Source organism: Aotus nancymaae, unplaced genomic scaffold (genome assembly GCF_030222135.1).
Source record: "Aotus nancymaae isolate 86718 unplaced genomic scaffold, 86718_ANA_hifiasm-v0.15.2.pri h1tg000041l, whole genome shotgun sequence".
Taxonomy (NCBI): Eukaryota; Metazoa; Chordata; class Mammalia; order Primates; family Aotidae; genus Aotus; species Aotus nancymaae.
In genome coordinates, this window is record NW_026988455.1 from 34,709,405 (window position 1) to 34,781,493 (window position 72,089).

At 40.3% G+C, this 72,089-nt stretch overlaps 1 pseudogene; it reads right to left on the reverse strand.

The window, feature by feature from the left end:
- Positions 1 to 17,206: 17,206 nt before the first annotated feature.
- On the reverse strand, positions 17,207 to 49,317 carry LOC105725233 (E3 ISG15--protein ligase HERC5-like; annotated as a pseudogene).
- Positions 49,318 to 72,089: the final 22,772 nt, after the last annotated feature.

The following is a 72,089-nucleotide window of genomic DNA, read 5'->3' on the forward strand; positions in this document are numbered from 1 at the left end:
AAATGGGCAAGAAAGTCATCTTCTGTGAGTCAGAGTGCTTTAGTCCATTTTGTGCTGCTCTAGCAAAAAAGCTGAGACTGGGTAAATTATAAAGAAAAGAAATTTATTTCTCTCAGTTCTGAAGGCTGGAAAGTCCAAGATCAAGACGCTGGCATCTTGTGAGGGCTTTCTCACTGCATCCTCACATAGCAGAAGTTGAAAGGGCAACAGAGAGTGAACCCACTCCTGCAAGCTCTATTTATAGCAGCATGAATCCATTCATGAAAATGAGACCCTTATGACCTAAACACCCCCCAAAAGGCCCCCCATTTCCCAACACTCTTTCTTCGAGGATTAAGTTCCAAGCACATAGAATTTTGGGGGATACATTTAGACCACAGCATTCTGCTCCTGGCCTCATGTCTTTCTCAAGTGTCCTTTCTTCCCAATAGCCCCAAATGTCTTAACTCATTCCTGCATCAAATTTTCCTCCAGTTGTGAGCATGTGAAATCAAAAAGTTATGTGCTGTCAAACTACAACAGTGGGACAAGCACAGCATAGGCATTCTTGTTCCAAAAGAGAGAAATTTTTAAAAAGAGGAAGAAAAAAGAAGTAACTTCCTAAGTAAGCCCAAAACCCAACTGGGCAAGCAACCTTAAATCGTAAGCCTTGAGAATAATGTTCTTCGACTCTGTCTCACCCTCTGGACACACTGGGGCAGAGGTTTGGTCTCCCAGGTCCCAGGAAGCCTAATTTCCATGGCTTTGCTGGGTGCAGACTACATTCCAACACATTGAAATCACATGCCTGTCTCTCTCCCAGGCTGACACTCACTGTATGCCAGTGGCACTACAGTTCTAGAGTAAAAGGAGCAGCCAGCTTTCATGGCTCTACTAGGCATTGTCCTAGTGAAGACTCTCTGCGGCATCTTCACCCATGCCTGGGCCATGAGGCTGTCTGATATAACCTTTGAAAACTAAGTAAAGGAAGCCATGCCTCCACAGCTTTTGAACTCTGTATGCCTACAGAATCAGCACACATGGGTGCCTCCAAGGCTCACTGCTTGTGCCTTTTAGAGTGATAGTCCAAGCCATAGCTGGACCCACTTGAGCCATAGCTGGGGCAGCTGGGGAGCACTATGCTGGAATTTGGGGAGCAGAGACCCAATGCAGGCCTGAGTAGTGAGCCTTAAGTTTCTACAAGCACTCTGAGCCCCTCCCTTTAAATCATCCTGCCCTCAAGTCCCCAGCTCTTTTCAAAATGCCTTTGGGGTCATTATTCCATTGTCTTGAAGAATAGTGCCTGGCTTCCTTCTATCCATACTAATCAGACATAGCACACAGTTTGTTTCTATAACATTACTGATTATCCACATTCAAAGCCTCTGTGAGAATATTATTTTTGACTCCAGTTCTTTTTCTTCTTGTTTCTGTAGTCTGAGCCTTTACCCCATAGCATCCTTTTTGTCTTAGGATCAATCAAGAAGCAACAAGAAATAAAATGGTGCAATATAAGCAATCAAGGGCAGCCCCTCAGTGTCAGCCTTCTTTTGCCTTTGAGCTTCTCTAGCTTCGTCCTGCAGTAATTTAGGAGGAAGATTTTCAGCCGTAAAGGAATGTTACTGAAGATCTGTTTTTCTTCTATTTATTGTTGCCCTAACTAGGCTTCTGATACAAAAGAATCAGGATAATAGTAAGGAATGGCCATTGATTCCATAACAATATAAGCATTAAATAATTCATTCTTTTCTTTTTTTTTTTTTTTTTTGAGACAGAGTCTCACTCTGTCGCCCAGGCTGGAGTGCAGTAGCATGAGCCTGGCTCACTGCAACCTCTGCCTCCTGGGTTCAAACGATTCTCCTGCCTTAGCCTCCCAAGTAGCTGGGATTACAGGCACCCACCACTATGCCCTGCTAATTTTTTTGTATTTTTATAGTAGAGATGGGATTTCTCCATGTTGGCCAGGTTGGTCTCAAACTCCTGATCTCATGATTCGCCCACCTCGGCCTCCCAAAGTGCTGGGATTACAGGCATGAGCCACTGCACCTGGCCTAAATAATTCATTCATTTAAGAAATATTTGCTGTGTGCCTACTAGGTGCCAGGCACTTTTCTAGGCATAAGGACTAATAAATAAGACAAAGTCCTTGCCCTCATGGAGCTTATATGGTCGGCAGCCAAACAATAATCATGTAAATAAATAAAATGGTTTCCAGTAGTGAAAAGAGCCATGAAAAAAATGTCAGCATAAAAAGGAACAAGTGAAGAGGAAAGAGGGATTATTTTGATAGAGTGGTAGGGACAGATTTCTCTGAGAAGGTGATTTTCGAGCTGATACCTGAACTGTAAGAAGAAAGGATCATTCAAAGCTCTAGACCTTAGAGTTTGCAGAGAGATCTTGGCTGACAGCTGGTGCAAAGTCTTCAAGCAAGATGGACTCACCTTGTTTAAGGTAGAGGGACAAAAATGAAGCTGAAAAGGAAAGAAAGGGCAGATCCTGTTAATTCTTGAAAGTCAGGATAAGGAGCGTATATTTCTTGCTTATTAAAATAAGCAGTCAATGGAGGAGTTAAGTAGGGAAGCAATGTAATCTGATTCACTTATCACTACTATATAAAAACTTAGTCTCCATTTTAAAATTTGAACAGATCCTATGTTTCAAAGGGTAAGCCAAAACATATTAAAGAGTCTTAATCAGCCAACCTGCTTCTTGCACTTTATGTGCTAGGAATTTTCATTCTATTTTAGAAAGTGAAAACTAGAAAAATTGCATTCTGTATTTTTCACCATTCCTTCTATCCCAACTATTTAGCATAATTGTCATTAAGTCTCTTGTCAAGTCCTCTCCACCTAAATCATTGGATAAACTCAAGGAATTGTCGGTTTTTTTTAATCATGAGAGCCACCAAGGTTGTTTACAAACTCAGATTTTCACCAAAAAAAAAAGATAAAGAGCCAGGTAAGGATACTGTTAATTTCATTCAATATTCTTCTTTACTTGAAAAATGTGAATTCTAAACAATTATGCTTCTTGAAATCTTTGTTAATTAATATTAGACTTACTCATTTTTATTTAGTTTTTAGAGGTCCAATATTTAAACTATAACACCTAATGAGTAACTAGAATTTTGAGGTATTACATTGAATACTTATTAAGTATCCAAAATACATAAACCACTACAATTATTAACACAATTCCAATATAATCGTAGAAAAATAGAACAAACACCAATGACTGCAAAATCCCTGTGATCATATTGTTAAACTTTAATATAAAATAAATAATCAATGCTGTTACAGCTTTTCAGTTTCAACACTTTGATTAATGACTTTCAGGAAGGCATTAATGTCAGTCTAATCCAATCTGTAAACGAAATGGAACTGAAAAAATAAATAGTAACTTGGAATTTCTCAAAACTGAGCAATAGACATGAGTGATGGACCAAATATTTTCAGACAGAAATTAGTAAGACCATAAAAGGATAGGATGAGGAAGATGCGCCTCAATCAACAGCCACAATACAAAGCTAAATACTATACAAAGCTAAAGCTCAGTTGTAAGCCCAGTGGTTCAATATAATTTTAACAATAAAGTTAGCACAAGTATTTCAGTGTCTCAAATAAGGAAGCAAGTGATCTTCGATAATTCATCAATTCGGTCCCAAGGACTAAAGGGTGATGATCACAAACTGAAATACATGCTGATGAGATCTATAGTTTGGCAAGAAGTCATATGAGGAAATACAAAGACAACTGATGACATTGGGCTGAAAGGAAAAAGAAGTGAGGAGAATTGAATAGTGGCCCTTTCAAATGCTACAGAATTCCCGTGTAGGAGTCAACAAGAAGAGGAATACAATTTCTTTTGATGCAGCCTTGGATGGGAGTCCTATGACCAGTGGGTGGAAGTTATAAAGAGATGGATTATGAGCCAATGTAAGTGAAAACTTTCTAACAGTTAGATATGGTATAAAATAGACTGGCTTCCTCAGTCCCTAGGCAGTTCTCTGCCATATGGATCATTCCACGCATCCAGAGTTGAGGATATTGTTTGGCTTAGGATGGGATCAAATGTTAAGATCCTTTTCCATCTCAAGGTTTTACATATACTATCAGAGCTTAGTTGTTAACCTGATGGCAGTATGTGTTAAGAACAAGATCCTTAAGACATGACAGTATTTGCTGAATATTTACTGCAGAAGGTAGAAATTGAAAGTTAATTCCAGTTATGTTGCAAAAACAATCAGTGAACATAACTCTCCTATTATTTCCCCATGTGTCCTTTGAGAAATTATTAAATGCCTTCACAATGATGAAAGTCACACAGGTGATGTTTCTGGAAACTAAGCAATGAGTGTGAGTATTATTCCTTCATAGAGATGTTTCCATTCCTCATTCCATTCCTAATAGCTCTTGGGAGAAAACTGATTTATACTAGGACGATTCAGGGTCCAAAGCATTGAAACCACTAAACAAGTCAAGTACAGGTGTTATCGGCAGAATTCCCAAAGATGATGTGAGCCATTCCAATGAATATAGTCATTGAATTGATTTATTTGTACCCCATCATTACATATTTGCTTTCAGGTAAGAAAATAACATGTTGCGCACTTAAAAAGATGCCTTTTAACCATGAACTGATTAATCATAAGATCAAGGTGAAGAGTGGACTACATTTGAAGCTATGGACCTTGTCATAAAAGATCTAGCATTCATAAGAGACTGGTTAATCAATCTCTAAAGCAGCATTTTCTAAACTGTGAAATCAGTATTCACAGAGAAAGAAAAAAGATTAATTGGTTAAAAAAAAGTTTTGGAAACACTATCCTAATATGATGTTAAACTGGCTTCCTTACTGGAGGACTTCTCCGAGTTTTTCATGTTTCCTGTGAATTTCCAAGAAGTCTATGCTATGCAGGAAATATATTCTATGTTTACAACAAGGCACTTCAAGGCACAACAGTTATGCTTTTAGGAAACAGTGTCAGAAAGTAGAGAATAGAATGCAGTTCTGATTACGTTGTATAAATAATCAGAAACTATTTATAACAAGTGGTGGGCTGGTAAACTTTTAACAAGCAGTTCTGTGGGTGGATAATACATGCAAATACATACATACATACATAACTTTGTCGTGAATGTTATTCATATAAATGGTATTAGCTCACAATTAACAAATGCTATAAAATATACAATACTGTTATAAATTTCATATGGCCAATGAATTTTCCCAGAATATGTTCTTGCTTTTTGCCTGACTCATAACTGTAGCCAACTGATGCTTGCAAATTAATAAACAGGTGTATCTCTAACATGAACGTTGGTTGATATTTTTGCTTATTTTAATGAGTAAGACATAAAAAAGTGAAACAATAAAGACATATGTCAGAACATTGTTGAGCAATTTCCTTGTTAAATTAGACAGTAGTTTTGAACATTGGAAAACTGTATTTTCTCAATTTTTTTGTGTTTTGTACAATGTAATGGCTACATAAGTAACAAATTATTAAGTTTAATTTGCATTATTAACATTTTCTTCAATACATTCTTCAGTCTGGACAATCAGCAAAATAATAAATCCCATCCCTAATTTACAATGTCTTCTTTTTTTTTGAGACGGAGTTTTGCTCTTGTTACCCAGGCTGGAGTGCAATGGCACGATCTCGGCTCACCGCAACCTCCGCCTCCTGGGTTCAGGCAATTCTCCCGCCTCAGCCTCCTGAGTAGCTGGGATTACAAGCACGTGCCACCATGCCCAGCTAATTTTTGTATTTTTAGTAGAGACGGGGTTTCACCATGTTGACCAAGATGGTCTTGATCTCTTGACCTCATGATCCACCTGCCTCAGCCTCCCAAAGTGCTAGGATTACAGGTGTGAGCCACTGCACCGGGCCACTACAATGTCTTCTAATTTCTATGATGTAAATATTCTCACCATGCTTAGTTTCAGACTATCAACATGACGTCACTGGAAGCAGGACTGAAAGCTTTGCAGCAGCACACGATTATAGAGCATTTCTACCACATAGACATAATATTAATAAATAACCTCAGGGGCATAAATAGTTGCAAGATGTAAGAAGATAACAAGGAAGAAATAAGTTTTGAAAATTTATCACCTTTGTTCTAAATATGATTTAATTATGTTTCTATAATTTATTATTTAACAAAAGCTGTGTAATAGCAACCAGCTCACTGTATTCTTGAACATTTAGCAATCAGCATTTGTTATCTAGTATAAGATGGTTCCAGCACATCACTCATGTGACCAGAAAACTCTTTTGTCTCTAAGGAAGCCTTCATGAGATATGTAGACCAAGGTCCCTAACCCTCTTTAGCTTTTACACTTAGCCTCTCTCTCTTTATCTATCTATCTATTTATACATATATGTGCATATATATATTTACCTCCAAGATAGTTATTTTTTAAAGTAATAATTTCTTTCATATTCCTATTAGAACTCTGTTAAACATAGCTCTTGACAGACAAAAATAGGCTTTATAGTTTAAAATACCTATTGAATTGTTCATTTTATGCTTCAGTTAATGTTTATGTTAAAAGAACCGAATACATTAAAAGAAAAATGTTCATACAATACAGCGTATACAAAAACCAACTCATCAGATTCACATGTAAAGCGTATTTACAAAACATATCTACTTTGAAAATTCTAGGGTTTCTGATTTAGACAAAAGTACGCATCACTTGGGCAACAACAGTTGCTTAAACCAATAATGAAAGGGAGCCATTCAAAATTCCCTTTGAAACAAGGGAAAAAAATATCTTGGGTTTCTTGCCAGGGTTCTGGTGTTCCATAATTGATTCATTTGAAAATTAGATTAATGTTGCTGGTAATTCATTTCCAAATTGAGATTACATTGGTAGAAAGAAATCTAGGCAATGGGGAAGAACATGGAGAAAAAAATTCTTCTGGATGGTCATGTCTCATTACTCTAGCTGGGGAAGGTGCACCACGATACTTGGGGAAAGCAACCTTGACTGTGGGAAAAGCAGGATCCACGTGTATTCTGGGAGGAGGAGATTCCAAACAGTCTCCTCCCCATGAACAGTTTCCTTGGATCCACTGTCCCTACTAGACCTCATGGCAGAGTGGGAGGTAAGTAAACATATCCTGGAAGCAAAGGTGAAAGCCTGAATGGAGGAGAAAGAAGCCTTCCTTTCAGAAAACCAGCTCATTCACTGATGAGGAACCAGAGGTGAACGCTCGCTAGTGAACGTGCTATTTGGAAAAAGCACTCACGGACTTTTATGTCTTCTTCGTGCTTATAATGTCATCCATCAACTCATTTTGTTCTAAGCATTTGCATTTCTCTTTTTTCAGTTATTTTTCAAGGCAAGTTATTTCATACTTAAGGAGAAAGTTGATTGTATCCAGGTTTCCATAATCTTCCTTCAGACTTGGAGCTTTTGATGGCTCTCTCTTGAGGCTGGCATCAGTTAACGATGATTCTGGTCCTTTTCTTTTTTAAATAAGACTAAGCTTGTCAAGAATTTTACATCTTTCTTTGATTTGTTCAGCAAGTTTTATAGGCAAGCTGTTTTCCTCTTCTTAAATAACACCCTATGTTTAAATGATTTTAAAACTTCTGAGCAAGAGAATTATAAAAAGTGCAATGATTGCTGTACCTACCACTACGTCCCAGAGCCCTCTGTCATATCTTTAGGCAACCCTACTGTTTTTGCCCTTTTTGTGCTACTATCACAGAATACCTGAGACTGGGTAATTTATAATGAACAGAAATGTATTGGCTCACAATTCTGGAGGCTGGAAAGTACAACATCTAGGCAGTAGCATTGCTGTGTCATCACATGGCCGAAGGTGAGAAGGCAAGAGAGAACTAGAAAGGGCTGAACTTGCCCTTTTATAATAGTAACAATCCCACCCATGAGGGTGGAGCTCTCATGGCCTAAACACCTCTTAATGACCTCACTTCTTAATATTGTTACAATGGCAGTTAAATTTCAAGAGTTTTAAAAGGAACAAATATTCAAACTGCAGCACCTACCAGAACCCAGTGCAGCTTCTCAAAGATCAGCCCCCAAGTTAGGCTTTGCTCCTTTCTGCAGGCATTCCTGACCCCCAATCTGTCAGCAGAACTCCCACCAGAAATCATGGATCCATCAGGCCCAAAAAGACACCCCCCTCCACCATCACCAATACATAACATTTTCCCAAGAACTCAAATCCACCTCTGACAACTGGAACAAACTGAGCAAGGATTGTTTAGTGAGAAGAACAAGAACAAAAAAGAGTTTGCATGCCCACTTTGTAGCCTAGTGCAGTCTCTCTTTTCTCTCCTTTGATATCAACATTTTCAAGAATAAAATACTCTGAGAAGAATGAACAAAATGAGTGTGTATTTTGATTAATTATCAGAAATTGGACACAGCCATATAGTGATCACCCAGGTCAAGAAGTAGAATACCTGCCCTCCATAAATCCTAGTCTTGTCCCATTGAAACCTCTGTATCTTCTTTTTCCAAGATAACAAATATTCTGATATCTAATACCATAGATTCATTTCAGCTGTTTTGAACAGTACCTATTCTTTAAGTCTAGGTTCTTTTTGCAAAACCTTAAGTTTGTGTGATTACTCCATGTTGCATGTAACAGTATTACATTCATTTTCATTACTGTATGGAATTTCATTAAATGAATATATCACAATAGATTTATCCCACCATTGATGAACATCTGGGTCCTTTCCAGTTTTCACTACCAAAAAAAAGTGTTGCTATGAACATTTATTTTATATATCTTGTTAGGAACATATGAATGCATTTGTGTTGGATATATTCCTAGGAATAAAATTACTAGGTCAGAGGGTAAGCATATATAGTAGATACTGTCAATTTCCAGAGTGGTTGACTAACTTCCACTCTTACCAGCAACTGTAAGAGTTCTAACTGCTCTATCTATGTCCTCACCAACTCTTGTTAATATTAAACTCTACATTTAGCCTTCCTGATGGTTGTGATTTTTAAATATTCATATTTTAAATATTGTGATTTTAAATTGTATTTTCCTAATTACTAATGAGATTCAGCACCTTTCCACATCTTTATCTTTCATTTCATCATCTTTTGTGAAGAGCTACAGTTCTCCCATTTCTTTTTCCAATGGGTTCTCTTTTCCTTATTGACATAGGAATTTATTACACAAGCCCTTTTTCAGTTCTCTATGTTCCAAATATCTCCTCTCAAATTGCAACTTGTGTTTTTGTCTCTAAATAGGGAATTTTTATAAAATGAAATTCTTACTATTGATATAGACAAATTTAACAATCTCTTCCTTTATAGTCAGTGTTTTTCATGCCTTGTTAAAAATCTTTGCCTACTCCCAGGTCATAAAGTTTTTCTCCTAAATTACCTTCTAGGAATTCTATCATTTTACCATGTATGTCTACTATCCATCTGGATTGATTTTTGTATTGGTATGAGGTAGAAGTTAGGCTTCTATTTTTCATATGGACATACAATCAACAAGGCATCATTTATTAAATATAAAACTGTTCTTTCTCCACACACCTAAAGTGTAAATTTTGATTAAGTCTACATTTATTCATGAATCTGATCTTGGACTCTAATCTGTTAGAATATTATATATCTGTATACCAATACCATACTGTTTTGATTACTATAGGTTTATTATAAATCTTTATATAAGGTAAAATCATCCAACTGCACTCAAGATTGTCTTTGTTGTTTTTGGTCCTTTGTATTGCCAAAAGAATTTTAGATTTCTGTTTTTTAATTTATATACAAGCACATATTAAAAAGAAAAAAATGCTGGGTTTTGATAGATGTAGTCTTGAATCTATAAACTCTGAGAAAATGGTGTCTTCATAATAATGAATCTCCCAATTCATGAACACAATATATTCTTCCATTTATCTGGGTCTTCCATAATTTTTCAATGTTTTATAAAGGATTATGCAGAACTTTCTATTTCTTCTAGTGTAAGTTTCGGTAGGTTGTGTTTTTCAACAGATTTGTATATTACATCACAACTTTCGAATATATTGCATTAAGTTGTATGATAATGCACCATTCTTAACTCCTGATATTATCTTGCCTTTTGATGTTTGGAAAACTTCTCAGAACTTATAAGCTTTATCAGTCTCCTGGAAAGAAACTGGCTTTGTGATCTACTCTATTTATTAATTTCCTATTTATTTCTAAATTTGCCTTTATTATGTTCTCCCCTCTATACGTTTTAGTTTAACTTGCTGTTCTTTTGCTGAGATCTTGAGAGAATACTCTTAGATAATTTATATTTAGCCATTTTTTATTCCAATACAGGCATTTAAGACTATACATTTTCTCTACATATGGCTTTACCTGTATTCCACAAGTACTGATATGTCATTTTTATTATCATTCATTTTTAAATATTTTCTAGTTTACACCATTTTTTTTTGGCCCATAATTTAGAAATGTTTAACATATGAATATTTTTCTAGTTATCTTTTTTTTCTTAATTTCTAGTTTAATTCTACCACTGAATTTGAACATTTTAAATCCTTTTACAATTTGTTAAGACTTGATTTATAGCCCTGGAAGTGACCCAAGTGCACATGAATAAAATGTATATTCAGTCATTTATAAGTATAGGATTCCATATGTGAGTACTGCATCATATTAGACATATTGTCTAAATCTTCTATATCCTTATTGATGTTTGCCTTTTTACTTTTTCAGTTACTGAGAGAAGTTTGTTAAAATTTCCTACTATATTTGAGGATTTTTCTTTGGTAGATAGATGATAGGCAGACAGACAGAGAGAGATAAATAGAAGCAGAGACACACCCAGAAATACTGAAAGATGGAAACATAGAGACAATACTTTCCATACAAATGTAATGAATGCCATACAAATTTAGAATTTTTTCATTTTCGTGTCCATTCTTTCTGTATCCTTATATTTTGAGTTTATCTCTTATAAAGTTGCATATTTGTATTTTGCATTTTATCCAGCCACTCAACATGGAAGTATTTCATCTGTATAACTTTAATAAAATTATTGATGTATCTGGGTTTAAATCTACCCATCTTATTATTTTTCTGCCTGTTCCTCTTGCTTTATGATCTTTCTTTCTTCTTGCCTTATTTCCAGTTGACTACATATATTACTCTATATTTTTGCCCTAATTTGCTTGTTAAATATATATTCTTATTCTAATATTTCAGGATTTCCCCTAGAAGTTATTGTATGTATCTTCAATTTCTTGACATCTAATATAAATCAGTTTTAATATTTCATTAATATTTTAATATATTATTTTTGTGATACAAAACTACATTTAATCTCACTAAAATATAACATAAATAATTTTTTAGAGAGAAAGGTGATTAAAATGCTTCATTATCTATGAAAATCCAGATTTAACACTCTGAGATACAATTAGAATACCTGATTTAAACTCAAGCTCATGTCAATATTTAGCTGTCCAACATAAAATACCTACCTAAGAAAGGTATGTAGATCAAAATGGAAAAGCTACCCACACTTGCGAAAATCTGACATATCTTTTAGTCCTCATCCTTCAATTAAGCAAAGTTTGTGTGGATATTTAGCTAGGAAATTTTTGTATTCCCTAAATGCAGGCATTTGTTTCTATAAATTAATTAGCAAGTGTAACATTCTTATTTTTAAAAAATTGTTTTGAGCATGAGTAATATGATTCAAAGAGTCAGAATATTTTTTCAAATGTTGATTATGTTGATAGAATCCCTAGACCATTTTCAGCAACAAAATCACATAACAATTACAACCTTTCCAAATGGCATTTTTCAAAATGCTCTTTTCATAACATGGGTATCTTTTGAAAAACAATTACTTTCTCATTCACAACTAATATATCACCTTTATGTTGAGGGGACTGATTAAAAGTGTATGTTTTTAAAATATTTTCTAAGGAATGTACTAAAGAAAGCCACTTGTTATCATATGAAAGGTCAGCAAATTTGAAGCATTTCTGTGTTTGTAAAAGAATAACGTATAACTTATATTTCAGTTTTACTTCTCATTTAAATAATTTGCCACAGAATCAAGAACAAACTTGCATGTGGTTAAAATTATTTTCATGGTCACTCTTCATCTTGTTACAAATACTGTAAAGATGAAATATTTCAAAGTCTTAAAAAGAAAATAATTAACCACATCAATAAGTCATGTAGCACTTTGGTTATACTTGGCCTCAACTTCTTCCCTGCAATGTTTCTGCTTATGAATGTTGCAAAAAATGAATTGCCCTCGTGATTCTGACTCTGTGATTTTACTCCCGAATTCTTTCTTTTTGAAATTCCAGTCAAAGCAACTATACTCACCCAGCTTTTCCAGGAAATTGTTTTAAAGAAGTCAGTTAATCGGGGCCGGGCGCGGTGGCTCATGCCTGTAATCCCAGCACTTTGGGAGGCCGAGGCGGTTGGGTCACGAGGTCAACAAATCGAGACCATCCTGGTCAACATGGTGAAACCCCATCTCTACTAAAAATACAAAAAATTAGCTGGGCATGGTGGTGCGTGCCTGTAATCCCAGCTACTCAGGAAGCTGGGGCAGGAGAATTGCCTGAACCCAGGAGGTGGAGGTTGCGGTGAGCCGAGATCACACCATTGCACTCCAGCCTGGGTAACAAGAGCGAAACTCCATCTCAAAAAAAAAAGAAGTCAGTTAATCTATAAAAAGCATCTTATTTGATACTTTCTTCTTTTATGGGTCACAGAGTAGTTTTTTTTTAATGTTGATTAATGAAACAAATTCTAATAAATACTATAAACTGAGACATGATAAAGCCAGCTGTACCTTGAAGCAGCTATATAGCAAACGGTCTGTGTTTGCTCTAATGCCTGTTTCTTCAAACGATCAGCTGTGTTTTCTCTGAGCTTTCCAATAGCGTTTGCTGGCAAAAGAATGCATTTTAATTTATTGCCATATTGTTTGCCAAACATGGTGTTAGCCGTTTTTAACATAACTATAATAAGGTATTTTCCAAAGGCATGTAAAATTACTGTTTTTCACTGTTAATTACTATGCATTTATTCATTAAATACATGCATTGATTGTCTACTACACGCCACATATTTTTCTAAGTTCTTAGGGTATTGCATTAAACCAAATTGAAAAATGCTGCCTGCACTCAGAAAGCTATTCTTTAAACCTCAAAAGTTGCTTCTAAACATTTAACATGAAGTTCAGTAAATATTAGTAAAAGATTGAATATCTCATGATTTTAAATATCCTTGAACATGCTACAGGTTTTTCCTTATGTTTTGGTTGCTTTGTTTTTAATTGTCTTAATAATTGCTTAATCTTCCTATTGTCATTAATTCATGTCCAAAGCACAGTATAAACCAGAGGTGAGAGTCATCCTTAACACCAGCGATTTTCCAATCTTCCTTTTTTCAACATCTGACTTGTATGATTAGATCGCTGTGATTTTCATGTAGTCGACACCACCATTTTCTGGTTACCTGATGTTTGAATCATTAACCTGTATTTTATAGTGTCTGTGTAAGGTGGGGCCCATGCATCAAACAAACCACTCTAGTTACTTTGACAGATAATTTAATAAAGGAAATTAGCTCAAGAGGGGACTTAAAAGGGGAAAGGGGACACTGTGGTCCCAGAGTCCACATTAACTTTGGAAGCAGCTTCCACTCCTGGTGCCAGAAATCAAATGGAGGAAGTTGGGTTTACAGACCCCAAAGCCTGGGGGAGGCTGGGTGTCCTGGGGCCCAGATCCCTGAAGACGTGTTAGTGCTGTTTCCTCAGGTGCTCAAAGAAGGAGCACACAGGGTTGGACTCAGACTTTTGAGGAGGAAGCACGGCCTGGCTGGTGCTGCCACACTGGAGTTTCTGAGTGTGGAAAGAAGCTGAGAACTGGAACCAACTGCTTATGGAACCAACTGGGGTGACAACAGCCAAAGCAGCTGTTGTCAAGTAAGAAGGAGCAAATTCTTGCTCTCGCTTCCTACCTTTCGGGTTGATAGATTCTGCACAGGGAACCAAATGACAAAGCAGAACTGTGGTCCGTAGAGACCCAAACCCTGGGTCACAGGGCAGAGTGCAGAGTGAGGCAACAGACAATAGCATAATACGTAGTCATGTCTCTACAGAAAATGTTTTTATCACATGGAGGGTTAGTTTATTCAATAGTAACCTATTATTACAGGTAATTCAATTCATAAAATTACAAAACTAGGCTATGTAGACTATGTTATGCATTAGGAAAAAGGAAAAAAGTGCCTATGACCACCACCGTACACCACCCTGGGTTGCGGAACTCTCAACTAACATATGTCACATGTGACCAGCCAACAAATGGACCAAGACAGAAGGAACCAATGCCACTTGGGATCATGGAGACAAGTAAAGATTATTGGATTATTTTTCTTAATGTAAATATAAACCGAAGTTATGTTTTCCTACCATATTCATTGAATGGTCATGTAAAAATGTCTGCCATCCATTTGGAGACCATTGATCTAGACCAGGGCTTGGGAAACAAATGGCCCGTGGTCCAAATCCCACCTGCCACCTGCATTTGTTTGTTTTTCATGGTTTTTGCATTTAATATCTACATCCTCATCCACATGGAGTTGATTATCACGTATGGCATAAGGATCCACTTTCATTTTTTCCCCAGATAGATATCATTTTTTTCCAGCTCCATTTATTGAGTAGCATTCCTATTCCCCTTGATCAAATATGTCACCTCTAATAAAGTTCCAAATAGGCATGGGTCAATTTCTGAGCTTTCTCTTCTTTTCTTTTGGAAAACCTGCACCAATATCATACTGTCCTAATTAATACAGCTTTCTAATAATTCTTGATAGCTGACAGACCAAGTTCTCCATCCTTATTTGCCTTAAGAATTATTTCTGGCTATTCTTGGCCCTTTGTTCATCCATATAAATTTTAGAACCAGGTTGTCAAGTTTAATAAAAAGCCTCTTGGGATTAAAATTGGAGTTTTACTGAATACAGAGATCAGTGGTTCTCAAAGTGTGAGCCAGACCAGCAATTCTTGGGGATCCTTGGGCCTTTACAGAATTCATGAAGTTGAAACTATTTGCATAACATTATTAAGATGTTATTTGCCTCTTTTCACATTCTGTTGTGAGTAAAGAGTTTTCAAGAGGCTATATGATACTGTGGAATTCTCTGATAGCTAACAGAATGAATATTTGTGTATTCCTGTGTTTAAAATATTTAATTTCTAATCCTATAAATATTGACAGATGTAATCAACCTAAGTAAAAGCACTTTGGAGTCCTCAATAATTTTTAAGAGAATGTTAAGACCTAAAAGTTTGAGAAACAGTGATATACATTTAAAGATCTTTCTGTTCATGTATATTGTTATTAAGTTTATTAAGTCTTTTGAGGCATAAGAATTATTTAGGTTATCTTCGATGTTTCCAGTAAAATAATAATGATGAATTTATCTCCTTCTTTCTAAATCTTGTGCTTTTGATAGTTTTTCCCTATCTTATTAGTATAGTTAGTATAATGATTAATAGACTCGGGAGCCAGAATGTGTTCAGATCATGATTCTGTTATTACAGGGCCTTGAGCAAATTGCCTAACCTCTCTGTGCTTTGGTTTCTGAATCTGTAAAAGAGGGATGATAATAATACTAAAATCATATTACTGTTCTTATTCTTTTTTTTAATTGAGACAGGGCCTCTGTTGCCTAAGCTGGAGAGCAGTGGTATGATCATGGCTCACTGCAGTTTTGACCACCTCAATCTAGCCACCTACCTCAGCCTCCTAAGTAGCTGGGACCACAGGTGTGTGCTACCATGTCCAGCTAATTTTTGTATTTTTGTTTTGTTTTGTTTTGGTAGAGATGAGGTCTTGCTATGTTGGCCAGGCTGGTCTCAAACTCCTGGGCTCAAGCAATCCAGCTGCCTCGGCCTCCCAAAGTGCTGGGATTACAGGGATGAGCCATCATGCCTGGCCTGTTCTTACTCTTTAAAAAAAAAAAGATCTCTCTAGTATTCCATTGCATAAGTATACCAAAAATATATCATTCCCTTCTTGAAAGACATTTAGGGAGTCTTTATATTATTAACTATAAATACAGTGTATATTAGTATACACTGATCCTTGCATGGTTGTGTATTTCCTTTTTTTTTTTTTTTTTTTTGAGACAGAGTTTCTCTCTTGTTACCCAGGCTGGAGTGCAATGGCATGATCTCGGCTCACCGCAACCTCTGTCTCCTGGGTTCAAGCAATTCTCCTGTCTCAGCCTCCCCAGTAGCTGGGACTACAGGTGTGCACCACCATGCCCAGCTAACTTTTGTAATTTTTAGTAGAGACGGGGTTTCACCATGTTGACCAGGATGGTCTCAATCTCTTGACCTCGTAATCCACCCATCTTGGCCTCCCAAAGTGCTGGGATTATAGGCGTGAGCCACTGTGCCCGGCCGGTTGTGTATTTCTTAAAGTTAAATGTCTAGAAGTAGAATTGTTGGGTCAAAAAGGCAAATGTTTCAATTTTGACAAGTCCTGCCACACTGTTCTCTGAAAAGGAGTACCAATACATATTTCCACTAATAATACCTGAAATTAGAATTAAATTTTCAAGCCCTTGATAATACAATATAGCATTGACACTTCAAACCACTGTCAATTTGAAGTATAAATTAGCATCTCATTTTAATATGCATTCTACGAGCATTGGTGAGACTGAGGACGTTTTTATTTAGAAGCATTTCTATTGCTTCTTTCCCAGGTTGCCTTGTTGGATACTTTGTCAATATTTCTTACGGATGCATGGGAATGCTTTACACAGCAGGCATATTAAAGCCCTTCTACTGTTGCCATTTTTTGTGAGGCAGTGGCTTGTCTCTTAACTTAGAAATAAGATTCCATTTTAAAGGTATGACACAAAACAGCACTTAATATAAACATCACTAGCAGATTTTGTACCAAAGTGTAACCTGTGCTCTGTGCATGACTGTTTCTACACAGAAAAAGTCGAAAGATTAATGCAAACACTGAAGACTAGGTATGGGAATAATCAACACTTCTTAATTTTAGAAAATGAAACTATTATCCAACAATTCTTGTCAAAGTTAAAACTGGTCTAAAGTACCTAAAATGCTGCTGTTGAATATGAAAATATTATGAAGTGTGTGTATTTAAATATTTGCCTAAATATATGTTAGATAGAGTCCCTTCTCAGGAACTATGTTTACTTACTTTCCCAAATCAGGACTGAGTTCTTTTAAGTCTTCCAATGATAGCATTTGGTCCAAAAGTTTCTTCAACAGTGCCAGTGGGAAAGGGAGGTTGGCAACATTGCAACTGAACAGGGAAAGTCCACATAGAACCCCAAAGAAGAAGTATCTTTTCTTCTCAAATTTAGGCCTGACCAGAAACCACATGCAGGAAGCCTCTCAGGATATACGAACTTCCCACATTCTGGCTGGGTCATCTCTTCAAACAGACAATAGAAGAACACTGTCTTGACTCCTCCGAGGTCATACCCGATTTCTCCACTAAATGAAATCCCTAACTCTTTCCTCAGGTCTTCATTCTCAAATTGACTTAGCTGATTCAAAAGATCCTCGATCAAGTGATTCCTTCTGACTGTTAGATTAAACGTGGGCAGCAAAGCGAATTCAGACTCTCTTCCTCACTTGCTGCCAACCTTAAATAAGCTTTATGTTTTTTACCCTGTATTTTTAAAAGTGTGTCTGTATGTAGTAGTTTAATTTTTGACAGATTATTAAAGATAAATGGAGAGTGACTGAATATGAAAAAGCATTCTACATTATCTGAAGTGTCTGCAGTCATTTTCCACAAGTACCTTCTGCATACTTCTACAAAAAATTGAGATGGTTCAAGAGTTGTCTACTTGGAAAATACTTTCAGGCAGTTGACATTTCATCTGGTTTATCCTGTGCAACTTCTTCAATATTTCTAGAACAGCTTGAACATTACCATTCTCTCAGTAATCCAACTGGCATATGCCGACTGTTTTAAACATCTGGACCAGTTTGCTGAAAGTGGATTCTTGCAGAGTTGCCCGATACTCTTCCAGAACCAGTGAAGACTGGTAGCTCATTTTACAAACAACCTTTGCAAATGGAACCACAAGGCTCTCCCAGTTGTTAGAATTGTGCATCCTGGGACATTCTGGGACAAGGAAGAAAACTTCTAAAGCTTCTTGTTGTAGAGAATGAAATGGAAGTCTTTTGAGCAGATTACCTTTGAGGCAGGTGGTTATCATATTAGTAATCCAGTCCTTTTGGGTTAATGCCTTGAAGATGTTCCTTACTTTATTTAAGTCCAAATTAGCAGGCATCATTTCTATAGTTCTTCTTTTCCTTAAAAAACTTCCAGTTAGATAAGCAGGAGATGAAAATATCTCTTGGATTTCCCTTTCTGTGCTATGCCACCATTTAGTCTCCACATCAGCAGTCCATCTCTTTACAGTGCCCTCATTCAGTGTAGGAATTGTCCTCCTCAGATTAACATAGGAATTCTCTTTCTTTATCCAGAGCAAAATGCTTTGATTCCCTCCAGCAATCATTATTAAACCGTTTTCTGAGGTATGGCTTTCAAGTTTGAGTTCTTCATTTGATAATACTTTCACGGGAAGCATTATCAGCTGGTCACAGGTTCCACTGTCTCCCAGTTGTCCTTCTTTTCCAGAGCCAAAGGAAAAGACCTTTCCCAAATCAAAAACATAGGCAAATGTATGCCACCTTCCACATGCTATCTGAGTCACTCTATCCCAGCAAGCTCAGCCACCGAACAGCGTCTTAGCTCATTCTGTGTTGAACTGTGACCAAGTTGCCCATGTTTTTCAGCACCAAAAGTAAGCAGCAGCCCATCCTGTGTGAGTAGGGCATATGAGAGCCACCACAAGCGAGAAATTCAAATTTCTGATTGTCTAGTGCTTCAATAAGGGAAGGAGAATCTTTACTCTTAGTGTGGCCCAGGCCTAGTTGTCCAAATTCATTTTTTCCCCATGACTAAATGTTGCCAGACATGGATAAGGCCATGCTGTGGGCTTCTCCAGCAGAAATCTGGGCCAAGGGTACCCCTGTGGGGTGCTCCACAATCTGTGGTGTGGTGGTTGAGGGAAATTTTCTTCCAACTCCAAGCTGCACATGGAGGTTCTGTCCCCAGGCAAAAAACTCATCACCTTTTGAGAGTGCATGATAATCTCCACATGTGACCTGAATTATATTTTTTTCCTTACAAAATGCTTTCAGACCTTAGGTGTTTCATGCTATAGTTGTCGTACTCAAATGGTTTTCCATCAGATGAGAGAATCAGCATGTGGTCTTCTCCTTGGCGCATGGAATGTATCATCATTCTTTTTTCCTAACTTAATGCACTTTGGTGTCCGGGCGTTGCCGCTCCCCATGACCAGCTGGTGAACCCAGATGCCCACCCCACTGAACTCCAGGACTGCCAGGCACCCCAGGGAGTAGCAGATCTGCTGCCTGCATTTTTAAATAAAGTTTTATTAGAATACAACTATGCCTATTTGCTTACTTATTGCCCATGGACGTTTTCACACTATAGCAGCAGAATGTAGCTGTAACAGAGACTGTCCTGCAAAGTCTAAAATATTTGCTATTTGACCTTTTACAGAAAAGTTTGCTGACCCTCAGACATCACTGTCCAACAGAGCTTTTGGCAATGATAGAACTCTTCTACATCTGTATTTTCCATAATGGTGGACACTAGTCATAAGTGGCTATGGATCACTTGAAATGCAGTGCAACTGAAGAACTAAATGTTTTATTTTATTCTTATTTTAAAGGCTACACATGGCTAGTGACTACTGTATTAGAGATAGCAAAAAGTAAATAGAAACAGGAGCAGCAACAGCTCTCCTCTAGCGGCATCTAGCATTGATTTTTGATTATACCTTAAAGTCTTAGAGGAAATATATTGGAGCATTTCAAGACCCCTGTGGCAGACATCCCACATGCATGCCAATCTTTTCCTTCCATGTATACTGAGGATTACAATCCCTCACTCCTTTGAAGTCCTGTGAGCGTATGACTGGTTATATATGATAAAATGTGAGCAGAAGTGATGTGCATCACTTCCAGCCCAAAGCACTTACGTGCCCACGCTCACCTCCCAGCACGTCCTCGTCTTGATGAAGCAAATCCCAACATGCTGTGTTGAAAAGTTAGTGTCCTAAGATGACGGTGTGATCTCTCTCCACCTGAGCCCTTGATTGACAAATATATGGAGGAAGGCACTCCTCCAGCCCCTGGTGGATATGTATACCAGTGATAAGGCAATGTTTTCTGTGTTAACAAATTAATGTTTGGAAGTTATTTTTCTCCCCAGTATCAGCTACTCAGCTCTGACAAGATCCACTCACATGGCATTCAGATGGCCTCAGAAAATTCTACCTGCCTTTCTTGTCTAGCACACACCAAATAAATTTGAGGTATCTGATGCAAGCCAGAGAGATGAGGCTGTAAAGCTGGTGATCTATTAGCTCTAAGTTTTTTGGAAATAGTGAGTTCCTAGAGCTCTGTGTCATGGTGATTTGGAGTCAGTTTGCCACCTGATGCAATAAATGACTTTTAAAGATATGTTCTTGCCCTTCCAGGACCCTGCTTCCTGTTGTACTGGTGTAGAAGGTGAGGACTGGTTAGGGAGTCATGAAAAATTGAGTCCTGGCTCTGCCATTTAATAGGTCTATGACTTTGGGTGAAGCACTTAACTTCAAGTATCAATTCCCTCTTGATTGAAATGTTTATAAGTATAGCAACTTTTCCTGATTGTCATAAGAATCAGCAATGACTTAAAATACTACTAGTGTGCCCCTCAATCTAAAAAACATTCCTTTGCCCTGCTCCTCCTTTCTCTGGAAATTCCCTCAGCATTCCAAGTTGCCTCATCTTAAATGTTACATTCCTCTTACTCAGCAACATTTTCTCTTGCTGCATCAGTTGACCAAGACATCTTCCTCTTCTTTAACTCTGTCTCTCAACATTTGGTAGCTCCTACTCTTCAATCAAAATCCATTTCAAAAGTCACCTTCTCAGTAAAAATAGCCCCAATGTGGAACAAAGTTTGCCCTCCTCTTCCAACCCTTGCTCTGAGCAACCGTGGTGCCCTGGCTTCTAGGATTGCATTTGACACAACTACATCATTGTTTTTCACTCATTCTCTTGACAGCTCATTAGTGACAGCACTGTAGACTTCTGATCCTTGTATTCACACCTCGTCCTCTTGTTGTACCAAGTGGAATTTCTGGTATAAAGCAGGGTATCAGTCATCATGAAAATCAAGGAGGGAACAGAGGAAGAAGATAAAAAGAGGAGGAAAGAAAAAGAAGAAGGGAATGAAGGAAAAAAGAAAAGAAAAAATTAGGCAACTCTGACATCTATGAAATAGAAAATGCAGAAAATGCATGAAATTATAGTCTCCCCTTCCAAGAAAAGTGTACCTTCCTTTTAAAGAATTAGTTCACATCTTTCTGAGTCATGCAGAATTTTTTAATGATGTTTGAGTTGACAGGTAATCTATAAAAGGAAAGAATTCATTGCAGATTGATGAAATGAAGGCAGTTTCTATTCTTCCTCTTGGCTCCCATACCCACATTTTTATAATAATTTATATTTCATTAACCTGTTAACTATAAAAAGCAATTCAAAAAGTAAGAGGGAATATATTTGGTTATCCATTGTTACTAATGTCACAAAGAAAGAACTGGCAGAGATCTAATAACTGAGGCCCAGCCCTACTGCAGAAGAGCCTTCACAAAAATTGTGTCAGACCTTCTTTATTACAATCATGCTTTTTCGTTGGGAGGAAATTCTTTCCAGTAACACACTGTAATAAAGCATTAAATTTTTTTTTAAATAGAAAAAAATCAAACCTTCTGACACCTAACATAAAAATGGAAGGAGACTCCTATAAGCATTTCAGGGGGCCACACAAGGTTGTAGCCAGTGAGGTTATCATCAATTTCTCTTTGCTGCTGCCCCAAATGTCTACCAGATCAAGTCAATGGCAAGTATAAGGGGAAGGTTATTCCTCCCAGTAAAGGACACAGAAGCAGTGACAAGAAAGAGAAAGAAACTAATATTGGTTATGAAACTCGAGAAAAATCCTTGTTGAATTATTTATGTCTAAGTTTGAATGTTCCCTTGCTGTTTTTAGCTGTCAAGAAGTCTAAAAAGAAAGTCATAGAATTTTCTCTCTCCAGCCAAGAGGACAGCTTCTTTGAAAAGGTGGCCCTTGGAGATGCAGCCCTAGAAGAAGTCTCAAGGTACAGCATGGGGCATGGGGTTAGTTAGGGTTGAAGTGTAGATGAGAAGTATTTCCAGGTGCACCAAAAAGTCAGCACTACCAAATTGCTCTGGGACAAGAGTAGCCAACAGAAAATTATCTGTCATTGTGAATAGTCCTTCCACGATGTTTCAGAGGCCATATGTCTCTCAATTTGTAAGATGGTCCGCAATTGTGTGCAGTCAACCATGCTGCCTCCATTCGAAATAATGAAAGAGACCAAAGTTCAAGATAGAGAGGTCAAACTGAACCTATTCAGCATTGAGGGAAGATTTCTACTTCTTTATTAAGTGGATTGCACAGATTGGGTCTCAGCCTAACCAAGTGATGTTTCCCTGAACTGTGGAAGGTCATCACGTGCTGATGGCTTGGATTCAGCATTCAGTGAGATGAGAGAGAAGCCAAAGCTTTGTGATCATATGCATTGCTCTCAGGGACCTAAAAAGGAGATTTCCTGACCCCATTTATCAGTGAACAACTGGATGAATGGTTGAACAGAAAAGAGCACCATAGGTTGTTACCTCCACAGAAATCAGCTGCTGTAAGTTTTGGAAGGCATAGGATATTATTCTTGAGGTTCTGAGTGCAAGCCCCATGCCACTGCAGGGAGACACTCTGCCACTATTAGGTATGCTGGAAAGTTAGAAGGAAAATAGCTCTCATATTCTGGTACTCTCTATCAAGAGGAAAAAATGTTGAAGGAAAATAAAATCAGGTGTATAGACACTAGAGGATAAGAAAAAAATATTTTTTGTCAATTTTAAAAATAAATAATGTTTTAAACTATTTTTGTAAGGAACCAAGGAAAAGTCTGCAGTGGAGAGAACATATCATTAACTACTCATTCTTAAGTGACCAAATATAATAAAATTGACTGTACTATGAATGACATCATCTTTCCCAGAATACAGTAAGCTATAAAGTTGAAATCTGATAACCTTTGTTATCTTCTGAAGATTAATGCAAATCTAGCCTCTCTACTCTGGCCTTTTAATTCAAGGAACTAGACATTCTGACTTTCCTGGGACAGTTTTCATTTCTGCCTATTGTCTCAGCATATTATTAACAGCATCTTCTTTTATTGTTAAAAGTGACCTGGCTTGAACAACAATATGGTCATACTACTTATAAATAGTTTCCTTTCAATACACATGTGTCATTACTTCTTAATTGGAAGGTGAATATACATGTGTCATTACTTCTTAATTGGAAGGTGAAGGGAGTTTCTCTGCAAATAGGAAAAGTCTCAATATAACACCATGTGTTACACAAAAGTACAAATAGGTTTAGCCTCACAACTGGACAGCAGAACGAAACATCACATGATGCTAAGATTAAGCTAATAAAATTATCTTCAATGCCTTTACCAGTGGAATTTCTCCCTCTAGCTCTCTTGTGTCACGTGGCATTTTTAAATTTGACATAATTGATGTGATCTTGTAATACCAACACCAGATTTACCGTAAAAAAAGCTGCTAACAAAGCTCACATCTGTAGTGTACATGTGAACAGCACGTGCTGTTTTTTCCTGCACTTAAGTCTTCCTTTGAACATCTTCCATGTTTCGAGTTATGCCTTCAAAATTGCTCAAGACAGCTGGGCCTGTTGCCTGTTGCCTGTTTCTTGTTAATTAATTCTTGTAGTTAGGCCTCTGCTGTTATTATCATTTGTTTTTTGGCTGTTGTCATTATCATAATATTTGTTTCTCTCTCTAAATAAGCTAAATACTAAGATTCTGAAGTGAATACAAGACAGTAAAATAAAGCTTGTGAAGGAAATAAAAACAGAATATTGGATAATCATTGTAGGAAATTTTGTTCCTGACAAAATACTTACAGGCACAGAGTCTCATGACAGAGCAAAGAAAAAGAGGACATTTCAAAAGGCGTATTTCCTTGCCTGGAAATTTGCAGGCCTTTGTTAAGGAGGACACTGAAGGGAGAGTGACAGGTTGCAGAACACGATTCCTTCCACTAATGTTCAGTAGGGCACTCCCTACTCTGTCCAGATGAGGTCTGCGGGGGTACCCCGCCTCCAGGCATCCCATGAGAAAGGAGTAGGTGGGGACATCCTTTAATCCTCTGCCCAAGGCAAATGAGGTTCCACAGTGCCAGTCTCCAGTGATGGCATGCTGTGGAGACAGCCCAACCCATAGCAGAGCACTGGCTCCAAGAGTCTGCAGGGAGACTCATGCCAGAGTCACTCTTCCAATTCTTTCTCCCCAGTGGCCACTTCCACCAAACTATTATCATAGCATCTTGCTCTACTTTATCCACATGTGGTCCTCTCCCAGAGATTTGTCTTTCAAGTTTCCATCGCAGAACAGGAAGTAGTAATGGCCCCGAACACCCACTCAGGAAAAAATGGGTTATGTTAGCAATGAAAAGCTTGGTTTTCATTCTTTTGATGCCAAAGTGCCACCCTGATTCAAAGTCTTGTCTTTGCCTTTTGGTTAAGATACTCTTTAATTAGGAGAAGGGAAAAATGAGAGAATCCACTAGAATGATGTGAGCCAAACCAGAAGTCAATCCAAGAAAAAAGTGAAATGTCACTATTGGCCCTAAAAAGGAACTAGTTGTAAAATCCTCCCCATGATTTACCATTATTACCATTCACTTAGAAGCAGAAAGTCACTTTCTTTATATGTATATTGCTAAGGGAGCAGTCACCATGCATAGGTGATGTGCTAGACCCAGCAGACATACTTTTTGGACATAAACTTTAAATGTTAAGTACTAATTACTCTTCAGTATGGCTTTAGTATATTTTCTGAGATTGCTTTTATTCCAGAAAAGAGGACATGGACGGTAGAGAAAAGAGACGTCACTCATGCCAAATTCTTCATTTTTCTAATTTCCATAGGTACTTGTAACTTTTACCTTTTAAGGAATTTACAGATTTTGATTCCCTTACAGTACTGAAAATGTTCATCTACATGTGCCATTTCTGTCAGAAAAGCCATTTTCTCTTCTTTCTAAGAATTTTTATACATATGAACTCAGTTCATCTTCATAACAATCTTATAAGGTAGGCACTGTTATAACCTCACTTTACAAATGGAGAAAATGGAGCCAGAAAGGTTAAGTAACTTACCTGAGGTCACAGTGAGTTTGATTCCAGAGTCAAGCTCTTAACTGCCACACCAAGTTTAATAGCCAGGGATAGTAAAAAGAGGTCTCATGGATATGCAACATACCAGAGGCAGCCAGTTTATAAGACAGCAACTCCAAATACAATTTGACTCAATTAAACAAACATTTATTGAGCACCTACTGTTACTGGTAGAAGGTTTTGACTGAAAATTGTCCAGGTTCTTGGCATTTTGAACGCAGAATTGGACCAAATGCACAGCAAAGCAAAGAAAGAATGAAGCAACAAAAGCAGGGACTTACTGAAAAGTACACTCCACAAGGTGGGAGCCAGTGGAGCAGCAGCTCAAGGGCTCAGTTACAGAATTTTAAATACCCTCTAGAGGTTTAAATACCCTCTGGAGGTTTCCCATTGGTTACCTGGTGCACACCCTATGTAAATGAAGTAGTGCTCCCCACCATCAGTCAGATTGGTTGTGGGAGGTGACCAATCAGAGGATAAAGCAAAGTTACAAAATTACACCCTATGCAAACATCTGATTGGTTGTGGAAAGTGACCAATCAGAGGCTGAAGTGAACTTAGGAAGTTACACTCCTATGCAAACAAAGACTTGGCCTGCAATCAATCTGATTGGTTGTGGGAGGGGACCAATCAGAGGTACTTTCAGATTTTCATTTGCTATGCAGAATAGAGGGGAGGTTGCAAAGGGAGTAGCCTCTGGTCCTTTTGTTACTTGGGCATACAAAGTTGGAGTTGTCCTTTTTATTTAGTGCTAGGAAGTCAGCCTGAATCCGCCTTAGTTTCCCTGCCTCTAGACCCTGTTCTCCTGCCTCACTACTACATGCCAGACATTGTACTATGTGGCAAGATCAACCAAGTTAACTAGGCAAGAGGCACTTTAGAGAGGAGAAAATACATACATTTGAGAAAAGGAGGAGATGGTGAGGACCACTGAGCATCCTGAGGTCAGAAAGGAAAAGGTACCAATAAGAAGAAAGTGACGGGCAAAACAACACTACTAAAGACATCCTACTCTTTTATTAAAACCCATTTCCCCATGATTAATGCCTTTGCTTTTCTGCTACAATATACTTATCACCTCAAATTTATCGGCATTGATATATAAGAGAGACACGGTTCAGAATTTTCCTCTGACTCACAATTAATTAAACGCATTGTTAAAATAAAACATGCTCCTTGTGTTTCAATCAGATTCTTCTAACCACCCCCAAACCCCCACCCAATCACCTTTTTCTAGTGCCTCCTGGAGAGAGATTTTTCCCTCTCAGCCTTTACAGTCAAGTTTTGTAGACATTTATCAACTCTGTAGTTTCCAAGTCGGGATGTCTGTCACTTAACCTTCATCCTCCTTGAATTTTCATCTTGATAGGTTTGGATTAAACCACAGACTGATAAATGAACACGGCTTTGGCGACACAAAAGAGCAGTCATTAAGGAAACCTCTCTGAAGGTATGAATCAAAGCCAGAAATCCTTTGTTACCCACCCACCCCCAAGTTCACGGATTGCCTGCAGTAATACATTTTTATTATTTTTATTTATTTCTTTTTTCCCTTCAGTTTTCAAATGGTATTCATCATCATCGTTTCCTGCTTGTTTTTCTAAAAGAATATAAGTATCTCCTGATGGCAGACAGTTCTGTGTTTATTGCACTAACGTGGCTAGCAAAAGCATTTTATCAGTTTGAAATTTAATCCAGGATTAGGAGGCCGGGTGAATAAAGGAGGATGAAGGTTAAATAACAGGCCCCCTGATGTGAATACTGTGTTTCACTCATAAAGACTTAGGATAATTAGGAAGGTGATTGGATTTTTTCCCTAAGGCAACAGTTTTTGCTAAACAGGAACTTGTAATAGGGGCATTCCTTCTATTTATTTAGATTCCAGTTTTCCAGTTCTTCAAACCATCATTTACTTACATATGGTGTTTGGCTTCTTTTTGGTTCTGGAAGTTGCACACCACCCTTCTCTGAATTTTCTTCCTCTCCATCAAACTAAAAGCAACTAAATAGCAAAAAAGAAATCAGGGCTTGCCAAAGGCAACAGTTGTTTTGGACGTGACGAGAGAACATTGGAAAAGATTTTCATGAGGCATATAAGAAAATAGTGCCGGTGTGTCACAGTCACACCTATGCATGCCTGCTCACTCAGTTTCTTTGTCCATGCCTGAAAGAAAATGCCTTTGGAGTCACAGTAATGCCTTATTCTCTGATTGACGTTAGTTGTAACCCAAATGCTAGCTGCCTGAATTTGTTTGAGCTTTTAGCAGTCATCTTATTTTTTAATATTTTAGCGAGATGGTTATCAGAGGTTGGGAAGGGTAGTGGGAGCCTTGCAAAGAGATAGGGATGGTTAAAAGGTACAACAAAATTAGAAAGAATGAACAAGATCTACTATTTGATAGCAAAACAGGGTGACTATAGTCATTATAGTCAATAATAACTTAACAGTATACTTTTAAATAAAGAATATAATTGGATTATTTGCAGCTGAATGAATAAATGCTTGACAGATGGATAACCCATTCTTCATTATGTGTTTATTATGCGTTGTATGCCTGTGTCAAAGTATCTCATGTATCCCATAAATATATATACCTAGTATGTACCCAAAAAATTAAAAGTCAAATTTTTTTTTTAATATTAGAGTCATCTGCAGAATCACATAGATTATTGTGCACAAGAAATTAAATAGGCATAGGTAGCCCCCAAAGGTGGTGGTGCTCCCGAGTCGTTACTCTGGCCAATGGATGGGCCTTATTACTCTGGCCACTCTGAGAGTGTAGGAAGCCAAGTTCTTTGTTTCTAAAGGCACGTGGGGCAGTGGAAGGCACTGATTGTTTCTGCCTGGTTAGTTGCCCCTCTCCTTCTGGGAGCTGCCCCTCCTCCACGCAATACAGGTCCCTCCTGGGAGCTGCCCTGTTCTTTTTGTTTTTTTAGTAAACAAAATTTTTTTAAAGAAAAGCTCAAAAAGTAAAAAGAAGACTTTAGCAAATCACCGTTTTTGTAAGATGAGAAACTCACTATCTCTTGACAGTCACTGGGAGTTTGGAGATGGACTGAAGGGCAGGTTTACATTTATCTTACTCACCTCTGTTCCCCACTCCACTGAATTCCTGGCTCGACTTCACAAACATGCTAACTAATCCTGCTGGCCCTTTGTTGGCCCAGCCAGCACTTGTCCCCAAAGCCTTGCTGACACAAAGCTGCATACAGCAAAGCTTTTTCCAAATTTTGGAAGCAATGAAAGAGGATAATAAAAACCTACCACATAGGACAATTGACAAGATTTAATGCCGTGACAAGAAATCTTACATGAGGGCTTGGAAATAGTAAGCCGCTGTGCTATATGGGTCTTCCACATGCTTCCTGCCTCACCTGGCAAGAGGGACGATATACAAGATCTCCTCTACTACACTTAACAAAGAAGGAGGCAAAGGAAGGAAAAGGAGAATGGCAAGGGGGCCATTTATTCAGCCCACATTTATCAATTTATTGCCACATTCTAGCTACCTCCACACTACACTGCACAAGCGATGTTAAAATAATAAAATAGGCCCTACAACCAAAGAAAGTTCCAAGTACTAAGGAAGAAATCACCCAAGGAAATTAATACTGCAACAACTATACACCCAGACTTCAGAAGAAATTCTCCTAAGCCTTTGGTTAAGGATTTGTGACAACCTGAATTACACCTTAGCACTCAGGTTTCAGGTTGAAGACAATGGCAAAGGTGCATTGAGAACATAGGAGCCTGTGCCAAAAGACAGGCAAAGAGGGTGCTATGTAAGATGTTACCTCTACCAATAGGCTGGAAACTGTCTGTAGACCACAGCATAGAAAGGAGGAGTTTTCCAAGGTAAAGCATAGAAGTCTTTTGCATCACTAGGGCCAGAGGCTGCTCTTCTCCCAAGAAGCTTTGGATCGAACCATGAAAAGCCCAGCAATTCAGGCTGTAGAGTCTGGCTCCCTGAGTTGGTGCACTCCACATTTATTATCATCAGCAAGAAATCCTGCATTTCAGCACCCAAAAGAAATAAGAAACTCCTGTCTGATTGCTGATGAGCACATGTACACTTTCCCAGGCTCCGAGTCCACTCCTGATAAACATTAAAGAACCAGCTGCTCTTACCAGGACCTAGTGGGGGTTTTACTTACTCTCCAATTCCAGCACATCCCGAGATAAGTCATAGGCTTTTGATGAAAAGCAAAAAGAGGTGAATGAAACCACAGGCCAGGTAACAAGGGTCACTCTTTTATTCCTGAAACAAATACTTACAAGGACAAATACACAATAAATCATCTAAACTATACCAAAAACCTGAAAGAAAAATTATGTTATTTCAAAGAATAATTCACGAGTCTTAATTATAATTTTTCTTCTTTAAGGAAGGTTTAAAATTCAAGATGCAAAGTCACAACCAAAGCTGTCATTGGGAATAAAATCTAACCTCTCACAGAATCAAACATCTGAAATCACGCTAAGTCACAGAATAGGGGTAAATGGGAGGAAATACAGAAAATGCAAGTACCATGAAAGTTGCATAGAAGGCATCAAAGTATCAGGCCAAGTTTACAGACACTGATAATAGACAAACAGTGAGACCAAATTCCAGACCCATCATTTTCTGTGTGACCTAGGGCAGGTTATTTAATCTTTGTAAGCCGAAGTTTCCTCATTTATAAGATGAACATAATAATATCTGCCTCTGTGTTTTGTAGGACTTAGATGAGTTAATATGTCAAGTGCCTGGCTTATAGTAGAATACGCAAAATTACTGAAAAACTCTCTTTTGAACTCCCAAGACCCTATCGCATCCAATACAACTTTATGGGTATTAAAGACATGATTTAAAGACAGGTTTAACTGTTCTTTAATCCTTTTTCTGGTAGGTGTCCAAGTTAGTTGAGTTTTTATTGACATGCTAAGTTTTGTGATCTGTGGATGCATTTTTCATAACCACCAAAAACTATTTTCAAGTCACTCTCCCAAATGTGTTTCATTTCTCCCCCTACTTAACTTTTTCCTAGGGCCACATTTGATCAGATTTTTGTTTTCAACATTATCAAGGTAATGATTTAGAGGAGGGCCTTTTATTCCCTACCAGATCACTGAAGGAAAATGGATGCTTGTTGTTATCCAACAGCAACTGTTCTGTTTTGTTTTGTTTTGTTTTTTTGGTGAGAGGGAGTTACGCTCTTGTTGTCCAGGCTGGAGTGCAATGGCGTGATCTCAGCTCACCGCAACCTCCGCCTTCTGGGTTCAAGCAATTCTCCTGCCTCAGCCTCTAGAGTAGCTGGGATTACAGGTACCTGCCACCACGCCTGGCTAATTTTGTATTTTTAGTAGAGATGAGGTTTCTCCACGTTGGTCAGGCTAGTCTCAAACTCCTGACCTCAGGTGATCCTCCCACCTTGGCCTCCCAAAGCGCTGGGATTACAGGCATAAGCCACCACCCCCGGCCCAACAGCAACTCTTAACAGATGACTGGCAGGCAATGGCTCAAGACGAGGTGCAGCCTTTCCTGTGGTTCCTTTCTGTTCTGTTTCCCTTCCTTTCTTGTGGTTTCAGAAAGGATTTCTTCCAGGCAGCAATCCCCAGCCCATGCAGGAATAACCCAGCCTTCTGCAAACAATTAGGGCACCCATTGTTTTTACCTGGCCTATTTTTGCCCCTTCAGTTTCACTGAACCAAAGTAAAATTTGACTTCTGTTCCTTTTAGTTTGGGATTTTTTGGAATCATGTGTAGTAAAGGTCTACACAGGAACCTATTCAACTCCCTATCACTGCCTTTCTCATCCACATCATTCAGGAAACCAAATTTTCCCTCCCTTCTTTCTTCCTTCCTCCCTCCCTGTCTCCCTTCCTCCCTTCTTTCTTTCCTTCCTTCCTTCCCTCCCTCCCTCCTTGTCTCCCTTTCTCCCTTCCTCCTTCCCTTCCTCCTTTCAATCAGAAAGATAACTACTATAGTGGGAATCAAGATGTGCTGTAGTCACAGCATGTAAAATGGGTCTTTTTTACCAGTAGATGACAATTCTAATCCCTACGTTCAGTCCAATAAACTGTTATTGAGTGTTTAATGTGTGCCAGGCTCCATGCTATGTGCTGAGAATACAAAGATTATTGGAGACATGGTCCCTGTCCCCATGGAGTCAATAATGTAGTAAGCTATTGTATTCTATTGTGTTATAATAATATAGTATAACAATAACTACTATACTCTGTAATGCAGAATATAATAGGGTATGTAGCGACTGTTTGGGGGGAAGAGGTCATTTTGCTGGAGAAGATCATCAGGGAAAGCTGTTTTTAGTTAAGGATTTTAGTGTCTGATGGAGAAAAACTGTGAAAACTTCCTAAAGTTTCTCCTGGATGGTTTCTCAAGCTACTCCAATAATCCTCCATGGTGTTGCCAGAATCATCTTTGTAAAATACAATTTAAGCCCAGGCACAGTGATTCTTATCTGTATTCCCAGCACTCTGGGAGGCTGAGGTGGACAGACCACTTGAGATCAGGGTTTGAGATCAGTCTGGCCAACATAGCAAAACCCCTTTTCTACTAAAAACACAAAAATTATCTGGGTATGATGGTGTGTGCCTGCAATCCTAGCTCCTCAGGGGGCTGAGGCAGGAAAATTGCTTGAAACTGGGAGGCAGAGGTTGCAGTGAGCCAAGATCATGCCACTGCACTCCAACCTGGGTGACAGAGCAAGACTCTGTCACACACACACACACACACACACACAATTTAAACCACACCTTTCGTGAATCATTTAAGGAAACCCTATACACCTTTAGGATAAAGCTCCAAAGGCTAACTCTCACGATGCATGCTCCATGTGCGCCTCATGGGCCTCTCTCCACTCTCCCACACTCTCTCACATCCCCACAGTCTTGCATGTGTTAATTCCTCTTTCTAGAAGGTTCTACATCTCTTCCACCTCTGACCCCTTTTCTACTTGGTGAAATTCTACATCTTGAGATTTACCTCAAATATAAGCTCCTCTGTGAACCCTTCTCTGACACCCTCCACCCCCCTTGCCCACCCAGGGAATTTGGCACCTCTAACAGACAATGTTGGTTGACTAAGAGAATCCTGTTTCCCAACCCCACTATTTTATCAGTTAGAGTTCCCACCAAAATAGATGGTACATTCAGATTGGGTCATTTAAGAAGAGCTTCATAAAGAGACTATTTACAAAGAAGTGGCAGTACAGAAAGCCTAATGGATATTGCAGCACCAGGGGGCCAGAGACACAGGGTATCTCTAGGCCCATAAAGGAAAGGGGAGCTGGCTGATGCCAGCCCAGAAGGAGAAGACTACCTGACAGAAGCTTCCAAATGCAGCCTGCTGCTGCCACAAGGGAGAGAGCAAGGGAAGTAAACACCCAACCGAAACCCCACCCTCGTTCTCCTCTTTCTCTGCATCTGTCCACTGCTGCCCATTGCCCAAACCCAAGAGCAAGGAGACCCGCTGATGTCTTTTCTCTGTCAGCCTCCTGGTGTAGTAGGCAAGGTTTAGAAAGGAGGAGAAGTGGAGGTCTGGAAACTCTACACTCTCATTTTCTTGTTCCCCTCAAAGCTGATGGGAGGAAGGGGGTGGCACTGGACATGGTTTGGGCATATGTCAGTGAAAGTCTGCTCTGGAGCTCATAGAGTGGCCCTTATTTCCTTGATGAACAAGCTGAGCTGGTCATCCCTGGTGTTTTCTCTCCTCCACCCTGAAAGCTATGACTCTAAAGCTATGGTGACCATCTTGAAACACTGGGGGAGAGTCCAAGAAAATCACAGCACTAACAGACCTCATGTCATTGAGGCCTTAAACCCACACCAGCAGCTGCCTGCTTCCAGACTTCCTGTTGCATTCGATTTATGCCATTATTGTTTTCTGTTACTTATGAAGGAAGGCATTCCTAACTGAGGTGGCTTCCATATATTATAGCAAGTCCTACTGAAACTATCTGAATAGGTATCTGTCCCCTGGAATGTGAGTTCTGCAGGGTCAGGACCGGCATAGGGAAGGCCCTAATTATTGCTCATGGAGTGAGTAAATGAAGCAATGCATGAAGCACTGCAGCCATATAAGTAGGATTCAATATCATCTTGATCCTTCTTCCGAACACCATTTCTTTCCTTTGCGTTATTTTACCCTAAGGAACTCCATCTTAAATGCTTCACTCCCTGTGTTTCCTCATCCTCCCTCTGCCCTCATACATCCATCGTGTATCAAGCAGACTTGCCTCGCACAAATTGTTTGCATTCTGTTTAATACCTACTTTAAAAAATGATTCTCACTCTAAAAGAGATGGGCTGATTAATGTACTCAAAATATCTTGCACTACACAGCCAATTCCTTTATCCTTGTTCTATTCATAATGTATAGCCCTTCTCTCTTCAAATGTGCATAAAAGGACCCATTCCCCATCAGCTTATTTGTAGCTGCAAAGCTTGAGGTGGTGCTAGATGTCAAAAATGAAAAATTGCTAAATTCAAAATTGCTTCTCTCTTTGTTTTAAAGGTGACCTGCAAGTAGTTTTTATTTTTTTAATGAGCTAATTGTAGGATTATATGCTGAATGCCCCAAATGCAGAGAGTGAGAGAAGAACACTCAGCACATACCTGCTACAAAATACCTGGTATTGTTTCCTTGCCTCTGCAACCCCAGAGTGCTGACACCCACATTCCCCACAGCCCCAGTGAGGAGCCTGACTCAGAGGCAGCTCTGCTTTTGAATTGGGATAATGGGTGTGCAGAACAATGGTTAACTGGCCTAGGAATGGGAAGACACAATTTGGCTATTTGCTGGGTGAACTTGGGCAAGTTGTCTTAGCCAGACCTCAGCCCCTTCACCCCTGCCATGAGGGAACTGGCTGGCCTCTTCATTCCCCACCTCTGAATAACTGATGGTTATGACTTTGTGATCAGCACATACCTTCCATAAAGGGCAGCTGTCAGAGCTGTAAATTATTTCCAAGACTCACCAGGCACATATACATTTTATTTTATTTTAAAAATTTCTTAAATATAGGCAGTGATCCTATGTTTCTCAGTTCCAAACCCTGCTCTTTCTGGTTCCAAATACTGCCCAAGGCCAGGCCGGGACATGGATGATCTCAACTCTTGTCCTGCACTGAGACATAAAGACACTCCCTCAGAGTGACTCAGTCACTTCACGGGTCCACAGCCTTTTCCAGATCATCTAGGAGCCTATCCAGGAAGAAAATTATGCCAAAGGAGACGTGGAAGTTCACTAGGTAATACTGTTTAGGAGAACCACAGAATTTCATTAGCAATTTTTCATTTTTGTCATTTTCATTTTTGACCTCCTCCTGATGAAAATGGCACTCTGGGACCAATGTGAAGGCCTGCCTTACTTACTCTGTCTCCAGTTATGTGTCACCTATTAAAATGTGCACAACCACTTTGGGGTAGCACATTAAATTATTCATTATCTACTATTACAGCTCAGAGAGCATGAGTTGTTCAGATTCTGTTCCAATGAGCTGGCTACTGCAGCAGCAATAGAAGAGCAAGCAGGGGCTGGGCATGGTGGCTCACATGTGTAATCCCAGCACTCTAGGAGGCTAAGGTGGGCAGATCATGAGGTCAAGAGATCAAGACCATCCTGGCCAACAGGGTAAAACCCCATCTCTCCTAAAAATACAAAAATTAGCTGGGCGTGGTGGCGGGTGCCTGTAGTCCCAGCTACTCAAGAGGCTGAGGTAGAAGAATGGCTTGAACCCAGGAGGCAGAGGTTGCAGTGAGCCAAGATTGTGCCACTTCACTCCAGCCTGGTGACAGAGCAAGACCCTGTCTCAAAAACAAAAAACAAAAAACAAACAAGAAAAAACAAGCAGGGCAGTTTTGCTAAGGAGTCCAAAGAAGGGAGAAAATTAGAGTGAGTAGAACCACAAAAGGAGAGCACCAACATGAGGGGTGCTCAGCACTTGTCATTCATCCATTCTTTCCCCCATCAAATATTAAGTGTCTCCTCTGCACCACGGAGTGTGTAGGAGTGGATGATCCATTATAACGTAACTTCCTAATCACGAAGAAGACTAAGAACACTCAAGATCAATGTGGCCCACTTCCTGGAGTCTCCTCCAAGCCAGCACTTCATAATTATGCCTCTCTGGGAGTTGGAAAGCTTTGCCTCCCAGGACCAGGGGACACAAGACCTCTATACTGGCCTCCTGAGAACCAGGCAACACTGACCATCTGAACACAGCTCCTCTTCTCCAACCCACACTGACCCCACTCTAGTTGTTTCCAAAAGATTACGGCATTCCTGTTCCTTTGCTCACTGATGCGGCAGCTGTGTGGGCCTGGCAAATACACTAATACAGGAACACTTCTAAGCTGGCAATATAGGAGGGCTAAATCACTATTCGTGGCATATATTTATCAGCCCTTGTTTCATATAAAAACAAAACCAAATACACAGTCTGGAGATCCATGCTACTCAGATCCTGCAGAGACTCCAACTCGGTCCTTGGAGTTCTCTGTGAGCGCCTAAGATTTAGACAAGAATCCTGGGGGACTGAATCCACCCTCAGCCCTTGCAGCCTCTCTCCAGAGGCCTGCTAGACCCAGGGCTCTTTCAGACTCCATTTTGTCCAAGTGTTAAATCTCCCAATGGGAAAACGTAGTATGTTTGTTTGATTTGGTTTTGCCTTCCTACTAACATATCAGAAAGATATTGGAAACAAAAGTCCAGGTTTGGCCTTCTAGTGAAGTTACTTGCATATTGCCAAGTGCACACAGGGAAGCCAGCCACTTCAAGGAGGTTAAAGCATCAGCAAGTTGTGCCTCTGGATTTGAAAATGCCAAGCTGGTACTTGCGTGTCAATTGGAAATACCATGCTGAACTCTATGCCTTGGGAGCTTAAGACAGATTAAGTTACTGCTAAGACCTTACCTAGTCAGAATTCATCTGCAAAATGAACTACAAGAGCAAGCCATCCACAATCAGGTAATTCCTATCATAAACCTAATGAGAAAATAACTCAGTAGCCACCAATGGCTTTTGCCTAAAAAGATGAATGATGTGGAGGAGAATCCTTGGCTGTGAGAAGAACAGAAGAAATTAATTGCTGAAACCTTCACAGCATGTTGAAAGCCAAGAATTATCCCCTGGATCTGTACTCATAGTTTACAACAGCTGCCTCTTTCAGACAGGTTGAAGTGACTCTTGGGTAGAGCACAAAGCACAGCTGATTGCAGCAATGAATCTGCAGCCAGGTCAACACTCAGCACTGCACGGAGGATGCCCGTCCTTGGGCACATGCACAGAACCTAGCCGGGGCCGAAGACTGGAGCCCTCACTCCCCTCACTCTCTGAAGCTGGCACTTCCCTTGTGACACAGCATCATCCCACTCACAATCTTATTGTCATGATAACTTTTTTAAATTCCACTGAGAGATGGCTGAAGCACAATCTATTTATTGATACTTTCCAGCTACTAGAAACTAGGATTGTCATGAATGCATCAGGAAAGAACATCTTGTGCCCTGTGGTGAACTCCTTGAGGGTGGTAATAGAAGGAACAGAGAACAACTTATCAGGAGATTCCTTTGAGGTCAATGCTTAAAGTCAAGGCACTTAAAAATATATATAGGAAAAAAATAAAATATAAGCCATTAGGAGAAAATAAAGCCAGAAGAGATAGAAAGTTGATAGGCAAAAGATTTACTTTTTTTTTTTTTTCAGACGGAGTCTCGCACTGTCGCCCAGTCTGGAGTGCAATGGTGTAATCTCTGCTCACTGCAACCTCTGTCTCCTGGGTTCAAGCGATTCTCCTGCCTTCACCTCCCAAGTAGCTGGGATTACAGGTGCCCACCACCACGCCCAACTAATTTTTTTTATTTTTAGTAGAGAAGAGATTTCATCATGTTGGCCAGGCTAATCTTGAACTCCTGACCTTGTGATCCACCCACCTCAGCTTCCCAAAGTGCTGGGATTATAGGCATGAGCCACCACGCCCAGCCTGCGAAAGATTTACTTAAAATAAATAACTGTTGTAAAGGGTAAAACTTGCAGAGGCAGAGTTTCAGAGAAGTGTGGTTTCTACTAAAACTTAGTGCAGGTCTTGCATAAAGCAGATCATAACCTTTTGTAACACATATTTAACAACTTATTTTCTGATTCATACCAGAAACTAATGTTTCTATTTGAAGGACAAAGTTTAAGACTCTACACAAAGTGAACTTGCCCAACAAGCCATTTCTATTCATCTAATTTGTAGTCTCCGATGCTGAGAATACTATTTGGGAAAGAACGGAAATTCAGTGAAACCAAGATTTAAACAATATGAATATAAGTACTGATGGCAGATTTTGAAAAATTGTTTTGAAGACTTGCAGCCACTCTTCACATGATCAGTTCTGAAAAACTGGGCTGCAGATTTCATGGTGAGTTCTCAGCAGAGAGAAATTGAAGGGCATTATTACAGAAAGGCCCAATTCTCCAGTCAAGCTCCCTTGAGAAGAACTTAACACAGCACAATGATCTCATGATTACCTAAAATTCCAAAATTAATAAGATGATTTATTTTGCTTAAAGGGCCAACTGCTCTTAAATTGATGTTCCTAAATTAGGCAAGACACTGAGTTTCTTCAGCTGTTTACACTTTGCTGAGAATGTGTTTATTAGATCCTTCTATAAGAACAAGTGATGCTAGGAAGAAAATATATATGTGTGGTTCGTAGGTTTTTGGGGATGAGGACAAGGGCATATATTTTATAGTGAGACTAGTTGCTCCCTCCAAGGGTATCAGATTCTTCCTTGGGTTGCTGTACTAACTTAGAGATTGAGACATTTTTCAAAATGCTTAGGTCATATTTTAGTGGTCATTTAATGCATCAAAATCAAGGGGGCAGACAATAGGATACTATACAGGATGGCCAACTTTCCTGGCTCTGTTGTCCTCATATCCCACCCAGATAAACTTCCTCCTTTCCCCTGTATCCATCACATCTTCCTCGCCCTTATAGGATTTCAGTTGCACAGGAAAACAGGAGTTTGGATCCATAAACATATGTATAGATATAGATATAGCTGGCCAGGCATGGTGGCTCATCACCAGTTATCCTAGCACTTTGGGAGGCCAAGGCGGGTGGGTCATCTAAAGTCAGGAGTTCAAGACCAGCCTGGACAACATAGTGAAACCCCATCTCTATAAAAATACAAAAAATTAGCCAAGTATGATGGCAGGTGCCTGTAATCCCTATTTAGGAGGCCAACGTGGGAGAATTTCTTGAACCCAGAAGGCAGAGGTTGAGCTGAGATCATGCCATTGCACTCCAGCCTGGGCAACAGAGTGAGACTCCATCTCAAATATATATATATATTTGTCATATCTATACATATATTATAGGAGCTCATATAAAATAAGCTATATAGATGGCCAGGCCCAGTGACTCACACCTGTAATCTTAGCACTTTGGGAGGCCAAGGTAGGTGGATCACCTAAGGTCAGGATATATAAAATATGGGAGCATATATATGTGGTCCCAGTGAGTAATTCAGAATGCACTCCAACCTGACCCCATAGATAATTTAATTTATGGCCAGTTTCTGTTGTTGTTAGTACTTGTTCCTCCTGCAGCCTTCTCTTAATCAAATGTACTAGCTATGAAACCACACATACTTGCCTAACCCCCCAGCACTTTTTTCCTCCATCATGATCATTGCTAGACCCAGGAATGAGACTCAGCCTTCGAGACGGAGCCACCTCCAGGGCATGATGGGCTAGCAAACATTGACAAGACTTGACACCAGCAGTGACATCATGTGACAGCAAGAAGCTATGGTCATAGTAGGCTTGCCACACAGACTCCATCCAGCTCCTTCCACATCGGGAGTGAGCTGGGAGATCAAATGATCACCCACCACCCCTACTCGCTGAACTGAGTCAGCTGCTGTAGCTCTTGTACAAACTTATAGGAGAGGAAGATGCTGGACTTTTTGGTAATAAAGCGAGCAGTTGCTCCTGCAATAATTGGAAAGATTAAATTCTTACCCTCAAATTTATATCAAGTCCTTCTGTTCTGTTTTCTTACAAGGTGACATAAGATCAAATTTTAGCAACCCCATGACATGACAAACATTTTGAGCAGCAGAATTAAAAATAACAACAGCATCTCCTAGCAAGACCCCCTTCTCCTTAGCCTCTCCCCTCCTCTCCTTCAAGAGGCCTTTTCTATCATCACCACCACCCTCACAACCCACTGTGCACCTCATTCCCCTCTCACATTCCATCAGTTTATTTCTGCTAAAATATTAACTGCTAATTAAAGTGTCAGCTGATGCTAATGACTTCAGATGAACATATCTGAGAGCATTGGCATTTGTAAAAGAAACAAAAAAGAGAGAGAGAGAGACTTAAAAAGAGCACTGCCGTCCTCTCCCTCGTGTTGCTACTGTCCTTGGGGGGTTGTCCTGTGAGCAGGTCTCACCCTTTCTTTCCTTTGTCCAAATAAGGAGTAGGATGAATTAGACCTATATATGCTACTTTTTTTTTTTTTTTTTTGAGACAGAGTTTCACTCTGCTGCCCAGGCTGGAGTGCAATGGCATGATCTTGGCTCACTGCAACCTCTGCCTTCAGGTTCATGCAATTCTCCTGCCTCAGCCTTCCAAGAAGCTGGGACTACAGGCATGTACCACCATGCTCAACTAATTTTTTATATTTTTAGTAGAGACGGGGTTTTCCCATGTTGGCCAGGCTGGTCTCAAACTCCTGGCCTCAGGTGATCTGCCCACCTCGGCCTCCCAAAGTGCTGATATTACAGGCATGAGCCACTGTGCCTGGCTACTCTTGAAGAGTGACATTCTTCTCTTGAACAGTGTCATCCTTTGCCATGAATGAATCTGGCCTCATGAAGCCTCACGGTGCACTGGCCTCTATCTGTTGAATGTAAATGGTTTAGAATCATGATTTTCACTTATCTGTCATGGTATCTTCTACTGAGGAAGCGAGGTCTCTAGCCCATTGGATCAGAATTTCCCAGGAAAGCTCAAAGGCTCATGTGGAAAGCTCCAAGTTAGTGTGTAAAACCAAGAGTCGTAACCCTCACTCCGTGGTTTGCTGGAATTCTAGCGAGGAGAAGATTGCAGACAACAGCAGAATCCGTGCCTTCCTATGAAAACTGTTGAGTTCCCAGTTGAGGATAGAGTGAGATTTCAGAGCAATCAGGAAGAGTTCTTCCTCCTGACAACTGCCCAGACTTTTTTCTTAGTGCCTTGCACTTTACTGAAATGTGAACATGCCTGTCTGGCTCCACGCAGCTGGTGGTCCAAGGGAACAAGGTCTGATTTGTCTTTCTTTTGAAGCAGGGACTCAGTAAACATTTGTTGAGTGAGTATCTAAACAATAAATAAACAAATGAAAAACTATTGCTCTGATACTATCTGATATGAATAGAGGGGGGAGAAAAAGATGTTCATCAATTTAAAGTTATTCTTCAAAACAAGCCAATTGCAACACAGAAAGATTGCAGGACTGTGACAAGAAAGACAATTGCATATTTTGAGAATGAATTATTATGCAAATCTTTTTAGAGGCATAAGTAATAACAAATTTCTAAATACTGTATTTTAGCATGTTGTGAACTACATAATTCAGCACTGCACAAATTGGCATATCAAGTGTGCCTTGCCTGAGAGCTGAAAGAATCTGACAATCCCTTCATCCACATCTAAAACACCCCAATGTTACCAACTGTCTGAATTGTATGTTATGAGTGGAAGTGTTCTTCAAAAATCCATATGTTGAAGCCCTAACCCCCAGTACCTCAAAAATGTGGCCCTCTTAAGAAATAGGGTACTTTCAGGTGTCAGTAGTTAAAATGAGGTTATACTGGAGGAGTGTGGTCCCGCAATGCAATACGTCTGGTGTGCTTGTGAAAAGGGAAGATTTGGACACAGATGAGCACAGAGGGAGAATGCCATGTCAGGGAAAAGAAAGAGATTGGGGTGATACAGCAGAAACCAGGGACACCAAAGATCCCAGCAAATAACCAGAGGCTGGGAGAGAGGGTTGGATGTTTATCTCCTCCCAATCTATTTGAAATGTGGTCCCCTATGTTGGAGGTGGTGCATGATGACAGGTGTCTGGGTCAAGGGAGCAGATCCCTCATGAATGACTTGACGCTCTCCCTACAGCAATGAATTCATGCAAGAGCTGGTTGTTAGAGAGCCTGGCACCTCCTCTCTCTCGGTCCTCTCTTTGGTCGTCTCTTGCCACGTGATGTGCCTGCTTCCACTTTGCCTTCTGCCATGAGTAAAAGCTCCCTGAAGCTTCACCAGAAGCTAAGCAGATGCCATGCTTATATAGCCTGTAGAACCATGAGGCAAATAAAACTCTTCCCTCTATAAATTACCCAGCCTCAGATAACACAGAGAGGCATGAAGCAGATTCTTCTTCACAGCCCTCAGAAAGAACTAACCATGCTGACACCTTGATAACAGACATTCAGTCTCCAGAACTGTGAGACAATAAATCTCTGCTGTTTTAAGCCATCCAATCTGTGGCAATTTATTACTGCAGCCCCAGCAAACTAATGTGTGGTGCTGCCTCTTGCTCTTTGCCTAACTCTTTCCTCTCATCTCCCTACCCCCAATTAAATGAGCCTAGTGACACAAGAGTAGTTGCTCAGAGTGTTAGCCTGAATATATTGGTCAACAATGACCATCACGAAGTCAACCTCTATTCTTCCAAGTGGGGCAAAGTGTCCACCATGTTGAATTTCTCAGGTTTTCTTGAGGACACCAGAAGCTTCATCACACTCACTCTTGCTTCCAACTCTGCCCTGTGTGCACCAAGTTTAATCACCTGGGCACCCCTGAGACAAGCAATGGCACCTCTTTGTCTATATAGGCAGTATTATCTTACTGTATTTCAACTTGGATAACTAACAATCCTTCAGAAAGTATAATTTATAAAATAACCATGCCTAGCCACCCCCTGAAGTATGAAAGTTCTTCAGGAGGTGTCTCTGTGACACTTCCATCTTCCCCTATTCTCTCTCATTCTTCAGGAGGATGAGAGATAGTGGATATCCACGGAGTGGAGACACAAGGAGGCTTAGTGCTTGGGATGGCTCAGTGCCCGTGTCTGAGCCTATATGAATATTCCAGCCACAGCAACAGATAAAGAGATGAGCTAAGTCTTCTTATATAGGACCAAACATCCCAAGGAAATGAGCCTAGCCCTCAGTTGGACCTCTCTTCAGAAGGCCACAATAAACAAGAACCCACCAGAAAAGGGCCTCTGCTGCCACTTGCCATCTTACTTGACCACAAAAACATCAGTGAAACAATCACATATATTCATTCAGCCTTTTTGTAGGACTTACATGTGCCAGGCATGGTTCCAGGGACTGAGAATACAACAGTGACTAAAAAACAAAACCCACCGCTCAGGGAACCTAATCTAAATGGAAAGGGACACAGAATAAACATGGTGTAGAAATAAATATATCAAGTATGTTAGTGATTAGTGTTTAACACAAGGAACAGCAGAAGTTATTTTGAAGAGTGTTGCCTGTGTGTTTTGCCATGTCAGATAGAGTGCTGGAAGAAGATGTGACAGAGAAGATGAGATTTAAGGAATAAACTGCAAGTCATTGTGAGGGAGGGGTCCATGTAGCTATGCAAGGAAAGAATCTTTCAGCCAGAGGAGACAGCAAAGGCAGAAGCTCCAGTGGATGTGAAAAGTGAAACACACTATGCAAATGAAAACTAACAGTGTTATCAGAGAGGAAAGTGAACATCAATATTCAGCAAAACTTTCCACTTCAGAGGAAATAGAAAGTAGTTTAACACCAATTGAACACATGACCTCATTCTTTCGCTCCTTAGAGACTTTTACCTCATCTTGCATATCTTAGCCCTCAAAAACGCAGTAAAACTACCCAAATTGTATTAAGGAAATAAAATTTCAAGTAACATCGGTAATAGGGTTATTTGTTACCCCAGCAAAGCCCAGTCAATCCTGACTTATACAAGGGTGCAGAGAATAGTAAGAATTGAGAAAATTGCTAAAGAAAATAGGGTTTCTTTTACAAATAAAAATATGAAGTTACCTTCAACTATCTGTAAATATATGAAGTAGATGTAATCTGGAATATTCTGGAAGTTTGATACAGAGTTGATAAGGAGATTTCAAATCATTCCAAACTAAGTAAGTTTGTAATAATTAGACCAGCCCAATTCCTACTGAGGAAATGGGCTTCAGCCAGAGATGTCGTGGAAGGAATGCCGGCACCAGCACCAGGAGTGTGGGCCAAACTAGGAGGGTTTATGGGAAATCCTTTCCTACTGGAAGTTTCAAAACTCTGGAAGTAGCCCTTTTGTTTCTTTGTTTTTTTGGGTTTTCTAGAGATGGAGTTTCACTCTTTTTGCCCAGGCTGGAGTGCAATGGCGCCATCTCGGCTCACTGCAACCTCCACCTCCCGGGTTCAAGTGATTTCCCTGCCTCAGCCTCCAGAGTAGCTGGGATTACAGGAGTGGGACACCACACTCGGCTAATTTTGTGTTTTTAGTAGAGACAGGGTTTCAGTATGTTGGCCAGGCTGGTCTCGAATTCCTGGCCTCGTGATCCACCCGCCTCAGCCTCCCAAAGTGCTGGGATTACAGGTGTGAGCCACTGTGCCCCACCGCCCTTTTGGTTTTTAGTAGTCCCTAATATCTCTCAGCTTTGACAGTAGTTCACCAACATTCAGACCACAGGGGTAAGGTTAGTGAGTTTCTTTTCATTTCAGCAGCCTCTTTACTCACAGCTATCATCATCAGGTCTCATTTGATACTGGGGGAAAATGTACTTGTGATTTCTGACCTTAGGTGGCTATCAGAGTTTAGCCTTAATAATTGTGTCAGAGGTGACCATTAACAGGGTTGATGGTGGCAAAGAAACCCTAAATAAATTTACTATTTAAGAATAAATTGGTATCTTCATCAGGGCTCTTCTTGAGACATTTCTGATAAACAAGAGATAAGGATATTTTCAGTGTATGTTCATGCTATAAATTAATCTAAACTCTCATCATGAGAAATGCAAATTTCTTTCCTGAGAGCTCAGCTCTCTTGTTTGCTTTAGACAAGTCGTGACTATGATAGTGTAAATACCAAGCTTAAGACTTTACTACTCAAATAATCATTCACTTACTTCTTACACATGTCCACCTACCACAGCAAAACCCACATTTGCCTCCACACGTTAGGTTTATCTTTTCCCTCAAACATATTTTCATACATTAGATTTTCACGCAGATACCAGCCCTGTACATGGTGGGGACTCAATCAACGTAAGACAACAATATCTGCACACCTCTTAGGGAGCTACACGATATTAAAAGTTTTTCATTACTTTTCTCACATTATCTTTTTTATTCAGCAAAGCCTACCCTACGGGTGTATTTTTTTCCCCTCAAAATGTCTTTATGCTGGATCCTTCTCTTCTCTGACTGAAATTCATCTGTGTTTATTCCTCAAGCTCTTGCACTTATGTATTTTATTACAGCTTCTTCATACCCTTTCCCACTCCCAAACCTAATCCTTTTCCTCTTTACCCTGAGGGCCCCTGCCAATATAACTTCAGGTGAAGCAAATGAAAATACTAGCTTTTGCCCCAGGCTTCAGCCTTCCTCCACCAAAATTAAAACACAAAAACATCGCGTGGATATTAATATTATATTCCCTGCCCTGTAAACCTTCTATAACGTTCCGTGGCCTGTCAGTCAACAGCATTTATTGAGTGTCCATTCTGAAAAGGAAGTCAGTGCCCTTCAGAGGAGTAAAGAAAGAAAAAGTATTGTGTGCTTTCCTTTACTACTAGTAAAAGTTTTATCTTGTTCTGTTTCCCTCCACTTGGAATTCCTCCACTCTCCTGTACCTGCTTACAAACGCTGGAGCAACACTCGCCCTAAGTGTTTTGTTCCTCTCAGGCACCCATTCTCTTGGTTTCCCAAAGACATCTTCACAGTACTTATAAATTGGTCAATTAAGAATAAGCTCCACCCCATCAGCTCCAAAAGGCCATAATAGAGGCAGTAAACTAAAACTTTCGAACCCCGCTGATGTGCCTGGAACTGTAGTAGATACATTTACATTCATCCTAATAACATTCATTCCTAGAGCTAGTCTGCAAGATGGAACTTGTTCCTATCTCACAAGTCGTACAAAACAGGATCAGGAAGGTTCAGTAACTTGCTTGAAGGTTTTAAAAGTGGCAGAATAGAAAGCAAATTCAGATCTGTTTTATTCTAAAAAGGTTCCACAGGAAATATGTTTATTTTGCCAATTTGGCCAAAGAAAATTGCCCATCCCTTTATCAAATCAGGAGTGGGGATCAAGAAATTCAGATTTTGCTGGGCACAGGGTGCAGGTCTGTAGTTCCAGCCATTTAGCAGGCTGAGGCAAGGGGATTGCTTGAGTCCAAAAGCAATCCTTGACTCTCACCTAGGCAAAAAGAAAGGAAATTCAGATTTTATGGAGACCATCCTAAGTGGTGGTGACAGAGGCCACTAGGCTACAAATGAAAGTGTTTGAGTTTAGAAATGGGAAAGACAAAATGGAATGCACATTTTCAAGAGCTTTAGGAATAACAGTGTAAGATTTCAGCCAAAGAATCAAAGGATTTCCTGGGAATTATCCAATCATGGTTGGATGATCGTGGGAAGAGTATTGGAAAGAAAGACAGAGGCTGTGGCCACACTGGTCTTGAGGACAGTCTTACTCCCCTCTGGAGATTCTCCTGCAGTTGTGCCCATCCTGGTGGTTCAAGGTTCAAGGCCTCAGCCACAGCAACAAAATGGCTTCATGAAAGATAAAGAGGATCAAAACACTCTCATACCTGGTGCTTTTTCTATTAAACCAATCTCACCAGTCTATTCATAATCTCAGGGGGTAGTGTAACATCAATAAGCCACATCGCCAAAAGCCCAGATGGTCCAAGTCATAGCCACATGTAGCTCCTTTATGGCATGAGAAATTATGCATCCAAAGGGTCAAATGACTGGGGAGATATTCACACAGCAACTCCAAGGTGAAAACTGGGTTAGCTCTCACTACTCACCACACAAGTCCTCCATTTGTACATTTATAAGATGAAGTAAGGGTTGCTTACGCAAATGTTGGCAGGGACAGGCAGGTCATGTGAGTGAGTGGTGATAGGAAATGGGAGGGTGATGAAGAATTTGAACACAGAACAAGGCTATTAACTGTCCAATCCAATCCCAATCCTATTATCACTCTAATCCCTCATCTAAAGAGAAGAGCTGCAATCCAGTGAAGACAATCATTGGCAAGTGAGAATGGATGCCCCGCACTGCCTGATCTTCCATCTTTCACGACAATCTGGAAATATGTAGTTTGTGTGTATTCTTAAATTGGCAACTAATAAAGCATTTTTAATAGGCAAAATTGAACTGTGAACTGCTCCAGGCAGCCCCCATGCCACAATTTGGATTGCCTTGAAAGTCCTCCTTCATCCTGAGCCTTCTGGGTTCTGTCATTGGGTTGGATCCCTTTGTTCTCAAGGCAAGGTATTCTATCTACCAAACTAAAGGCAGGTATGTGTACCTCTGTAAAGCCTACACAGCTACTGAGTCCTGCCAAGCTCCCTCCTCTGTCCTTCTTAGATCTCTTTTATCAGTGTACAGTTCATTCCACCTCAAGTATATCCATGTGCTCAAGTACATCTGTGTGCTCCCTTACCTGCTATGAATTAAGAGCTGCCCAATTCCCAAAAGATTTGCTATACCTCTTTAGTAATGTCACATGAGCTCTGTTAGCCACCAAATACAAACACATAATCACAACTATCAAAAGTAAGAAATTGCAGGATGGGTGCAGTGGGTCACACCTATAATCCCAGCACTTTGGGAGGCCAAGGTGGGCATATCACTTAAGGTCAGGAGTTCAAGACCAGCCTGACCAACATGGCAAAACCCTGTCTCTACTAAAAATACAAAAATTAGCTGGGCGTGGTAGTGTATGCCTATAGTCCAAGCTACTTGGGAAGCTGAGGCAGAAGAATTGCCTGAACTTAAGAGGTGGAAGTTGCGGTGAGCTGAAATCATGCCACTGCACTCCAGTCTTGGTGACAGAGCAAGACTCTGCCTCCAAAAAAAGAAAAAAGTATTTGCAAGGTACCCTCTACCAAGGCTATCTGGCTATAACCCAGCTTACTTCCCAACATAGGTGGTATTATTAGTGATTACCAGTGTGTTATCTGAGTCAGACTGCCTGGGCTTGAACCCCAACTCCTCCACCTACTAGGTGTAGCCTTTGAAAAAATAAATCATACAACCCCTCTCTGCTTCAATGTCCTCAGCTATAAGATGGAAATTATAACAATACATACATCAAAGGTTGGTTGTAAGGATTAAATGAATGATTATAAGTTGACCTCTCAAAATGGTGCCTGCCACACAAGTGTTCTATGGTTTTTCTAACATTAAAATTCAAAAGGACCAAGCAGCACGTTTGATGTAGGTAATACCAAAATGGATGATACTAACTGATAGCGATGGAGAATCTGAACACAGAACAAGGCTCTTAACTGCCCGATCCAATCTTACTACCGACTCTCCCTCAATCAGTCACCTCTCCCCATAAGGTCACAGAAACAAAAAGCTGCACAAAGACAAAAGCAAGTTAGCATCTTATACCAGCCAGGACTGGAGGTAGCATGGAGGCTGAGGCTGAGATTGGTCTGGCTTGGGGCTGGGTCACAGGCTGGGCTCTCAGACCTTAATGCGGAACTCTGGAGAACTAGATTCAAATATACAGGTGGTCTTTTTGGCTTAGCCTCTACAGTTCTAAGTGGTCTAGCACCAAACTATAGAAAACACTAGAAAAGCGTGTCACACCTCCTTACCTCCAAAACCAAAACTTAAATTTCAGACATAGCCCTAGCTAGAGAGAGGCAGGGATTAATGCCTATTCTCCTCAACACATACACACACAAGCATCTCACAAACACACACAAGCATCTTAACACACACAAGCATCTTACAAACACACACAAGCATCTCACAAACACACACAAGCATCTCACAAACACACATACACACACGCATACCTCCTTCTGGGAAACAAATAAACAAAAAATCTCTGGCTTTTATTGCACAGAAGGAAATTGGTATAAGCAGCTGTGTCTGGTCTCTCCCAGGTTGGACAGCAATTTCTGAAAGGCTTTGGGGTGAACAGGCCCTCTCATTTCCCAGGCTTCTAGAATGAAGAGAACAGCTTCTAAGAGAGGGAAGTGCAAAGGCAGTCCCTCCTCTAGTGGACACTTCAGTGTCCTAAAACTTGGCTGCCACTATCTCTTCCTCATTGGAGATGGACTGACTGGAGGTAGATCCTGACTCATCCTCAGGAGATGTGGAACAGGGCGGAAGGAGATGAAGAGGACCCCTGAGCTGCTGCCAGAGGCCAACTCTAAACAATCAGTGTGAACAACAAACGCAGCAGGAATGACCTTGAGTCTACTTAGGTGTAAAATGAGGGTTGGACTCATGGTCTGTCAGTTCCTTCTCACTCTAATGCCTTATGAGCTATAAGGCCATGAGCTCAGGCACCATGTCATATGACTGCCTAAGTACAAAAACTATATTTCCATGGCCTGTAGAGAAGCCACCACAAGTTCAGTCATTGAACATCACCAACCTAATTTTATAGCTTGCTCCCATTCATGAACTGCCTTCTCCATACTCCACCCATGGTCACTGAAAAACATCCCCCCCGACCCCGGGGAGCTTTCAGATATGGAAGACTGAGTCAAGTTGAAAGCTGCTTGGAAAAATTCGGCTCTCTGGCCCTTGAGGAGTCGAGCGTTGTCTTGGTCAAGGGTACACTGATTACAGGCACTTCTGATTTTCTGAAAACAATTACCACTTGTTCTACAATTCTTCATGCTTGTTCTCAGCTCAAATTTCATCTAAACGCTTCAGAGTTAGCAGAGCATGTAAAAGGATGTGTTTTTCACCTGCACACACATTTTTCTTATGCTTTTTGTGATTGGATAACTCAAACACAGCTTTGTTCTAAACCTTCAGACATGCTGTGATATTAATGGCAGAAGGAAGTTTACAGAAAAGGGAGACATTACCCTCATTTTGGCCCCTGTGTGAACGGGTGGACTTAAAGGTGGCCTTTATTTTATCAACCCAAATGTGACTCCTGAATGAAGGAGGTTACTCAGAGCACTACAAAGAAAATAGAACTTCAGAAGGGACATCAGGTAGACAGAATCAACAATAAAATTTCTAACAATCCCAGTCTCCAACGCAAGCAGAGTTTTAGGTTATGCAAAATTTTTCTTTGTGATGAAAAGATATCAAGAGCTGGCTATAATTTCCAACACACCATATTGCAGTACTGTTATTTAGAAAACTAAACATATGTATATATAATTTTTAAACAAAGATGTTGTTGTGAAGCGTAAAGCCTACAGCAGTTATATTTGCTACAAACATTGGGTCTAATCCAGGGATGGGGGAGAAATTACTTTTTCTGCCACAGGAAGTATGACCTCCGTTAGCTCTGGGACACAGGTTTTCAAAATTACAGTTTCCTCCCTTTGGATCCCAAGAAAATATGAGGATGGAGAATCGGCTTTGGGTCTTTGCTCACATAAGTCACAACATTTTAGAGCAGAGGATTTTGGAATAATCCTTAGAAGCAACTACTTTTCCCTTCCATATAGTATTATTATAAGGTCCAAAAAAGAGAGCAAATAAATTAAAATGGGATGAATGTCAGAAGAACGTGACATTCTTCTATAATGTGTTATTTATTACTGCTAATAAATAACAATCAGTGAATACATACTATGTGTAAGTCCCTGAAGTAAGCACCCTTATGCATGTTAACTCATTTTTTTAAAGAGTTGGGGTCTTGCTCTGTCACCCAGACTCATGTGCAGTGGCACAATCATAGCTTACTGCAGCCTCAAGCTCCTAGGCTCAAGGGATCCTCCCATCTCAGCCTCTGAAGTATACAGGACTACAGTCACGAGCCACTGTGCCTGGCAACTCATTTAATTCACCCCAAAACCTTCTGAGACTAAGTGCTATTATTACACCCATTTTATATATGAGGAAACTAAAGTATAGTAAGATTCAGTAACTTTCTTGGCAAGTGAGAACATTAGAATTCAAACCTGGGCAATGTGGTTCCACATTTTTAACCACTGTGTTTTTAAATTGTGTACTCACTGTGTACAATGCAAGGCTTTGCTAGATGCTTCAAATTTATTGTCTCATTTAATTACCACAATATTGATTACATAGCACTATAGATTTCCACACCCTAATTTACAGATAAACCAAATACAGATCAAAGAGACCAAGTAACTATACAAGGAGTACACAGTATGCAAGTCTAGTCTCAAAGGAATTGAACCCAGGCCTACCAGGTCTCAAAGTTTATATGAGGTTATGTGTCAAGTATCCTGTGCTAGCAGCTAGGAATTCACAGAAAACATGTGACATGGTTCCTGTGTCCCTAAAGATTATGTCTCCACCTTTCTGGGAAGGAAGGTAGAGAAAGAAAAAGACGTTACGGAATAATGTGATCATTGCAAAAAGCCTGAATTTTGTAAGCAAAATTGCTCCCTGAGATCTTGGAGTTCAACAGTATAGTCTTGCTCCCTTTATAACGTCCAATTTAATGTAACTCCCCTGAATGAAAGTAGGCCCACCCTATTTGCTTAGGTGATCTGAAGAAGCCATTCCAGAGAATCTGTGAGCCTCTCTTATGCATCCAGGGGTAAAAATGGAAACAGAGTACAAAATCTGACTATTTTAACACTTTACCAACCAAACAAGTTTAAACGAGCTTTTTAAAACAAACTTAGTAGTTTCGAGAAATAAGAAGAGTTACTTACATATGAAGAGCTCTAAGGCAACTGGAGACTAGAAGAAATAATGGGAAGGAAGGAACCAGGGGGTCCTACCAATTTGGTGACTGGGATCCTATTCTTCATTAAGTTTCTAAATTTGTTCCCACAAGTGTGAGCAGAATGAGGAAACTCTGCCTGTGTGGATGAACACAGATCTTTCTGGCTTCCAGGTGTGAGTCAAAGGGTGAAAAGGAAGTGAAAAACTTACACATCTGTCGAGATGACTGATGGTGGGGGAAAAAAATCCCATTTTTCACAAATTATGGGCCATTTTTTTTACTGCTAGTAATGCACAGAAGATTAAAGTGAAGTCTATATTTCACAAATGGGAGGACCAAATGATTAAAAACCTTTGTTATAATGACCTACTTCAGAGTGAAGAATCAATTTCTTTTACAGCAAGAACCTGTTAATTTAGAAAAAGGGAAAGAGGGAGGAAGCACATGAATGGAGCATAAGAGTAAAAGAGGAAAAGGTGGGGAGAGAAAATAGCTAAGGAGGTCAGGTAGCGATTTTCTGATTCTATTTTTATATATCAAGCAATGTAGAGGTCACTTTGCACAGTGAAGAGAGGATGAACTCTGGATTCTATTTTTAACTCTGTCTGCCCCTGGGAACCCCCAGTGGTTGCCATAACAAAATAGCCCACACTTAGTGGCTTAAGACAACCAAATGTATTACATTACAGTCAGAGGCTGATGCAGGTCTCACAGGGCTGAAATCAAGGTGTTGGCAGGGCCATGCTCCTTGTTGAGGCTCTGGGGAAGAATCTGTTTCTTTGCTTTTCCAGCTTCTTGAGGCCACCCACATTCCTCGACTCATGGCCCACTTTTATCTAAGAAGCCAGCAATGACCAGTAGAGTTTTCTCACATCGTACTCCTTTGACATTGACTCTCCTCCTCCCTCCCGCTTCCACTTTTTAAGGACCCTGTGATTACGGTGGGCTCACCTACATGAGCCAGGATCATCTCCCACTTTTTGAGGTCAGCTAATTCCTCCTTAATTCTATCTGCAAACTGCCTTTTCCATGTATCCCAACATATTCACAGGTCCTGGAGCTTAGGAGACAGACATGAAGGGGCCATTATTCTGCCTACCACAGGGGCTGAGGGACCTTGGCAACTTACTTAGCTACTGACTCTCAGTTTCCTCATCTATCAAATGAGAATCAACACTTGCCTCAGGATTTCTGCAAAAATTAAATATTACATCAGTAACTCATCTTTAAGAGTGGGTCCTTGGTAAATAGTGCCTTTCATTTTCTTGTTAACTCTTATTAATCCATTTTCACATTGCTATAAAGATACTACCGGAGACTGGGTAATTTATAAAGCAAAGAAGTTTAATGGACTCACGGTTCTGCATGACTAAGGAGGCCTCAGGAAACTTACAATCATGGTGGAAGACAAAGGAGTAGCAAGGCACATCTTACACGGTGCAGGTGAGACAAAGAGTGCAGGGGAAATGCCAGACACTTATCAAACTACCAGATCTCATAAGGACTCCCTCACTATCATGAGATCAGCATGGGGGAACCGCCCCCATGATCTAGTCACCTCCCATCAGGTCCCTCCCTCAACACCTGGGGATTACTATTCAAGATGAGATTTGGGTGGGACACAGGGCCAAACCATATCACTTAATAAACTTATTAGAGAAGGCAACAGTGTCTATAAAAAGCTTTTCTAATAATCCAAGCAGTCATTTAACAGTATATGCTGTCAATTCTATTTTAAGCTTTTTTTTCCTTCATTTTTCATTACATGAAACTCCCTGGAATGTGTCCTGCAAGCTGTCATCAGCATACATACATCAATCAACATGTTCTTGCTGCCTGGCATGGGACTGGCAGGAAACAACAAGCTTAAGCCAAGGGGGCATTTTCCACCTTCGCTTTTTACACAGACCCTGCCTGGAGTCAAAGGGAGCTGAGAGAATGGAAAAGAAGTTAAAGTGGTGTCTTAGGTGATTTTGCTCCTCCCATCACATGAGGTAACAGGATCTTTCTGGCAGGAGCCCCTTCAGATATCAGTAGATCCAAAGCACTCCCAGTGACCTGTTGGGCATGGCAGTATCTTATGTTGTAAAGTTGAAAAGTTCTAATCTTAGAAGATAAAAATAAGAGAATTGCCAAGCAAAGGTACCTTTCTCCTTTCAGTATTACAGCTATCAGATATTGCCTAATTATTATCCAAATGTTCTGAGCAAGCTCTTCTTCAGTGAAGCTAAGCATTAAGTTCTGCCAGGTGCCCACCAATTAACTAGATCTTTTACTTACAGCTGCTGAGATAGTAGGAAATTCAAGGCAGTTGTTTCAAGGAGCTAGCCAGGTATAAGATTCCACTGAAGATGAAGAGGGAGCATTTGGAGGCACAGCTAAGCTACAATTCATCTGGGATGAGAAGTGAGAGATTTCTTCATGGTTACCATAAGGTTGGTCACCTCTAACAAGCATTTCCAGATCAAATTATTCTGTTCACTACAAGTGTAAATATTATGTTGGTGTAAAAGTAATTGTGGAGTTTGCTATTACATTTGCACCAACCTAATACTAGGTGCAGTCACTGTAGACACAAGCCACAGAGCTCCAGGAATCTTAACTCCCTACAGCTTCTCCATAGGCTGGGGAGGCCTTGCCCTGCTAGCTCTAACCACAGAGACTTTATATTGGGGCAGCAGCCTTCCTGTCACACTTCACTTTTTGTTGGGGTAGAATAAATTTTTAGCCATAGTTATATATTATGAAATGGAGCAGAACTTGGACTTAAACTGTATCTTCTGATTCTGTGGCTTTTCCCTACCATAGCAGCATGCCCCTTTAAATTAAAGAGAGAGAGGAAGAAAGAAAGAAGTGGCTGCCAGAATATGCTCAGGCTAGTATACTACAATATTTGGAACAATACAAATGCTACTTTTAAGTATGTAATGTTGTTTAATTTTCACGAGAAAAAAACTTTGTTAAGTGTTCATAATTCATGGACAGTTTGTTCTCTCAGAGAAAACAGACTCTCCAAAAGTATCTGTGCCCTGACGTTGCCCTCTTGCTCTATCTGTAAGGTTCAGGGAATAGCATTACTCCATAGAGGTTGTATTCAGTATCCTGGGAATCAGAAAACTTCCAAGAGTGGCAAGGGTAATAATGGGTGGAGACAGAGCCCTCCAGTCAAACACTCTCACTAATACATACTCCCTCAGGCAACTGAGGTTGCAGCCAGAAGAAGGAGAGGCAAAGATTCAAGGCCAAAAAGAGGGGTTCTTGGCATCAAAGGACAAGTAGCTATCTCTCTTGACACATGCATGGAAAACTGGAGCAGGGAGAAAACAATAAATTGTCAAAATGACAGCTCTATGTAATCACCAAGAGAGCTAATTGGGCTACAGAAAGAAAACACACACACACACACATTCACAGAGACAGAGTCCTGTGAAATACAACATAATGCTTCTTTAGGAATTTTCGTACTCCTCTGTGATCTATCATGGCAGATATTATACCCCAAACTATCATCCGTCATGAACACTACAAGCTGGCAGGGAAGCACAGCACCAAGGGGACTCATGACCTCTGCTCCCTGAAGTGCCTCCCCTACCCCCTGCAACCTATAACTTGGGAACTCACTAAGGAACAAAGTGCTAAGGCAGCAGGCATTTAGTGGCACCTATGCTTGCGTGGGAGTGGGGTAGATTCTCCTGTTTGCCGGGGAATTCATTTGCACCACACATACAAAGCTGGGGTGTAGAGCATCTCCTTAGCAGGAGATTTCCACTTAACAAAGTTTTGCCTCCAGTGCAACATACTCTCACACCTGAGAGGCCCTGGTCATCTCCAAATTTCAGATTTTCCCATTGAGGCTTCACTCAATGAAGTAGGCACTGTCTTTTGTTGTAAGAAATTCTAATTTAAGACTCCAATACTTCCATGGGATCCTTCCCTAGCATATCAACCTAGGGACCCAGGAGAAGCAGTGGGGAAAAGCAGACAAAGAAGAATGAAGAAGAAGAATGGGAGGAACAGTTGAAAGAGAGATTAAGCATAACAGGCACCTTCATATACATCATCTCATCTTTGCAACAACCCTAACAAGAGAACTTTCTTTAGTTTCATTTTGCAAAGAAAGACCTGGGACTCAGAGAGGTTACTCAGCTTGTCTATGTAATGAGATTATTTTGTTTTCTTTATTTTCTCAGAAGGCTGGCTAAAGCTAAGGACAACAGGCTGTAGGTACCCCACTTTGTTCTCAAGAGGAGCTGCTAGATCCATTCCTACAGGTTTTGCTAAGAGATTGTCACACCTATGCTTGGATCCCACCATCCCATTCAACCTGTGTAAGCAGAGTCTGAGGTTGGTTACAAAGGAGAACAGGTCCAAGAGTCATCCACTCAAGTTGGATTTCTACAGGATGAGGGGACTAAGGTTCTAGTCCTTGGCTGGAGGCTTGTCAAGTCAAAGAAACTCATCAGTCTGCCCTGGTACAGTCACACACGTGAATAGGATGCATTTCAAGAATGTTAGGAAAGGCTAGATGTTTGTTCCTTGGAATATGTGGTCTTACCAAACCTCAATGCTGTTGCTGCCTCAAGAACAGAAATTCATACATTTCTGAACACAGTAGGGTTCCAGCTTGTCCTCCCAGCATGTGTCATGGCCAGGATATGTGGGCTATCATGGGCCCAGTATAGACTGAAAAGTGGAATTGGTCCTATTTGTCTTTGTGGAACTCAAAAGAGCTTCCTGCCACGGTAAGAAGACCACAGTACTAAGAGGCTGTGGGGTAGCCCATCACAAGCAAGACTTGAAGAGGGCTTTAAGAGAACAGCAGAACAGCATAAGAATATTGTATACTGCAGGAGTACCTATGGGGTACCTCTGAAGGACCCACAGATGGCATGGAGAGTTACCCATGGTAGCCAAGGAAAACTGCAAATAGCACCAGCTAGCTAGAGACTTTTGTCTCTTTTCATCTGCACTTTGCTCTCCCTGCCCAACCTCTACAGGGCCCAGAAGACAGGGAGGGATAAAGAACAAAGAATGTAGAGGATATAGGAAACCATGCTGATATGGCTTGTCTCTGTGCCCCCACCCAAATCTCATCTCAAATTGTAATCCCCCTATGTCGAGGGAGGGACCTGATGAGAGGGGACTGGATCACGGGGGTGGTTCCCTCATGCTGTTCTAGTGATACTGAGTGAGTTCTCATGAGATCTGATGGTTTTATAAGGGGCTCTTCCCAGTATGCTCTCTCTTGCCTGCCACCATGTAAGATGTGCCTGCTTCCCCTTTTGCCATGATTGTAAGTTTCCTGAGGCCTCCCCAGCCACGTGGAACTGTGAGTCAATTAAACCTCTTTGCTTTATAAATTACCCAGTCTTGGGTATTTATAGCAGTGTGAGAACAGACTAATACACATGCCTACCTCCTCACTACAGGGCTGCGCTGAGCTAGGGCTGGTAGGGATGGGGTGGAAGAAAAAAGCTTCCAGTTATAGGTGAGCTTCAAGTTTTAGAATGGACAGAACTAAAAAAATAAAAACGATAAAATGAACTGAACTAAAAAAAATTTTACAGCAAAAAATGAGCTTTAATTATCAATATAAATTATGATAACTGAACAGTTGTCAACAACTGAAAAGTTTTAGGATCCTAGGGTAGGAAAATGGGGTTCATCATAATTTGAATGAAGGTGGCATTTTGAGAAAAAAAAATTTGAGACAGAGTCTCACTCTGTTGCCCAGCCTGGAGTGTAGTAGTGCAATGTCCACTCACTGCAACCTCTGCCTCCTGGGCTCAAGTGATTCTCCTGTCTCAGCCTCCCAACTAGCTGTGATTGCAGGTGCTTGCCACTATGCCTGGCTAATTTTTGTATTTTTAGTAGAGACAGAGTTTCACCATGTTGGTCAGGCTGATCTTGAACTCCTGACCTCAAGGGATCTGCCCACGTCAGCCTCCCAAAGTGCTGGGATTATAGGCATGAGCCATTAAGCCTGGCTGGGAGAAAAATTTAAAAATTGTATTTTCCAACTTGGACCCTATCAAAGTCTGCTAAACTGATAGGTTAATCACATCGAATATCTCAAATGTTTGCAAAGTCAGCATTTGAACTTTATTTTGCAACTGCAAGGCAGAGAGCATTTGCGTGCTATGGGGATAGAAATTGAAGTCAGTTGTGGTTGTAAAACCTAGAGTTAAACAGGTGTCTTGGAATCACTTTTCTTTATGGTTATCAGCAGCAGCATAAATCTGTTTATTTGAGGAATTAGAGATTTGTTTAGGAATTTCAATAGGAGTCTATGGTGCAAATCTGTCAAGTTCCATATAATTTTGTCCACCATTGTGTCAAAGTTGGTAACACACTGCCTGACCAACTTAGTGGAAGACACCAAGGAGTAAGAGTACTGACAAAGACACCCTCATTTACCAAACTTTTGTTAGGCTCCTCTGAGCCCTCCAGACTAAGCCTCCACCTATGCCCGTGTTTAGCAAAAATTCCTTTTTTTTTTTTGAGACGGAGTCTTGCTCTGTCACCAGGCTGGAGCACAATAATGCAATCTTGGCTCATGCAACCTCTGCCTCCTCGGTTCAAGCGATTCTTCTTTCTCAGCCTCCCGAGTAGCTGGGTAGGCACGTGCCACCATGCCTGGCTAATTTTTGTATTTTTAGTAGAGATGGGGTTTCACCATGTTGGCCAGAATAGTCTTGATCTCTTGACCTCGTGATCCACCTGCCTCGGCCTCCCAAAGTGCTGGGATTACAGGTGTGAGCCACCATGCCTGGCCTAGCAAAAATTCTTTTAAGATAGCTTGGCAAAAATTCCCCTATCCGTGGCAGCTCCTCTTAGTAATTTTCCACATACTGAGCCCTTCACTCTGCTTCTAAATCCCCAGCTATCTTTGCTGTGTTGGGAGTTGAGCTCAGTCACAACTCGACTGCAACAGTCTCCGCTGCACTGCCACAGGCTTGAAGAAGATGCATCTCGCCATATTTCACAAGTGTCCAGTGAATATGTTTTCTTTAACTGTACCGACTCCAGTTACCTTACTGACTTGAACCGTGTCAAAAGGTAACAAGAACAGCTGCCCTTATTTCATGTGTCTGTGGTTTTGCCAAGGCTGTTTTATTTCACTGTTGTCAAGTACATTTTTAATTATCTTATTCTTTTTGGTTGTTTGAATTAAAGGAAAAGAGGGAAAATATTTGTAAAACAAAAAAACATTTGTAAAACATTACAAAGGGACTGAGGGAAAGGACTGATTAGTATGCATGACAAACAAATGCTCTGCATTAAAGGCTGGGGAGGAAGAGAAAGGGAAGGGATGGGGAGGGAGAAGAGAAAAGAAGGGGGGTTAGCCAAGTCAGGCTTGTGTACTAAATGTTATAGCTTTATAAATTCCCAGAAGTGCAAAAAAGATCTTAGTGTATATAATGCTTTAAAAAATCACAGAAGGAAAAAGGAAATGAATTCAACTCACTTGCTTTCGGGGCTGCCTTTAAAAAAAACAAGAGTCAGATAAATGCTGCTAACAGAGCTCTTTGCAATGTTTCAAAATGAATAAATAAAACCTTCCCTGCCAACTTTTTTTTTATTATTATGTCTGTCTCTGACTTTTTAAATGCTTTCCTTAAAAATGTTTTCATGCTTCCTTTTCCCTGAACGTTTTACAGTTCGCGTTCTTAAATTTCACTGGAGACCTGCAAATCAAGTTGCATCTTGCTGATTTGATAGCTGCTTTTACGCAGCCCAGCGGAAGGCAATGCCTTAGCATCACTCTTGCTGGGAAGAGAGTTTATTAGCAAGGCCTCCCCTGCTTAGCTGGCAGGAAGACATGCTAGGAAGGCCAGACTAAGCTTGGTCTGGCCCAGGGGCCAGCGAGCAGGTGACTGGATCAGGCAGAGCGGGCCACTCAGCGGTGACCTTCAGTGTCATAGCGACAACAAAGGAAATCACCTCTTTCCCCAAACATCATTAGAGACCCTTGCTTTTCCATCCTGGCTGGGAGAGAGGAAGGGAAAGTGGACAGAGGCAGGAGATGAAATATCCTTGTTTTGCAATGCTAGTAATTAGTCCTAGAGGATTTCTCCAACTGCTGCTGCTGGCAGGAAAGCCTAGAAAGTGTAGTCGTCAGGCTCACTGCAACGGCCACCGCGGTGCCGGCTCCCTACTTGAAATTCAAATGAGAGCTGCTCTGACCTTTCCTGTCACATATTTTATTTCAGAGACAGTTTACAAGGCCTCTCCACCATGCAGGTCATGTTTTAGTTTAAACAGAAATACTCTCATAGGTGTTAGATGCGAGTTAATGATTACACTGAAATCATTCTAATTAGGCTCTGTTGTTACACGCTGCCCTTTGGGGGCTGCTGCTGTTGTCACATAAAGTATTTTGTAGAAAAATAATTGGTCTGAGATCTCTTCCTCCCTCTTTTCACATACCCATCCCCTCTCTTCCTCTTTTTTCAAAAAAAAAAAATTATTGATCTTTCAGCACTTGATCGGGAAGATCATTCACCTCTGGGTCCCTGTGATCTTTCAGGAAGGCCTCAGGCTGTCAACCGAGGAGGGAGGTCACCTCCACTGGTCCTTTGGCAGTGCAGGCCTGTGACACTTTATCAGAGAGGAAATGAGAATGAGATTCCTATTAGGGTTCCTCCAAAGCATCCTTACATTCTGTTTTGTTCTGCTGTGTTTTGGGGGAGCCCCCAGGAGGAACAGTTGATTTATTCCAAGAGGCTTGTCACCTTCCTGCACTGTGCACTCGTGTGAGGAATGATTCAGTGGGGTGGGTGGTGCTCAGGTCTCTGTATAATTTCTTTGTCATTTACCTACATCTATATACATACACCATGCACAGTTCACTCTCCAGCAATTTTCTATCTTGTTACCACCAGGATAATCCAATATCGATTTTTTTTCCCTCTCAACTTTTCTTTGTTTCTTCTCATTTACCCTCAATAATTGACCCAACTACCTTACAGAAAAAAGCACTTAGCAATTTAAATGGATATACTTAGCACTAGAGGAAGAGGAAACAAATTTGGAAGCATGAACAGGGTCTATTCTGAATAACAGATAATGCTGATGAAGATAAAATGGACCATCACTTGGAGCAAAAAAAAAACAAATTTTGTCCTGAACTTTAGCCAACAGTTAAAATGTTGGCTAAAGAGTTGAAAGGAGAAAGGAAGAGACTTCAAATGAAGAGGCAAAGAACCAAGCTGGGAATTGTGTGCTAACCTAGTATCAGGAGTAGGCTGGGTGCTTAACATCCTTGCCTGCAATTGAGAGACCTGACTACACATTTTAAGGTTGTTTTCAATCTTACAAGTATTGGGAAAAATTATCCAGAGGCCAACCTGTCTCAGCCACTTTAAATCTAGATCCAGTGTCATCTGAGAATTTGGGAAACAAAAATTTTTAATAAAGTTTATGCAGCAAAAAGTTGTTTGAGGCAGGCTGGCAAAAAATTTACTCATCCTGATTTTTAAAAAGCAGTGTAAATATCAACAGAATTATAAAAACATAACTATTGTTTACTACCTTAAAAATTCAGTATCTCAGCTGGCCACGGTGGCTCACACCTGTAATCCCCGCACTTTGGGAGGCCGAGGTGGGTAGATCATGAGGTCAGGAGTTCGAGACCAGCCTGGCCAACATGGTGAAACTACATCTCTAATAAAAATACAAAAATTAGCCAGGTGCAGTGGCAGGAGCCTGTAATCCCAGCTACTCAGGAAGCTGAGACAAGAGAATCGCTTGAACCAGGGAGGCGAAGGTTGCAGTAAGCCAATATCACACCACTGCACTCTAGCCTGGATGACAGAGCCAGACTCCATCTCAAAAAAAATAAAAAATAAAAATTTCAATATCTCTAGGATTTGCTCTCTGGTACCTCTTAAGGATTCCCTGTCTCAACTTGAGTCCTGTGAAATCCACCTTGCATTTCATGCCACCATGGGGAGAGACATGAGCTCCAACTCCTCACTCGGTTTCCCTAAGAAGCTGAAAAGTATAAGACACAGACATTAGTTGGGTTTTCAAGAAAGATAAAAAAGTAGTAATGAAAACTTCCTTTATGTTTTCATAAATTATGTTTCAGAATTAGGTTGTTGTAAAGTTTTGCTTTTATTTTCTTTTAACATTGGAAAGGTGGGGGTGGGTTATAGTGACAGGATTCAGGGAGCCTTGAACCCCTTTGAAGGAAGTCATAAAAATTAAAGTACTAGGTTAGAGACCTTTTGATTTTTTTGTCTTTACTTAAGAGCTAAAGTAAGTTGTCAGTCCACAAAAACCCTTGCTATATGAATAAACATTCTGCCGGCGATGCTAATAATTCAATTAATGTCCTATGCAAGTATGAAAGAACTAGTTTCTCACTGGTTTGATTAGCTCACATCTTGTTAGTATTTTGTTTTAGAGTTTTTACATACACATGCACTCATCTACATATGTACATGTATATATACTGTGCCTATTTATGTGATAAAGACCTTTGCTGTCTCTTCTCAACTATTGAAAACAAGTTTGTTTCATGACCCCCACCAACCTTAGACTGCGACCTGGCTGCCTCATGCCTACCAAGGCCTCCAACTGCAGTGTTTGTTGGCAACACCTTTGTCACTGCCTAAACAAGGCATCAATAATTAAATTCCCATTTATAAAAGGAGGAAATTATTCATGCCATCAGCACTCCCCATCAATAACGGGAGGAAACCTAACTATCTCATTACCCCATCACACTGTGTGCAAACAGAACTGCCCGTTGTTGACAATAAATATTTGATAAGTGAGGAAACAGGAAGGATAAACCAAGGGTGCAGAGTGGAGCTGCACAGTTGCCAGGGGATGTGGCCTCGGTGGCTGTGGTTTACCTCCCAGGTCATCCTGGAGATGCCTCCTGGATTAGCTGCAAACTGACCACGCTGAGTGAAAAGCAGGGCATGCGCCTTCTTCTGAACCACACAGCCTTTCTGTCTTTATTCATGTCTAAAAATAAAATAAATCTTGTTTTCCACTTTTCTTTCTTTGCTTTCTCAATACATTCCTAGAGAACATTCTCAAAGTTTTAAAATACACCATTGTATTTGAAACATTCTACTATGCCTCAACATCCCAACCGGAAGTTTAGTGAAAAATGGACTGACCAAGTGGGCGGGCACTTGAGATTCAAGCTTAGCTTTCCCGTGGACCTGCTGGGAAGCCACAGGGAAGCTGCCTTACCATTCTGTGCCTCAGTTTTCTCAAGTTGAAACTGAGGTATTTGGAAGAGCTAATTTCTCTCTAGCTCTTAAAAATAAAATGTTTCTTTTCATGGGAATTCTTCCCCCATAATAATTTGTTAAAATATGGGAAAATCACAAATCACCCCAAAGAATAGATGCAATCTAATTTTCAGTTTAGTACTAGCTTTGCTGCTGACGTTGGATAAATCATTAACTCCAGCCCCTGTGTTTCTCATGTTGAATAGAAATAATGCTGATTATTTTCTTTTGCAAGGTTATTCTCTATTTCTAACCCTATTTCTTTTCCACCCTACTCAGGCCTCCTCAGTATCTTTGGAAGCAGACACCATCACCCATCCTACACTCCTTTCTGGCTTCCTGTTGGACTGGGCCAATGGAAGCCTCCACCAAGAGATTGGAAGGCAAGAGTTGAGAGATGCTAGGATATTTCTTCACCACTCCCTCCCCATTTGTGCAACCCTTCTGGGACAGCAGTTCTGTCTTTCCCTAACTACAGCTCCCACCAGATGATCCCTTGCCACAGCTCCTGTTCTCACTGGGCTCTGGAAACCTATTTCCTCCCCTTTTCCCCTCAGCCCCAGGCATAGGAACAGCTCCCCACAGTGGCTACCCTCTGGTTTGTCTCTGCCCATATCTCTCTAAGTAGGCGTTTCAGTAAAGCCCTGTCTTCAAGCTATCTAAGCTTAGTTCTGTTTAATGACAAAACTCTGAGTGATACCCAGGTTAAATATTAAGAAAAACCAATCTAAAATCCTTCTAGAACTGTATTAGTGGCTTAAGTCTGCCATAATAAAGTACCACAGACAGAATGGCTAAAGCAACAGAAATGTATTTTCTCATGGTTCTGGAGGCTAGACGTCCAAAGTCAAGGTGTCAATAGGGTTGTTTCTTCTGAGGCCTCTTTAGTAGTGTGTCCACACGCTGCTATAAGGACATAAAAGAGACTAAATAATTTATAAAGGAAAGAGGTTTAATGGACTCACAGTTCCACATGGCTGGGGAGGCCTCACAATCATGGTGGAAGGTGAAGAAAGAGCGAAGGCACATCTTACATGGTGGCAGGCAAGAGAGTGTGTGCAGGGGAACTGCTCTTTATCAAACCATCAGGTCTCATGAGACTTATTCACTATCATGAGAACAGCATAGGAAAACCTGCCCTCATGATTCAATTACCTCCCATCACCTCCCTCCTACAACACATAGGGATTGCAGGAGCTACAATTCAAGAAGATGAGATTTGGGTGGGTACACAGCCAAATCATATCAGCCACTTTCCTCGGCTTGTAGATGGTCACCTTCTCCCTGTGTCTTCACGTCATTTTTCTTCTGTTGTGTCTGTGTCCTAACCTCCTCTTCTTATAAGGACATCAGTCAAATTAGATTAGGACCCACCCCAATGACCTAATTTTAACCTAATTACCCTATAAAGACCCTTAGCATTCTGAGGTAGTAGGAGTTAGGACTTCAATGTAGTAAATTGGCAGAGAGAAAATTCAGCACTAAAGGTAATTTCGGTATAATTTCAAAAGGGACTTTCAACATCATTAGGACACAAACTTTTAAGAATGAAACCTGTCTGCATTTCTAGCATATTCTTCAAGAGAGGTCTCCCAGATTATAAACCCAAACCACAACTAATAGCCATGCTATTCACGGGGTATGTGATACCAGACATAAACTCCAACCAAACACTGGTCACAATGTAGTACTAGCTTCACCCACCTCAATCAGAGGAATCTGTGACCAAAATGGGAGCATACCAGGGTAGGAAACATTAATTGGGAGGCAGAAGATGGGAACTTCTAGCTGAGTGGCCTTGATTATCACTCAGCATTTTAGATGCTCCATTTCTGCAGTGATAGAATAATAAGATCAACCACTTCCTGAGGTTATTAAAAGAATCAAAGGGGACAGTAGATGTAAAAGTCCTTTGCAAACTTAATATACTGTCCTGTACATATAATATGCTTGCCCTAAGTTCAATTGTACTGTGTTCTGTTTTTCAGAGTACGAAGAGTTTAAAGTCAATGAGCCCTTTGAAATCAAGAAACTTTTGTCATACACTAATTTTATTCCTTCCACAGTTCCTAGATGAGCACACAGTGGGTTTTCAATACGTATTTACTGAATTAAGTTTTCAGTAGTGCAGTACTTATCAATCTTCTTTTAATTAAAAACAAAAACATTGAATGAAGGCACCCAGTTCTAGAAGACGAAACTAGAAATACCTATTAGTTTGCTCAACAAGTTGAGTTCATAAGAACTTCTCAATGTTTTTGCCAATATCTTTTAGTAATTAAAGCACACCAACACATTTAGGATGTATTCTGAAAAACATCTATCAGTATTCTTTCCAGGGGCCATCACATATGGTCCATGATCCTTGTCTGATGATGGGAGAGCTTCTTCAATTTCCTGATAGAATAGTCTCCCTTTATCCATGGGGCATATGTTCCAAGATCCCAAGGAGATGTCTGAAACCTCAAATAATACTGAACCCCAAATATTAGTCTATGTTGTGTTTTTACTTACACATGCATACCTATGATGAAGTTTAATTTATAAATTAGGCACAGTAAGAAATTAACAATAACTAGTAATAGATTATAACAATATTCTGTAATAAAAGTTATGTGAATATGATCTCTCTTTCTCTCTCTCTAAATATCTTATAGTACTGTACTCACGCTTCTTCCTGTGATAATATGAGGTGATAAAATGCCTATATGATGACATGAAGTGAGGTGAATGACATAGGCATTGCGATGCAGTGTTTAAAACTAATGAATTGTTTATTTCTGAAAATTTCCATTTAATATTTTCAGAACAAGATTAACCTCCGGTAATGGAAACAACCAAAACCAAAACTGCAGAGAAGGGGGACTACTGTAATTAGATGGAACTCTAATGTAATTGGAGTTTGACCTGATAACAGCTCCGTCCTCTAATCCACATATCATGGGTTCATACCTACTCTGAAATTATACTTTAAGGAAGACAGAGTTTTGCATCATTTTTACATTATACTAAGTGACCATTGAATGCTGGAATCCTAATTCTTCTTCAAATGCTTGAATAATAAGCATTTATACAGGAACACATGCCTGTAAATCCCAGCTACTCAAGAGGCTGAGGCAGGAGAATTGCTTAAACCCAGGAGGCGGAGGATAATGAATAATGGGAATTAATTATAAATTGGGATTTTTTTTTTTACTTAAGAAATAACTTTGAGTCTTTTGACCTTCCCTGATCTCTTTCTGCAAATCCCTTAATTTCAATTCAGTGTCATTCACTCAGAGCATTATAGTAGATAGTCCTTCCTTGAGTTAGGGCTGCTAGGTTTTCTCTATTTTGGTTTATAAGGTGATGGAAACTATGACTTTAGTTGAACTGTGAGATACATTGCATAATTTGCATAGTTGCTTTCCTATTCAAAACCACCTCTTATTGTGTAACATCCTTGTGACATTATTACAAATCCAGAGAGAGAGAGTGAGAAAGAGAGAGAGAGGATTACGGGGAGTTAACCTCCAAGGTTCTCAGTCCACATGTTACATATTAGCAGGAATAAAGAGGAACTGGAAAAAGCTAATAAACAGGGAAAGGAGAAATAAAAACAACGATGTTTTCATGGGAATAACAAGAAAATTATTTTGCCTATGCTTGGATGGGAGAATGTAGAGGTGCACGTGAGGGTGGAACCTAACAGGATGTGGGCTCTGAGGTCAGGCTATCTGGCTGGAATGCTGGATGTGCCAGTTATTCACTGAGTAAATATGGACACATTCTTAACCTCTCTATGCCTTAGTCGTCTTTTTTGTAAAAGGACAGTGTGAACATCCAGCTTATAGAGTCATTCTGGAGCTCAATAGAGCCAATTAATGTAAGTATTTAAGGCTAAGCCTGGCAAATAATATCTGAATAAATACTAACTGCTGTTGTTATTGTTGTTGTTGTTATAAAAATGTTCCATCCTCCTTAAGTCAGAATTTTGTCACTAGTTAAAATCTTTCCAAGTGTGTCAACATCTCACTTAAATGTAGATGATATGGTTTGGATGTTTGTGTCCTCCTAATCTCATGTGGAAATGTGATTCCCAGTGTTGGAAGCAGGGCCTGGTGGGAGGTGATTGGCTAAAGGGGGCAGATCCCTCATGAATAGCTTAGCACCATCCCCTTGGTGATAAGTGAGTACTCACTCAGTCCCCCAGAAAATCTGGTTGTTTAAAAGAATCCAGTTCAATATAATCCGTAGGTTCCAAGAAAAAGAGTCTGGGATCTCCCTCACCTCTCTCTTGCTCCCTTTCACCATGTTAGATGCTGGCTCCTCATTTTGTTCCACAATGATTGGAAGCTTCCTGAGGCCCTCTCCTGAAGTGAAGCAGATGTTGGCACCATGCTTGTACAGCCTGTAGAACTGTGATCCAATTAAACCTCTTTCCTTTATAAATTACCCAGCCTCAGGTATTCCTTTACGGGAAGTTTGTCCAACCCATGGCCCATGGGCCTCATGTGGCCCAGGACAGCTTTAAATGAGGCCCAATACAAATTTGTAAACTTTCTTAAAACATTATGAGTTTTCTTGTGAATTTTTTATAGCTCATCAGCTATCATTAGTATTAGTGTATTTTATGTGTGGCCCAAGACAATTCTTCTTGCAGTGTGGCCCAGGGAAGCCAAAAGATTGGACACTCCTGCTTTTTATGGGGATGTATAAAGGCTTAACACAATAACAAACGTATTCTATAAAAAGGATGGATTGGTCTGGCTCCTTCCAGCTCTCACAGTCAAAGCTCCTGTGAGGCCATCAGATCCTCCAAGACCTTAGGCTACATATGTTCTAGAACAGGAAAGAACCGAAAGACCGTATTGTCTATTTCACATATTTTGTGATGAAGAGACAGACTCAGAGAGATTAGCTCTGGCTGGATTTTGCATAAGGGATTATGTGTCAGGCATGGGGCTGGAGTAGGAACGACACCCCTGAGTATGGCCAGGCCTCTCCACATTATATGCCCAGCCCACGTGGTCACCTATGTCCTTATTTTACCCATAAGTTCCTTAACCCAGGATTCTAAAAACTAATTCATTCATGGCTAGATAAAAAAGTGACTTGAAAGACCAAAATGTAAGTTTTTTAAGGGCCCAAACCTCATCTTTTTTTTCTTTTTAGCTGGATATATTTTTCAACCTTACCTTAACCTTTTTCTGTTTCTCCCAGAAAACCTAGCACTTTGCCTCATACAAAGCAGGTCTTTTTTAAAAAAAAAAATGTTGTTTAAAAATTCGACTTTACTCAATTTGCAATGATATATCTATCATCATTCTTTCCTCACCCTTAGCATGATTTGACATATGGGCATAGGGAAAGACCATGAAAGAAATAGCTCATCATAAGAATTTTGAATTCCTGGTTATTTCAGAACTCCTATCATATTTTTATGCCCACATGTCTCAAAATAGATATTAGCTTCCTAAGGGGCCACTGCATCAATGCACTGTGATATTCCTCAGTGTTCCACCTATGTACACCATCAGCTGCCCTTTGGAAACCATGTCCACTAGCACATGTCTTGGTCCATTTGGGCTGCTTTAACAAATACCATAAACTGAGTGGCTTATAAAACTAGAAATTTATTTCTCAGTTTTAGGGGCTGGAAAGTACAAGGTCAAGGCGCCAGCAGATTCTTGAGGGCCCACTCTCCAGTTTATAGATAGCACCTTCTAGCTGTGTCTTCACATGATGGAAGGAGAGAACTGTTGATCTCAGGACCAGCAGCTCCACCTGCCCTCTTGACCTAATCACCTCTCAAAGGCCCCACCTCCTAATACCATCACATTGAAGATTCGGTTTCAATGTATGAATTTTGGGGAGACACAAACATTCAATCCATAGCAGCACACAAAAAATTACTTTGTCAAATCAAAAGGCAGTTTTGGCTACAAATTAAATGCAAACTTGGAAGGGCTGCCAAATCCTATTTATCAATGTAACAAATAATATTTACCAATTGCTTCATTTCCCTAAATTGTTTTCCATCCTCAGGATATGTAGCTTGCATCATAATTTGGCACTAATTTCTCCACACTAGAAACTTCTCCTGTGTGTTTTACCTTATTCCTGCTTCAACAAAAGTAAACACTGATTTGGACTCCTCTGGCAACTTGCTAATACAATGGATTAGTGCATTCTGCCTTAGGTAAAGTCTTTCTTTCTGCCCTTTAGGGACTGTGCAGCTATCAGATGTAATTTTGATTCTTGATATTTTAGCAGTCATGCATGGGACTTCTTTAGGCAAGTGAGACTGAAATCTCTCTCTAACAACATGTTGGAACATGTCCCAGTCAAGGACACAAACACAGTTGCCTCTAAGATGAAGAATGCTGAAAGAGATGGTACAGTGGAAGAAGAATGAGAGAGAATCAACTCAGAATTTAGTTCTAAATCTGGAATATGATTAATCATTTACCAATCATGGCTTGATTTTCTTTGTCTCCATGTTTACCGCAACCGGTACATCAAAGACCAAAAACGAAGAAAACATTTGAGACAAGTAAAGATGACAATGAGACCTTAGAGCCAAATTATCACCTCCTTCATACAAACAATAAATATGCTATATGCTTCATGAATAGACAAAAATGCCCTTTCAGGGTGGCCCCAAATTAAGATCTTCAGGTGAGTCACATTAAGGAGACAACACATAGGTTACGCTGGTGACAAGGATTCTCTCCTTGACCAAAACTTTAGTCAGCTTCCTCTGAATCCTTTGTTTGACCAGGTCTGACATTGGGCTTTCCTTCCCATCCTTGCAGGATCCAGCTTGAGCAAGAATTCTGATAAGTCAGTTTAGGGAAACTCTCCCCGGGGCTTTGGTATATGACCACCCTGGATATCCTATCACCTTTCCTTCAGTAATAAACCTACAAGTCACTTTAGCCAGAAACCCTTTATCTTTTATGTTTTTCCTCTTAGTAATTTTCCATCCTCTGACACGCACCCTGCCCCTTGGTTATAAATCCCCTTTTCCTTGTTAAAGTTGGAGTTCAGTCTGATCACTCTCCCCCACTGCAAGACTCCATTGCAGTGGTCCCTGCACCTGTCGCCAGGCTCCCCTCCCCCTGGGAATAAAGCCATCCTTATCATCTTTAACAAGGTTCGTGAATAATTTTTTTCTTTAACACTGGCTTGGATTGGGGAGAGGGCATGTCAGTAATCAGATTGGCTGTTTCTTCCTCTAATCCAACCTGCCTGTTAATGCTGGACAAGTCCCCCTCTGGCTCTCATTTATCTTACTCATCAGCTTGATGAGCTCTGGGACTCCCTATCTCACCAATCCATAATCTCTCAGCTCAGTGCTTCCAATATGAGCATGCATCAGAATCCCCTGTAGATTGAAAAACTGACTACTGGGGACTATGTTTACTATTTGAATGACAGATTTAGAAGCCCAAATCTCAGCATCACACAATATATCCAAGTAACAAACCTGTGCATGTACCCCTGGATCTAAAACTAAATTTAAAAAAAGAATCCCCTGTGGAGCTCACTTAGTATCCCCATTCTCAGGAATTTGGGGTGCTGAGTGTCCAGCATCTGTATTTTTAATAAGCTTTATATGTGAATCCAACACCGATGCATTCATCTTACATACATAAAAACTAGTGATAACAGATGTTAAAGAACTTGTCCCGGGCCGCATGGCTAGTGCTAATGCTAATTAGGTGCACAGCTGGGCTCCGCTCTGGTCTCTAGTCTCCTCTTAATCTGGTTGCAGTAATGAGCCTCTGCTTCTTATGGCATTGATAGTCCTCCATCTGACTTTCTACGTCCTTCTTTTTATTGTATTATTTTTTATTTACTTTTTTTTTTTTTTTGAGACAGACCCTCGCTCTGTCACCCAAGCTGGACTGCAGTGGCACTATTTCAGCTCACTGCAACCTCTGCCTCCCAGATTCAAGCGATTCTCCTGCCTCAGCCTCCCAAGTAGCTGGGATTGCAGGTGTCCTCCACCATGCCTGGCTAATTTTTGTACTTTTAGTAGACACGGAGTTTCACCATGTTAGCCAGGCTGGTCTCGAACTCCTGACCTCAAGTGATCCTCCCACCTCAGCTTCCCAAAGTGCTGGGATTACAGGTGGGAGCCACTGCACCCTGCCAGTCCTTCTTAATATAGTACCTTGCACTAAACTCTCTCCAGTCATGCTCCTCCTACCTCCCCGGCACCCTCTACTTTATCATGCAGCTGTCTATGTTCTGTTCCCCTCACATGTTGTCATTGTCCCATGAAATATCCTCTTTTCTCTAACCCACAAGTTATTTCTTCAATTCCTCAATGTTCTGCTCAATTCCCACCTCTTCTCAAGCCTACGTGACTCTTGTGCTTTCACTCTTCCCCGTCTTTTGCTCTCTAATTACACTTCTGTCCTTAGTGCACAGCTTGGCCATTAACTATTTATTCTAATATAGTTGCTGTGATGGTTAATTTTATGTGTCAGCTTGATTGGTGTATTAGTAAATTTTTGAATTTCTTTAATTCAATACCTGAGACTGGGTCAATTATAAAGAATTTAACTGGCTCATGATTCCACAGGCTGTACAGGAAGCATGGCTGGGAGGCCTCATGGAGCTTTTATTCATGGCAGAAGGCAAAGCAGAGCAGGCATCTTCACATGGCCAGAGCCAGAGGAAGGGGTGTTGAGAGGAAGGTGTTGCACACTTTTAAACAATCCGATCTCAGGAGAGCTCTATCATGAGACCAGCACTGGGGGGGATGATGCCAAATGATTAGAAACCACCCCCATGATCCAATCACCTCCTACCTCCCACCAGACCCCACCTCCAACACTGGGAATTATCATTCGACATGAGATTTAGGCAGGGATACCGATCCTAACCCTATCAACCAGACCATGGGACAGCCAGATTGCTGGCCAAATATTATTTCTGGATACACCTGTGAGGGTATTTCTGGAAAAGATTAGCATCTGAATTTGTGGACTGAGTAAAGTATATGGCCTTCCCCGGTGTGTGTGGGCCTCACGCAATTCATAGAAGGCCTGAATAAAACAAAAAGGTGAAGAAGCTTGAATTTACTCTCCAACATTGAGCTGTGACATCGATCTTCTCCCTGCCATTGGTGCCCCTGGTTCTCAGGCCTTTAGACCTGCACTGGAATCGACACCACTGGCTCTCCAGCTCTGAGGCCCCAAACTACACCACCGACTTTCCTATGTTCTAAGCTTGCAAACAGCAGATCGTGGTACTTATCAGCTTCCACAGACATAGCTTATTAAATCTATATCTAAGTCTATCTATCCTATTGAATAGATATCCATATATATCTCCATCTGACTGGCTCTATTCTCTAGAGAACTTTGACCAACATGCTTTTGTTTCTTTTTTGTTACTTATATTCTTCTAATTTTTATATTTTATTGAATTTTATATTATATTACTATTATTTCTTTCAATTTGTTTCTTATGTTGTAATTGTTTCTTTCAATTATTTTGCCCAACTAGATCACGGGTTCACAAAGTCAAGGCC